General features: G+C 42.3%; 4 protein-coding genes across 8 annotated transcripts in view; 2 read left to right on the forward strand and 2 right to left on the reverse strand.

Annotated features, from left to right (window-relative positions):
- Positions 1-3,185: 3,185 nt before the first annotated feature.
- LOC135090798 (uncharacterized) lies at positions 3,186-16,363 on the forward strand. Its single transcript, XM_063987864.1, has 8 exons — positions 3,186-3,313; positions 6,345-6,477; positions 7,019-8,553; positions 9,111-9,404; positions 10,014-10,158; positions 10,465-10,722; positions 13,237-13,521; positions 13,963-16,363. Exons 2-8 carry the CDS (start codon positions 6,351-6,353, stop codon positions 14,142-14,144), a joined length of 2,826 nt encoding a protein of 941 aa, XP_063843934.1. The 5' UTR covers positions 3,186-3,313; positions 6,345-6,350; the 3' UTR covers positions 14,145-16,363.
- Positions 16,364-16,835: 472 nt separating this feature from the next.
- Positions 16,836-21,833, reverse strand: LOC135090850 (MARCKS-related protein 1-A-like). The gene is made up of 4 exons (XM_063987950.1): positions 21,609-21,833; positions 19,242-19,593; positions 19,017-19,071; positions 16,836-17,602 (listed from the first exon to the last, which is right to left on the reverse strand). The coding sequence occupies exons 1-4, from the start codon at positions 21,632-21,634 to the stop codon at positions 17,499-17,501; spliced, it is 537 nt and encodes a 178-aa protein (XP_063844020.1). The 5' UTR covers positions 21,635-21,833; the 3' UTR covers positions 16,836-17,498.
- Positions 21,834-53,026: 31,193 nt separating this feature from the next.
- Positions 53,027-60,278, reverse strand: LOC135090851 (small ribosomal subunit protein uS11). 2 transcript variants are annotated; one of them, XM_063987952.1, is made up of 4 exons: positions 60,127-60,278; positions 58,537-58,780; positions 55,072-55,224; positions 53,027-53,123 (listed from the first exon to the last, which is right to left on the reverse strand). In XM_063987952.1, exons 2-4 carry the CDS (start codon positions 58,771-58,773, stop codon positions 53,058-53,060), a joined length of 456 nt encoding a protein of 151 aa, XP_063844022.1. In that variant the 5' UTR covers positions 58,774-58,780; positions 60,127-60,278; the 3' UTR covers positions 53,027-53,057. The 2 variants fall into 2 exon arrangements, with proteins under 2 accessions (XP_063844022.1, XP_063844023.1); XM_063987953.1 differs by lacking the exon at positions 60,127-60,278 and adding an exon at positions 59,879-59,950.
- A 437-nt stretch (positions 60,279-60,715) lies between these two features.
- The window catches only part of LOC135090852 (zinc finger SWIM domain-containing protein 8 homolog), a 24,013-nt gene continuing 13,424 nt past the window's right edge, over positions 60,716-71,304 (forward strand). For 3 of the 4 annotated variants that reach the window (XM_063987954.1, XM_063987956.1, XM_063987957.1), the window contains exons 1-15: positions 60,716-60,763; positions 63,915-64,770; positions 65,175-65,423; positions 65,646-65,815; positions 65,975-66,148; positions 66,284-66,420; positions 66,612-66,807; positions 67,005-67,254; positions 67,487-68,595; positions 68,805-69,000; positions 69,284-69,432; positions 69,593-69,745; positions 70,171-70,387; positions 70,570-70,809; positions 71,141-71,262. In XM_063987954.1, the coding sequence (XP_063844024.1) occupies positions 64,599-64,770; positions 65,175-65,423; positions 65,646-65,815; positions 65,975-66,148; positions 66,284-66,420; positions 66,612-66,807; positions 67,005-67,254; positions 67,487-68,595; positions 68,805-69,000; positions 69,284-69,432; positions 69,593-69,745; positions 70,171-70,387; positions 70,570-70,809; positions 71,141-71,262 (3,534 nt within the window). In that variant the 5' untranslated portion in view covers positions 60,716-60,763; positions 63,915-64,598. The remainder of the gene's footprint in view (positions 60,764-63,914; positions 64,771-65,174; positions 65,424-65,645; positions 65,816-65,974; positions 66,149-66,283; positions 66,421-66,611; positions 66,808-67,004; positions 67,255-67,486; positions 68,596-68,804; positions 69,001-69,283; positions 69,433-69,592; positions 69,746-70,170; positions 70,388-70,569; positions 70,810-71,140; positions 71,263-71,304) is intronic. The other variant, XM_063987955.1, reaches the window with a different exon arrangement.

Here is a 71,304-nt window from a genome sequence, read left to right on the forward strand (position 1 = left end):
TATATATATAATTTTATTTCTTCGTTTATTCTTGCTACTGTGGTCTATTCCATAATTATCTTTTCTTACATTAGTATCATTACTACTACTACTACTACTACTACTACTACTACTACTACTACTATTGTTGTTGTTGTTGTTGTTGTTGCTGTTCTTGTTGTGTTTCTATGTTGTGTCCCTGAATTTCTAAGACACTTATGGATTCAAAAGAACATGTTGAGTCTTATAAACTGTACTTAATTTATATTATTTACATATATATTTACACTTAACTTCGGTAAATCGTATCTACATCCAATCAGGAGCAAGGGGGCGGAGTTTTGACAAGTTGGCAAGTTGTGCCCGCTGTCTGTCTTGTCCACGTCATTAGCTGTCCGATAAACTTCTCCTTACCTTGTCTATTAATTTTGTGACAGCCACCTGGGTATCTCTTCATGTAATCTGCTGCTGCTCTCCGGCTGTGTTAGTCTTGAGTCACCGCGTCGTGTTATTCTCCTCGGTGATCACTTCTTGTCCTTTACTTATCAGGTTGCGATAGCTTCTTGTAATTATGTTTATATTATTCCCCTTCCTTTATTCCTTCTACTGTCTTACTTCCTCCTTTATTTCTTCCTTCTTCCATTATTATCTTACATTCTTTCTTCTTTGGTGTTTCATCTCATCGTGGTGTTGCTTGGGTTACAGTATCATTATTATTACCGCTTATGATTGTGTTATCCATGTCTTTATTTCTTTGTTCCTCACTGACTTATATTTCCACTGTTCTTTCATTTTCTTTCACGAATTAAGAGGAAGTAAGTTTGTATTAGAACGAAAAGGAACCTGGTTTCTGTAAAAAACAAATAAATAAATAAAAATACGCAACATTCTTCATAGTCTTTGTTCAAATGATTTTAGTCGCGCGACTGCAAGGACAACAAGGTGTTCCCACGCAGCCACCAAATGTTCTCAGTCGCGCGACTAAAACCGCCTCCTAGGAACAGTTGCCGCGACCAAGCACGCGATTAGTCAAACGACTGCTATTATCTCGTGTCAACAGGGACTTAATGTAGCTTTGAATACAAGTGCACAGGTGATGTTGCTGCCCACCAAACAGTAAACACCATCCCACATACAAGGTGAAAAATAGTATGCCATTTTTTAAGTATACCAATGTTACCCCTCTAATGTTCTTGTTTTCTATGACGCAAAATTATAGAAAACGTATCCCTGAAGGTATAATTTATTCAAAGACCAGCGGCTTCTATAATCACACCATGGGACGTTAAAGGCGTGGTAGCGACCAGTAGTTCCTGCACATAAACTTACATTGCACTTAAAGATTACCAATATTCCACTTTTCTACATCAAACCTCCAAAGTGCAATCAGGTCGCGTTACAGTCATTTCTTTCATACCATTAAGTCTTCATACTACCATACACACACTTGGGACTGGTGCCTTCTGGGATCACAAGAACCTTTTGTACACAGAGGGTGTTCGTATAACTAGATAACGCGTGCCATAGTAAATCCGCCACATCCATGATTCAGTGAGTGTGGGCCTGTATTTTGAAACACTTCGAGAACACATAAGATAATTATTCTCAAAGGGCACACAGCTGACTACCCAATGAGCTGTGTGGGCTAGTTGTCTCCTCTGCAATAGTATATACTGTCCGCCATATTAAAAACTCACACTTGGCGCCATCATCATGTTAACCTCATTAAACTCTGTAGTTATTTTCCTTTCTCTTTCCCATTGTTGTTGTTGTTGTTTTATGCATGCCAATCAAAAAACATTAATATATAACGATAATGTTTTCCATCTAATGCTTCAATCGTATGGGATTAATTCAGGTAAGAATATGAGTAACACGCCCACACACGCCCACACGAAACACCCATGACACCACGCGCCCGCCCACACCAGTAACATTACAAATTCGCCCCTATCAAACCCTCATTACATCGCACAGTCTTACCCATTCCCATAACATCAAATAACCCATTCAACACATTACAAATTCATTTACACTCATGCTAAACACCCATGGCGTCACAAAAGCCGACCCACGCCCACAACATCACATACCCACCCACACCAAACACCCATGACACCACACAAGCCCAGCCACACCTACCCAACACAGCATGTTTACGAACCCTGTTATCTTAAAAACTTAGCTAATAACCAAAACTACGATCAATGATGCTCTACTTACCCGGGGAAGGTTGTCTGTTCATGTTGTGTGGCTTGTGTGTCCGTCTTCACAAGTTCACAAGTTTATAAGTTCACAGTCCCACGGCCACGCAATGCACTATGATAGATCTGTTCAGTTCAGCTGTTGGTCGGGAGTGTAATCTTTGGATCGGTATTCCTTGTGTTCCTCTTGGGTTATTTTTCAGTTTGTTATATTCTTCCGCTGTTATTCTCTCTTCATCCAAATTTCAGACATTCTTCTCTTCATTTCCTCCACTATTCTTTTTAGTTACATAACACTTATCTGTCTTTCTTTTCTGGTCTTTGCGACTATATCAATCATTATTCTAAGATCTGCATAATCTAAACACCATAACAACGTATTTTAAGTCACCAAGATCCCAGACACACTGACGATTGGTGGAAAGTGCAAGGAATTCGAAACTGATATGAATCACATGTTTTCAAGATGACTGAAGCATTGAGTGTCACTGTTGCCACCCTGTAGCGAAACAATAAAATCAACATACATTCGTACAATGACGTATGACCTTTATCCTTTCTCGTCGTCCATGTTAAACATACCTCGTTGTTTTTCTTCTGCTTAATTTTTCTCCGTGCCAGGAATTTTGGGATGTGTTATTTTATCGATGTGTAATTTGTAATCCCTTGTAATCCCATGATTGAAAGCAAAATGTCAACATCACATTAACAGGGAGAAATCCTCATCATTGCTTTATTATTCCTATCCTGTATTTTTTCATATATCATATATTTTCATTTTTTTTATTTATGAAACTTTAAATTAATTAAAAGATAAGAAAAGTAAAAGAGAAATTACATACCCTAACACGAAAAACGATCTTTATCACCGAATCCATTTATAGGTCATCCCTTGCTTGACTTTCCATGATGAATAAATCTGCCTTATTTCATGCCCTATTATTTAATGGGATTTATGGATATATTAATTTATACCTATTAACGATTTTGTTTGGAGGATGTTGGCAGGCGTGGTCGGGCGTGTTGTGGGTGAGGAGGGTTGGCAAGCTTGGCCCAATATGGCGACGAGGGACGTGGGCAGCGACTCATCCCTTGTTGCTAATGGTCGTCTCCCGCCACCCTTGTGTTAGGTGAGGCCCTACCCGCTCCCTGCCTCAGTTCCCCGTGGTCAGGTCAGTGGGGTCAGGCGACTGGAGGCGCGGGTCATGTGACGGACAGGTGTGGTCGAGGCTGTTTTGTCATTAGTGTTATTTTTTATTGTATTTATTCAGTGGGTGGTCAGTGTGCTTGTATTGCGTGGTGCGGGGCTGTGGTGCCGCGGCGTGCTACAGGCCACCTTGGAGGGCGGACAGGGCGAAGCGGTGAGGGTACAAGGAGGTACTTTAAAATCTGCCTTAATATTTCAAAGGTGACCAGTTATTAAGGTTGACCTGACCTCAGCTGAGCCGTGACCAGACCTGCATCACTCATGAAGGGGGGAGGGGTGTCACTAGCCAGGCTGAGGGGTAGGGCGGGGCAGGGCAGGTGGTCACTGCCCCGCCCCCGCAGCATACCACGCAGGCTGGCGAGGCGTGGGGTCACCTCACTGCTCACTTAAGAAGGTTGTTGCTCGAGTGGTGGCCACTGTTTATCCCTACCTAATCCAGATCCTCATCCTTGCCCTCACATCAGTCCAGCTCCCTGAGTTCCCTCACGCCCTGCAGTCCAGGGGGGGGGGTCCTCTCTGAGAGAGGTTACTGTGAAATGTCAGTGAGGAAAAAAAAAAATGGTAGGTTATTGGTGTTCGTTAAGTTAGCCAGAGGCGGTCATCATGAGGCTACATAATAAAGTTAGTTGGTTCTTTCCCTTAGTTTCTATGTGTGTTTGCATCTGGTCTAATTCTGGAAGAAGCTGTCATGTGTCTCATGACTCAACATTCCAGACATGCACAGTCATTGATTGACACCATCACAGTCAACCAGTCAGTGCAAGTGCTATTATACCAGCCCTGACAAAATATCTACTTGCAAGTAAAAAAAATCCATTTAAAATAGTTTCTACCAAATATTAAGCAGTATAAAGTTTAACTTCTCCCGATAACTGCCCCAAGAGTGTTACTTAAACTTTGAATTGCTATTTTGATTTTTATTTATTTTCAAGTTTTATTTATTTTATTATTATGTATTGTTATTGTTTTATTTTTACTTTTATTTATTTGTATTTTCTTTATTTTTCTCCTATATCTGGATTTCTGTTTTGAGATACCTGTGCCAGAAAAGTTAAACTTGTTTCTTGGGGAATTAGCATCACAGATGCTCATTTGGAAGAGGCTTAGAGATCCTGTGGTTCCAGCTTCACTGTGTTGTGTTGGCAATGTGTATTTTACAATTTTGCCTTATGGTAAAATTTTAGATCCTGCTCTCCATAATTCATCCAGTTTTCTCTTAAATATGTTGATATTTTCTGAGTCGATGACATAATCTGGGAGGCGATTCCAGTTATCCACCACTGCATAGGAAAGAATACTTCCTCAGATTCAGTCTTAACCTTGATACAAATTTTTCTTGAGTGGCCTCTTTGTCTCACTGTCTTCTCTCATCTTGAATGCACCCTCACAGCAGTACTCGCCATACTTCCTGCTTAGAATCCAAGATGTTTCAATCATTTCTCCTTCTGTTCTTCTGTGTGCAAGTGCCGGTAACTGTAGTTTCTGGATTCTCTTCTCATGTGTGAGTCCCTCCATGCCAGATAACATTCTCATAGTTCTTCGTTGTACGTTTTCAACGTGACTTTGATATTTTTCATTGGGTGCAGGTTCTATACTTGATTCACATGCTCCAGATGAAGTCTGACTAGAGTGGTGTGTAGAGGCCTCAATATCTTCTCATCTAAGGTAATAAAGGTCCTCCAAATCAGACCAGCTATTTTATTGGTTCTGTTGATTTTTTTCTGATATATGTTCAGAGAAGCTTAATTTTTCATCAGTAACCTCTTTGATGTCTTTTTCTGATAGCATTTTCTGGGTAAGCTGCTGTAAGCAATAGTGTCCATCTCCTGCATTAGTTTTTCCTATTCTCATGTATTTACTTTTATCTGGATGGAAACTCAGGTGCCATTTGTCTGTCCAGTTCTTCAGCTCCATAAGGTCCTCTTTCACCAATCCACAATTGTCTATACTATCAATGGCCCTGAACATTTTTGTATAATTTGTGTACATATATACTTCCATTTTATACACAATCTGGTAAATCATTAATAAGGATGACAGAGAAGAGGGCCAAGCACTGACCATTGTGGGACTCTGCTTATGACTCCAGTCCAAGATGATTCTCTTGTGCATCAGAAAGTTACATATCCATTTCCAGTAATTGCCTTGTATGCCACACCGTTGAACCTTTTTCATCAGCCTTTTGTGAGGTGCACAATCAAAGACCTTTTAAAAGCCACAATATACAACATCCTCAGCCTTTCCTTCATCTGCTGCTTTGGTCATTTATCTAATACACCCTGCATCTGCAGGGTGGCTCCCTATTTCAAACAACTCCTCATGCATGAAATCTCTCATTTCTGTTATGTTGTTTTTCGTTCTGCTGTACTGATGCCCTGAGAGATGGACAGGAGCCTTAGCCATAACTCCAACCAGCACTAGACAATATTAGAAAACTATTAATTTATTCATACAGTGTTACATGGTTGAACATCATTATGTTTACAACACATTCATGAACTCAATTTTTTTTCTCCCTCCTTATGGGCACTATACCTCATTTTCTTCACAACTGCATAAACATAATGACCAGAAAAATATGTCAGAATTAGGAAGGGATCCCTGCATGTATTACATGGTCATGTGAATGAACATTGTGACTTGTTCTCATCACACTCTGCATTGAATTTTTGCCATGGTACAATTGATTTAATCATGCTTAGAGGATACTGTTAAAGAAAAGACTATAAACCATCATTAGCAGTCATATATTCAACATATAAACGACTTGAAAAGTAATGTAAAGGGAATGGCAGCACACACTCCAGTCTGACTCACCGTTCAATTACTCAGACCTATTCATGATGATATCGGCTGCACCTTCATCTCCTTTCCTATCACCCAGGTAGGATTTAAAGTGATATCTAAAAGGTGGAGGCTTACACTGTTGTAATCTTGTTTTTATCTGTGTGCAGGTAGCCATGGACAGCTGTGGCGGGTGTGGGTCAGGAGGTGAGGGAGACCAGCTCCCTCCCACTGCCCCCACACTGCCCCACACCTCCAGGGACAAGGACAGGACCAAGAAATCCACTGAAAAATTGCTCACAGGTAGGTGGCCACCACTCCTGGCATGCCATAGGGAACCAACTGTGAGGAGACATTATCTCATCATAGTTTTCATGTTAGCCTAATGTTGTCAGATTTTAAATTCATATTTTCTCCAGTTTCAAATCTGAGTATTCTCCAAATTTTATAACTGCCCTGATGTGTTTATTGTCTGTTCCAGCATTTTAATTATTAATATGATCATTGTTACTCATGATCAGGCTCAGGGTTCACAGGAAATTATGTACTTATAAGAAGTGTGTGGCTGTGTGCATGAGTACTGCAGAACAGCTCAGCAAGGAATAACATATTGTTTAGCTTCATGTAGTGGGAAGAATGTTGAAGCAGTAAGCTTTATCTGTAAGCTCTCAGCATGAATGTATTCTAGGATAATCTGTACCACTGTCAGCTTGGCATTCACAGGATTGGTGGTGGGGGTGACATGCAGCTTCCTTTGGGATGTGAGTAGTATAACTGATCAGTTCGTTCAGATACTTTCACAGCAGAGAACACTAAGGGAGGTTGTACCACATTGTTTCCACAGCGGCTGGAGACCAGTGGAGCCAAGAAGAGAACAGTGAAGAGGCATCAGGCCGCGTGGGCCTGCCACCCATCACCAATGGCGTTGGTGGAAGTGGAGTGAATGGCCTGCACCTGGAGCATGGCGGGACAGCCGGCCAATCTCTGCTCAACAACAACCTAGTGGAGGAGAAGTGTAACCTGCGCCGTGCCGATGACAAGACACTCTGCCTCTACCATAAGTTCCCGGCCAAGGTGAACAACAACGTGTACTCTGAGGGAGGCGCCCCAGCCAGGGACGGCATGGACGAGTACTTCCAGAGCCACCACAGCTCCCCGAGCCGGCCTTCTGCCCCTACCCCAGCCCGCCGCAACGGCCTGAGTCCCGGGCGGGAACAGCTGAACCTCCTCAACGGGGAGGAGGAAGATGAGGACGATGGCTGCATCTACTCTTACAAGGGGGAGAGCCTGGAGGCCAACCTCTCCCACCTCATCGACATGTGCCTCAGCTGTGGGCTGCCCAACCCTGAGCGTGCTGCAGCACGCTCAGGGGCCCCAAGGGGTCCTGAGGGGCCTGCTCACAGCAACCTCTTCTCCCCTGAAATGGACTTCCTGGAGATGGACTTTGATCCAGGGCCGGGTGGGGATGGGGAGGCAGACTCAGACTGTGAAGACAACTGCCTGCACGAGTGTGATAGTAGGTTAGGACGGGGTGGGGTGGCTGGACCCCCCAGCCCTGGGGTGGCCCATAAGGCCAACAACTACTGCCCTGAGATGCTGAGCCTCATGTGCCGCCGCTGTGAATCAAGCCTCTGTGATGGCAAGATTGATAATGTGGCCCCAAACCTCAGTGTGGCCCCGGCACCCGCGGCCCCACCCCTCAACATTGGCCGGGGGCCGAGTGCCGGCCTGGACCACAGACCCGAGGGGTCGGGAGGAGGCCTCAATCTGCCCAGAAGTGGTCTCAATCTCCCACAGGACTTGAATGTTGGGCTAAACCAGCTGTGTGGGAGGCAGGGGCCAGGTAGGATAGGGTCAGGGGAGGAGGAGGAAGAGGATGCCCCAGACAATGATAGTGTGGAGAACAACATGCTGGACACAATGGATCACCTCAGTGACGATGCCGATGACGAGGATGACAGCAACTCAGAGAAGTACGAACCACGGAGGCCAGCGGGGAGCAGGATATCTGGCGGGGGTGGCGGGCAGAGCAGGTGTTGGCGTGGCTCGCCCAGGGACTCGCTGGCAAGGACGCCCCACAAGGCAGCCAACAACAACCTGGGCTCTGTCTCTGCCCCGGAAGTGAGCCCTGCCAGGGAGTACAGTCCACTGGAGAAGTTTGGCCGCAGCCTCAGTTTCCACAACCAGCTTTCTAGCCCTAAGTATGAGAATGTGTGCTTTGCCCCACGGCCCCGACGGGAGGAGCGGCCTTCCCACCGCCCTGCTGAGGACCCTGTGCTGTCCCAGGCAGACTCTGCAAACATAGCAGCCTGCTCAGGGAGGCTTCACCGCAGGGAAAACTCAGTCTTCAACATCCTCTCTGACTCCACAGCCTCACAGGTAAATTGCCTTCCTGCCCTTTATGTTGTATGCTTGGTCGTCTTTCATACTCTTTACCTTTCCAATACTGCTGACTTTTCCTGACCTCTGATCTTTACTTGTGAGTAGTGCAGCTTTTTATTTCACTGGCCTCCTCTGTTGTTCACAGTGAAATTATTTTTGTATATGTCCTCTGTTCCTGTAGCCACCAGACATGGATGTTGCATGTGTGATGGTTTTACAAATGCAGATATAGAGAAGCATCTTATGACTCATTAATTCACTGCTGGGATTTCTGAATCTCACATACTCCAGCATACTGTCCTCCCACTGCTTTGGAAGTGGTCCTTTTTTTATATGCATCACTTAGTTGTGTCACTTTCTGTTGTTCTTACCATGTGGCCAAACCACAATAGGGTGTTATGCTTGACCTTCTCATCTTGTCCACACTTCATTCCTTCCCCTTTACTTGAAATACCAAATTCACAGCTTCTTTACATTAAGCTGATTTGATCCTAGAACTTTGAGAAAGCAATCATGAACTTCCAGAAATAGTGATGATTTTATATGTTTTGCAGAGTGGGAACTGCAGCCCCCAGGGACCAGGAAGCAGCAGTGTTGGTGAGATGAATGGAGGGCCAATGGTTGGCCCCTCCAGTAGCACCACCACTACCACCACCACCTCTTCAGCAGCTAGTCAGACCACACCCTTGAGGCACATAGGCCCTGTCACCCAACTGCTGAAGGCACCCCCAGACAATGGATCCTCCACCTCCTGTCCCATGAAGGGTGGGGCCAACACGGATCCTTGCCCCTTGCCAGTCAAGTCCCTGCGTCCCAAGAACACCAATCCCTCGCAAGATCCAAATACGGTACCTGAGTGTTGCTATACCACTTTACTTTCACCATTGTTATCCATGCAGTTGTTTGTCTCTCAGTTATTCAGTCTTATTCTAGCATTTTTTACTACACCTCTTGCATCACAAAAACAGTGTTTGCTGTCGTGTAATATTTCTTATTTTTCCTGAATAGAGGCAAGGCATCTGATATCTACACTGTTATCACACTGTCTTTTCATCCCATTGGTGTCCTTCCCCCTAAAATCTTACTACCAAATCTGATTGGTGCATTATATTTTATGGTAGTTTCTCTCTCTCTCTCTCTCTCTCTCTCTCTCTCTCTCTCTCTCTCTCTCTCTCTCTCTCTCTCTCTCTCTCTCTCTCTCTCTCTCTCTCTCTCTCTCTCTCTCTCTCTCTCTCTCTCTCTCTCTCTCTCTCTCTCTCTCTCAGGGTGTTGAGATAGCTTATACTGTCTGCCTAGTTGAGTTTCTCTTACTAGACTACAGGTGCTCTTTATTCAACCACAGTAATTATTTACTTTACTTCAGCTTTTCCCCATTATGATGCTTACAACTGCAGTAGATTTACATAAAGTGATGATAACAGTTGTGAAGAGAATGTTGATGGTACTGTTCTCCCCAGGCCAGTGAGGGTGAAGGAGGGAGTGAGGACAGCTGCCCACGGGTGAAAAAGGGTCATGATCTGGACGGAGCTTCAAGCATCAGCCAGACAAGTCACACAAATCGCTACCTCAGCCTGTGGAGCCACGGCCGTCATCAATGTGCTGGTCAGTGCTATGGTGCCACTCTCACACACACACACACACACACATTTCTGTTTGGGGCATGAAGTGCTTCTTGCTAGCAAGAAGACTTCCCTCCTCTGTGGCTGTAGGGAGCACACAGTCTAAAGATGTCACTATATTTTTAGTCTGAAATTGTTTTGTCCAGTTTTTAGAAATATAGTTTTGATATTTTGATGTATGCCACTATTAAATTGATAATTTTGTTTCTGTTTTAACATGTTTTGCCTTGTGAATAACATGTATTGGCTAGCATCTGATTTTGTTCATACGTGTTTAGACTAAATTCAGAAAGCTTTCCACAGCTTGCCGTGGATTATGGTTTCTCTGTGGAGGAGGTGAAGAGCAGCATCAAGACCCGGCTGAGGGCGGAGACAGCTCCTCTGGTGGACTACCTCCTGTCTCGCTCAGTGGCTGGCACAACTCACCAAGACCTCATTCAAGGGGTGACTCAACTCTCACAAGGTGCTATCAAAGCCAAGTTCTTCCATATGTTCCCCAAGCGAGCTGTCCAGCTGTCCCGGTGGCTGGCCCAGTGGATCAGCAGAGGTACCTTGATTTCTTACAATTTCATTCTTTTCCACATTTTACATTTAATTTGATTGATTGGCTGCTATTCGGTGTCATGTAAAAACACGTTTTGAGTTGTCGTAAGGGAAGGAATGTTCCTGAATCCACAATTTGTTTTTATAGAGAACTCACCTGATTAATTATGTTCATCCAGTATGCTTCCATACCTTCATCCTCTAACATCTCATTTGGTGTACAGTAATCCCTTGCCATATCGTAGTTTAGTACATGACGGATTTTTCTGGCTAATATGTGTAAATTTATATCACGGACTCCTCAGCATATTGTGGGTTTCTGCGGCTGATAGGTGTTTATATTTTTTTAGATTTTAATTATTTCTGTGGTAAAATAAGTATTTTCTTGCTTAACCCTTTCCTTCCGGCAATCGTATATATACGATTGCAAAAATGCGTCCGTAGCAACGGCGATCATACCGGTAATCAAGAATTTTCGCGCCTCAATTTTGAGGTCCAAGCGCGGTTTCTCGAGTCAGATGGTGTGAGTGGAAGTGTCTGGCATGTTTCCACATGTAGTGTTGTCACTAGCTCTGGAAATTTAGCGGTAACTAAGCTATTTTCCTTTTCTCCGGGCGACACTTGGCAACCCCAGCGACCCGCCGGGTGGAAAGCACTCGCCGGGTGGAAAGCACCATGATAAGTGTGAAGAGACATCCTGATAAGAGCCAAGGATCTCAGATCATAACTCACCATGGAGCAGGACACAACATATGTATTTAGCAGTGCTTCTGAGTTTGAAGACAGTGACAGTGAATATTTAGAAGATGAAGAAAGCGAAGACATTAGTGAGGACTCAGAAAATGATTTACAGGATCCACCTGTTTTATCAGAACAGAGAGATGATACCTATCATTCTTTCATGGTAATTTTTTCATTATCTTCGATTTTATAATAAAATGGTAGAAGGTAACTTGTCAGAGAGAGAGAGAGAGAGAGAGAGAGAGATAATGTTATTTGCCTGAAACTTGATATGAAAAGGGATGAAATCTCTCTCTCTCTCTCCTCTCTCTCTCTCTCTCTCTCTCTCTCTCTCTCTCTCTCTCTCTCTCTCTCTCTCTCTCTCTCTCTCTCTCTCTCTCTCTCTCTCTCTCTCTCTCTCTCTCTCTCTCTCTCTCTCTCTCATTGGAAGTGTACAATTTCCCCTCCAAGATGAGAGAGAGAGAGAGAGAGAGAGAGAGAGAGTGTGTGTGCGCGCGGCGTCATCGTTCTCCGGGCTGTTTCTGGATGACGGATCACACAGCGGGAGGAGGAGGAATCTTTTATAAGGCATAAACTCAACTTTGAGAGGTCACATCGAGCTACAAAGTATATAATTATATTCAGAATAACAAAGAGAAAGTAATTATTAGTATTCAAACAATTTTCTGACAATTTCTAGGTTTACCATTTTTAGCCGTCATACAAAACGGTAAAATAATTTAAGCGCCGGAAGGAAAGGGTTAAGAATTAATAAATTAGTAAATAAAATACACTACTATAATTCAGAGATGAAGATATATCCTCAATTCAATTTGCTTCTGTATTTTGGCAGATAAGATGACTTTCAGATAAGACGGCCCCCAAAGTTCGGTTTAAACTTAATATTTTTTAGTTGATATTAGATGACACCCAGACTACCAAAACCATTTGTGGTGAAGTTTAGGCCAGTGAGCACCAGTCAACTGAGATGGTGATATACCACTACAATGAATAAAGTGCCTTCATCTCAATGCAAAATTAAACCTAAAATAAAATTTCCACCAGGTGCTTTTGTACATTTTCATGAAAAAGGATGGGTGGATGAAGATGTAAAATTATGGATAGGCAATGTGCGGTACGGTCAGTTTTCCTAAACATAAACAAACCCTTGCCTTGCGCCACCAACACCCGTTGGGCTATCAGCCATAATCTTCCCCTATACATTGTCATCACCTACATTGTTCAGTACTGCACAGCTAATCATCATCATCATCATCAATCAAGTTGTAGTATCTTCACAGGTGTGTGCACCAAATTTATTATTATTTTTTATTATTTATTTATTTATTTTTATTTTTTTCTAATATGCAAGGATGTGTCTATAAGTAAGTTTGAGTTTAAAAAGTGTTTAAGAGTGTAGAAAAGGTTTATAAGAGTGTGGGGAGCTTATAAAACCTTGAATATATCAAAATAATAAAATAAATATAATATATATATATATATATATATATATATATATATATATATATATATATATATATATATATATATATATATATATATATATATACACAAAATTATAAAATAAAAAAATGTACAGTACAGTACTGTTTCTACTACACAGATTTTCACCTATCATGGGAGGTTTGGAACATAACAGCCACGATAGTCAAGGGATTACTGTATATTAGGATATACAACAGCTATACCAAAATGTCATCATGGAATTTAAAATAAGCATATGAAGCAGGGTTAATAGTGTACTCCAGAGATTGTTGTTGTTCTGCCATTATTACAGGTGGTGTGCCAGTGGCTACACTCAACTTGCAAGTAGGAGTGGCCCCTGGCCAGACCATACCTGATGCTTGGCACCACCAGATGATCTTTGGAGTGGGGCCACAGGGTGTTTACCTCACCAATCCATTGGAGTGTGTTTCTGACTGCATGCTTGGGGACCAGCTCTGCACGGACTCTGTGCTCCTCGTTCGACGAGCTGATGTGGTGAACAGGTGGGGCAACGGAGACAAGTTGGTGAGACTCACACAGCAGGAGGACCCTCGGTGGAGGGACATGAATGTGCTAGGTAAGTGGCCAATACGGTACAAATACATAAAGTTACTGGAAAGATTAATGCTTAAGAAGGTATTTGATAAAATAGTTTGTTGAAAGGTACACAAGTCAGAAACCTTTTGGCAACAGATTGTAAATAAGAGAGAGAGAATCTGTGTTCCTGTTTGAAAGTGTGCATTGTATGAATAAGCCCTTAGGAAAGGTATTGGTGTATTTCACATAAGCTGCTATGAAGGATTTTGGAATGAGTGTTTTTTATTGAATTTATACTGAAAATCTGTTAATGTACATTATGGAGCAGGTTTAGATAAAATACTTCAGAATATAAAGAGGAAGGCCATTATTGTTATGGCCTTTATGGTGATTTATGTCTCTGAATGCCTCTGAATGTAATATACCCATTGAATGTAGAACAGATAACCAAACCTGTACATTGATATTTATCCCTCCTCAGGTCAAGTGGTGGGTGTACTGAAGGAACAGGCAGCCCCTCCCGTGGTGCAGGGCCGCCGCCACCTCACTTCCCATGTGGCCATCCCGGCAGCTTACAAGTCTGGTGTGACAATATTCATGCGGTCTGATAACCCGCACCTTCCTACCCTGATGCAGGCAGAGGACCTTCCTCTGTTGGAGTGATGCAGTGCTCACGCAGCTTCCTTCATGTGAGTAGGCAACTTTGTCTTAGTAGTGGAAAACCTTGTTATTCAAGAGCCAAGGTGGAGACCTTGCCGTTCACTGGACTGCTAAGTGACACACAAGACGCCTCTCCTTGGTGCAGTGATCAGCTTTTGTGATAGTTTGTCATTCCTCTTGGAATTGCAACGTACATCTTAAAGAAATTCCAGCTGGTTCAACTAACTTGCCCATCTCCCCAGGTTTTTATATTTTTCCCATGTAGAGAGTCATAGGAGTTATGTAATGTTTGATGTTATTTGGTTTTAAGTATGAGCTAATTAATACTTTCATTGAACACTTGTTAAAGCTTTTCAAAAGATGTTAAGACCTTTACATTTTGAAACAGCATCATGTTGGACTAAAGTCAGAAGTAAACACCTTACATCTGTCTTGAAAATCTTGAACTTGGGACAATATAAGATGGTTGTGAAAGCTTTCTGTATTAAGGACATACTGCCAGCAGCTTCAGCAGTGGCACTATTGTAATGAGGAATGGTAGGAGTCATCCTGAATTATTTTGTACTGCAGTTGCGTCAGCACTGCTTCACACTTGGCACTGTACAGAACTGGAGCTATCTTGAGTTGTACAGGACATGCAGACAATAATTTTTATTTTATTTTTTTCTCCCTATTTAATTGCTCTTTTTTGGGGGCAGTGTATCATAATTTACATACCTGTAAATATGAAGATGCCAAAATCAAAGTTTATGTATGTTAAGGTATGATTTGAGCTTTATTTTGTTGCCATATCTTGCTGTTATTTTAAAACATTGGATATTTCTCTCTCTCTCTCTCTCTCTCTCTCTCTCTCTCTCTCTCTCTCTCTCTCTCTCTCTCTCTCTCTCTCTCTCTCTCTCTCTCTCTCTCTCTCTCTCTCTCTCTCTCTCTCTCTCTCTCAGCCCCTACCAATCATTGTTGGGCTGGGTACAGGATACCCAGTCTTCGTTTTCTCATTTGCCACCACATCCTAACTCTCATTTCATTATCATTGTAAAACTCACACTAGGGGAAACTGCAACAAATTAATAAAAGGAAAGTCTGAATAACTCCTGGGAAGCAAACCCCATACCACAAGGTTACAGGTGCAATGCTCTGACTGAAGGGGTGAAGATGTCATCACTAGTAGCTGCTCAGTTGATAAGTTAATGAGCCTCATATACAACCATGTTTCTATTCCATTCATACTGTGTACATACAGCCACAGTGGATTCACTCATAAACTCAAGAAATACTCTAAATGCATGTCACTTGCAATTGATTAGCTTGACCAGGACCAGCCAAGCAAAGCAAGGCAAACCATCTCTGCACTTTGGGTCATATATGTTAGTAAATAGGTTCATTTTATAACATTTAGCATTTCATATCTACCAGTGCTCTTTTAAGCAGTTCAGTCTCATGTTTTAACTTCTCACTGCATATACAACATACAATTGTGTAAGGGAAGTCTTCAGTTAAAAAAGGATACTTGTCACCTATAGAACTTCCACTGACATATGTAAGACTCAGAGATAATTGAAGATGCACATTGAATTCAGTGTTGCAGTCTTTGTAAATAATCCACAGTGACTGTATGTGTACTGGGACGCTACATTTAAGGACATTTGCCAACTGTTCATCTGATGAATATTCAAAATGTTTAAATTTTCCAGGTCCTCATTACAATGTTACTTTCAGCCAGCTTTCAGGTATTTCAGATAATGCAGTTACCTAATTTCCTGAGGTGTACCCTGAAGCCCCAGTGACTGGTTCAGTTTGTAAGAGGCACTGTTGGTTATAGCACATATGGTGTGGTTGTAATAGAGCTAACCAGACAAAATAATGTATTTACTGTTAAATCTTCAGATGTGTTAATGAGGCATTTTTTAAAGGCCACACCTTTCAAGATTTAAGTGTTTCAGAAGCTTACTTTTGGATTTTGTAAAGCATGTGAAGGTAAAGCACATTTAAAATAATGATAACAAATATTTTGAAGTGTAGAATTCCTTACTTGCATTATTCTACACTATCTCATGTAAATCAAACTGTTATTAATGAACCAGTTTCTGCAGCAGCAGTTGACACCAGCGTGTGGCCTCTATCAAAGATGCTTTTAGCTTCCATATGGGTTTAAACCTGGGTCTCTTGTCATCCCATAAATGCAAAATCACTATTCACTCTAAATAAAGAATATTTATTTTTTATACCATAGAATTATGAAATCCTAAACATGTACACTTCTGTTCAATTGCCTGCTTGGGGGTGCATCACTCAGGTACGTATATTGTTTATGGAGCTGGGGAAAAAAATAAATGTTTAAGCATCAAATGGTCATAAGACCCCATGACCTGCCAGTGCTGTACATTAGTTGCATCAAAGGATATACAAATAACTCAGCTTCTGTAGGCCTATTTTTACATATTCAATGGCCATGGAATAATAATTGAGCCATTCCCAAATTAAGAGAAGTGCCTGCAGAAACTGGTCTTGTGCATCCCTTGATGCAACTTAATGTGCAGCATCAGTGGAGTCACATTGCACTCCTCGTTTTGCCACTGTTTACATTAATGTATCTGGACTTAATCACAACCATCCCCATTTGTTTTGAATTGCTTAGGTGCAGTCCTTTAAAACCTTATCAGAGCCATCCACCTTAAGGTACTATTCAAAAAAAAGTTTAGATTAAATTTGTTATTTATTTGAAAAATAATGCTACATACCACTCATGTTCATTCACTTCAGCTAGCCAGGTTACACGGTAACCTCAGTAAAGTCATGTTAGCAAAACGGAATGTTGACTTCTGTATAAAGTAAAACTACAGCACTTAGAATTGCGGAAAGAGTAATCTTTCACTCCCGCACGCATGTTGGGCAATAAATAAAAGATACAGACTCTAAACGTGCTAAACTAGCCCTAACACAGAAGACTATTAATGTAGGCTACAGCAAGGCTCAAGCATCCACTCAACGTATAAACACGTGCAATATACAGGCAGCACAACAGCTCCATGAAACAACCTCACTTCATCAGATTGATTTACACTTTACTAAAAATTCATGAAAATTTACTACACAAGTATTAACTACAACCATCAATTCCAGCCAACCACTTGCAAGAAGCCTGCACCAATCTGTGTTTGTACATGGTGCATCCACAACTCCACACATCCTTACACTTTACCAGGCTAAGACAGGTACATAGACGGGAAGGGCAGGGACGGGGGGAGGGAAAAAATATTTCCGGAAATCTAAAATAAGTCAGAAAGAAACCGAAGTGGGTAAACCAAAAAAATTCCTGTTGAAGACTACTGAGGCTGGAGAATAAAATAAAGAGAAATTCTAGGCAGCCGTTTCTTCCACAGCCTCCGTAGATTCGTTCTCCTGTACCTTGGCCTTCTTGGCAGCAGGAGCCTCCTTTTCAGCCTCTTCAGAAGAACGTTTTTCTGTGGAAGAAATTAGGTTGTACAATAGCTGCTTCACAGACACTAATGCTAATCATAGAATAGCATACCAACAAAGATATAAGCATTACCAGGGGACTGTTTCCAGGTGTGATCACTGGGGTTTTTGACATAACTTGTCCAAAGCAACACTTGTAGGGGTATTTCAACTTGGTTTCAAGGCCTGACTATCCAGGACAGTAAATATAGGGAAGGAAAGATTAACAAGCAGAAATCCTGATATGCACCTGGAACAGTTCCTATGGAGAGCCTATTATTCCAGGAAACCCAAAACTATTCCTGCAAAAATCTTTGCTGAAAGGAATGAATCATGTTGGAACATTAGCTTTCCCAACAACACTAGAAAAATTTACTTTTGATCCTTTCTCTAACAAGCAGAGAGAGAGAGAGAGAGAGAGAGAGAGAGAGAGAGAGAGAGAGAGAGAGAGAGAGAGAGAGAGAGAGAGAGAGAGAGAGAGAGAATCTGAATGACTTGTAATTACAACAAATGAAACCAACTTTTAAGGAGTGATAGTGTAATGCTTAGCTCGCAGGTAAGTGGACAAAAAAACATCCTGAGCATAATCAAATTCATCTACTTTCACACTATAGTCCCTATTCACAATGACAGACTCTGCACCATTTAAGTTTGTCACCTTAGGATCACACTGCCACTTTAAACCCAGAGAATACTAAAGAACAAACAAACATTTTAAGAAGCAAAAATAAAGAGATGGACATGAAAAACTAAAAACTTATTCTGGTCCTGGAGCAGTGCCTGTGGTGCAAATATGAACCTGATGGAACTGCAGATTTATGAAACACAAGGAATTCATTGGACACCACACAAGGAAGTTTTGGTCAAGAAAATGAGGAGACAAGAAGACAGTCAACTGCATGCTGAGTGGTGCCTGAAGTGCTCTCATGGAGTAATGAAAAGGGAAGGGGGAATGTGGTTGCCAAATATGAAAGTGCATGATTAAGAAAAGGAAACTGCAAGGCATGGATGTCAAGAGTATACTAGATTTGCACAAAAACAAATCTAACTTAATAAACACTATCAAATCCATTAAATAAAAGATGTAAAGAACTTTCATAGAATGAATACCAAAGTAAATGACAAGGAACCTTTATGAACTTACACGCAAAAGTACCATGAATAAAGGTGAAATTACATATACGAGAGAGAGAGAGAGAGAGAGAGAGAGAGAGAGAGAGAGAGAGAGAGAGAGAGAGAGAGAGAGAGAGAGAGAGAGAGAGAGAGAGAGAGAGAGAGAGAGAGAGAGAGAGAGAGAGAGATTTCATTGTAAATTTCTGGTTAGTGTGTCCACATTCTGAAAAAAAAGTGCAAGAATGTGTACAACAGCTCATTATAACTAGCAAATACTTGAAACACTTAAGAAACGAAGTTTCATACCTGCATCTTCCTTGGCTTCAGTGGTCTCATCGCTGTGGCCGTTGGTCATTGACTCCTACGGACACGAGAGTGCATTAGGAAACAAGATACTAATCTTTACATCCGCAATCTAAAGCAATTGTACTCTAAAATTAAAGTCAAGGCTGATTTTTTTTTTATCTCACTACAAGTCATTACCGATACTTATCATGGTGTCATTTATGTGTGTTCATATATAAAGCGCACCTCATCCTTAGCATGACCATTGGTCTCCTCAGCCGCCCCATTGGTTTCCTTCTCCTCGGTCTTCTTCTCGGCGGCCTCGGTCTCCATGGTCTCGGCAGGCTTATCAGTATCAGCTTCCTCAGCACTGGCTTCATCTTTTGGTTTCTCTGCTTCCTCTGAGGACTTTTCTTCTGTTTTTTCCGCGGTCTCTTCTGCCTTATCTGAGGATTCTTTGGGAGTTTCTTTGGTTTCCTCAGACTCGGTCTCTTTCGTGCCGTTCGCCTCAGCAGCGTCTGCTGCGGGTTGTTCTTCTGCAGTCTTTGTGGTCTTTGCGGACTCCTCAGGGACGTCCTTCACAACCTCGGGGGTAGCACTGCAAGAAACATTACTATTTTGGCATAGGAAAATGGATACCCATATCAAATGAATAAAAACTATAATGAATTTATGGGAATGTGACAGCATACTCAGGACAATGCAAAATTAACACATTCTGGTACTTGCTGGCTGTGAAATAAATGCCCGCCTACTGCTCATGCACAAAACTTTCTGTAGTGCCTGTATGCACACAAAACCAGAAAAAATATTCAATCAATTACATGAAACCATTGTTCTCTTGCTGACACTCGTGATGGTCGCGCAACAGCTTCACAGTGTGGATGTGAGGTTCAAGGGCGGCCACGGCAGCCCAACTAACGGGCTCGCCGGCGTGACGGAGGCGCCTCCCAGCACGCGGTCACAGTCCCGTGTCTAGCCAGGACAATGGTCTACCACCACCACTTTCCCTTCCCTGCTACCCACGCCTCCTTTGCCTCGTAACGAATTTTACCCATGTATTGCCCCTGAGCAGTGGTGCCCGCCGCTCTATGTTTCTTCGCCGGGCGGCTACACAGGAAATGGCAGACGTGGAGCATGGCATTCACAGCGCTGCTCGTTCATTTCCTGTCGCTCGGTACTGATCCGCCACGTGTTGCCACTTAGAGAGAGAGAGAGAGAGAGAGAGAGAGAGAGAGAGAGAGAGAGAGAGAGAGAGAGAGAGAGAGAGAGAGAGAGAGAGAGAGAGAGAGAGAGAGAGAGAATAAAAAAAATAAAATTTAAGTTCCCAAGTGTCGCTCAAAGTGGGAGGTGGGTGATCTTTAATGGCTGGGGGTGGGGAGTAGGGGGAGTGGGCAGCCCTTGACCACGTGGTCAGCCCAATATGAACAAGCCATGAGCCTCCTGTCTCTACAGGCCGATTCCTTGCCTCCCTCCTCGTGGTGAAAACGAGCAGGCACCGCGCCGTCGCCATTAGTAGTATCTGAAGGAATCACGTATACAGCATCAAGCCCGTCGTCTTAACCTCACACCTGACTTACTGCACCACCTTAAATATAATCCCCGCCCTTGGAACTACTCTACAGAGTGCACGTCTTACGTGACGACATGCACACAGCCACCAGTGACTCCTCACCCATCACAAGAGGCACCAAGGCCTAACACGTGGTGACCAGCTCCCTCAATGCGGTACGGACGCGTTCAGCTACAATCGGCAAACAAAATGCAAATCAGAGAGAAGCGGACTCCGGCGGGCGCCTTGGACGGAACATTCCCTTTAGTTCACAGGGCCAGCCGCCTCCTGCCTTCCCTCCCTCCCTCCCCACACCCGCCAACATCCATCTCCACGTAACTGCAGAGGATACAAACAAATGCTACGGTTGCACCGTGTTTAGCACTTGTATCCGTAATGAAAAGAGGCGGGAAACCCGCAAATATAGTCAGGCTAATCACCCCTTACCTACCGAACAAGGGAACAATCCAGTAACAAAAGAAGTCCCATTATTGAACACCAAGAGCAGCAGTCCTAACACCACAGGATCTAATATTATAACAGTAGTAATTTGAAAAGTGATAATGAGATCCGCGTGGACTATTAACGTGAATCGCGAAAATTACATTCCCGCCAAACCGGTCTCTTTGTTCTGCCAAGGGGGAGGGAGGGAGGGGGTAAGTGGGGGCACGCCGCCACTTCCCGCCAACTGCTTGCTGCTCCTCACAGCCGCCGCCGCCGCCACCACCACCTCCACAAAGAACACTCTACACATACACTTTCCCTCCACATACAGGCTACACACGAGTTTTCCCAGCCACCATTTTAACAGTAATCACCACACAGCACCCACTGGCGTCCAAATTACCAATCACCTCGCGCCACACTTACACACTCACCACGCACACTTAACATACTTAGGTACACCATATACAAGAGCTAGTGTTATAAAGTGCTGCAACACATGCCGGAGAGGGAGCGACGCTTTCCTTCCTCGGAGTGTGCCGGCGTCCCCCTCCCGCCACTCTTCAAGTCATTTCTCTGTAACTACACACACAAGTAGCGCCACGCTTGATACTTACACAACCTCGGCAGCAGTGTCAGCCATTGTGGTATGAATTTGGTGGTAGGAGTGTGGTTATATCCAAATTATGAACCGAGAGCGCGGCGGCACAGGTCCACTTCACACCACGTTTGTCTAGCGAAAGACTGAAGGCCGTTGAGGCTTCCCGCGCAGACTTGTCCTCCCACAAGCCTCAGTATCGACCAATAAAAACGAAGCGTCTCCATGGCAACGCCTTAAACCCCACCCACTGGGAGGAGCTTCACCACCACAGTGCCACGTCTACACGTTTACTCTTAATATTTTAAAATGCAGAAAATTAAACCAGTATTCCAACCAGTTTTAGACATGGTACATAAATATGCTTAACTCTTGTGTTCATGTGAGAGGGTAACTTTGAACTATATACATGATTCTGGTGTAAGAAAAAATTAGCCTGGCACAAATCATAAAAGCGCGCGCCATGCGGTGAGGAGCAGAGAGGCGCCCCTTTCAGAGAACTAGCAATGAAACCTCCCTTCAAGTCTATTTCCAAATGTTACTGAACCTCTCTATACCCTTACAGCAGGCTTCCATGTAACACTTAAACGTGATCCATATCATCTCAAAAGTGCGCGTTCAAAAATGGGTGGTCATAAATCTTTCAATTTCACGTTACCTGTTGCTTGATGGCGCCTAACTTGCTGGCGCCTCCAACAGTAACAACCTCCAGTCGCCTTATTACCATTACATTCCCAATCAAGCTGCCACCTTCGAATATTCACCCTTTATGACAAAGACACCTACATCCATTAATAGACGTAAGAATGAACATAATTTCATTCTAATCAAACAAGCAATCAATGAAGCAAGAAGTTAAAGTTTTCGTCGTTACTGAAATCATATTGAAGTAAGTTATACGTTGATCTGGAAGCCTTAATTCGTGTATCCCACGCTAGGTGAGGGAGGGTGAGGTGAGTGTGAATACAATGGGGCCTTGCTATGTCCTGACTCGTTTCTTGAACTGACCGGCTCGCCTCCCTCTCTTCACTCCTCTTCCGCCCTCCCTCCAGCTTAGGGAAGGAGGGAGGCGGGTTGACTCCCCCATTCTGCCATCCCACCTCTCTTCCTCCTGCTCTTTCCTTATCTCTCTCTCTCTCTCTCTCTCTCTCTCTCTCTCTCTCTCTCTCTCTCTCTCTCTCTCTCTCTCTCTCTCTCTCTCAAGACGAAGAGAGAAAGTAGAGTGGAAAATCTCTCTCTCTCTCTCTCTCTCTCTCTCTCTCTCTCTCTCTCTCTCTCTCTCTCTCTCTCTCTCTCTCTCTCTCTCTCTCTCTCTCTTACACAGCCAAATCGTATCCTGTCAGCATGCGTGTAATATCACCGTCATTCTGTCTTCACGAACAGTGCCTCTTTATGCTTTTATATACGCGCGGCACAAGGGAAGGGGGGAGCATAACAACCTAAGACCAACGCATTAAAATTGAAGCCGATTAATGAATATGCCTCGTATATCGATTGAACATAAGTAATCAGGCTGATGATGAGTCTTCTCTTTTGTGATACAAATTTATCATATAGAGGAAGCTGCATTCGCATACTGAAAAGGTTTAAATTTCGCGAACATAACTTAAGTAACGTCTTTTACAATTTAAATATGGTACAGCACTGTAATTGAATGGTAATAGAAGTAGTAGTAGCAGCAACAGTAGTAGTAGCAGTAGTAGTAGTAGTAGTAGTATCATAATAAATAATAATAATAATAATAATAATAATAATAATAATAATAATAATAATAATAATAATAATAATAATAATAATAATAATAATAATACTGTAACATATCTATTTCGTATATATGATAAAGTTCTTTAGTTACGATGTCAGCTTAAATTAATCTTTCCACATCTTTTTCTTGCCATTCCCATCCCTTCCTCTTTTTCCCCTTCCCTTCTCACCCCTCCTTCTCCTTCCCTTCCCTTCGCTGACACCCTCAAGGTATCTAAAACAAATTCACCTTCAAGGAGTCCAGTCGCCCAGCCAGGCCACCCAGTCCGAGTCAGCCCATGTAATCCTAGCCGTCCCCAGCTGCCCTATACGCGGGCAACCCCCACCCCAAATCCTGTAGGACACCCAGTTTGGCGCCTCCACCGTGTCTTTCTGATACTCGACCTCCTCCTCCAATATCTGTTGGCCCTGGCCCAATAATGATGATGATGATGATGATGGTGATGAAGATGATGATGATGATGATAATAATAATAATAATAATAATAATAATAATAATAATAATAATAATAATAATAATAATAATAATGTAATAAAGATATTAAGTTCTTGGAATTATTGAGAGAGAGAGAGAGAGAGAGAGAGAGAGAGAGAGAGAGAGAGAGAGAGAGAGAGAGAGAGAGAGTTAATATACTTCATCTAACACCTGTGGAAAGAAATATGCATACTAATGAAAACAACTGCTTTTCAACCCCGGTCTCTCTCTCTCTCTCTCTCTCTCTCTCTCTCTCTCTCTCTCTCTCTCTCTCTCTCTCTCTCTCTCTCTCTCTCTTGGTGTGTGTGTGTGTCACGGAACTAACTCGAGTCAAAAGATCTCGGTATAAAAACTTTACGAAATTCGGAACGTGGAAGTTTGCCTCAAGAGAGAGAGAGAGAGAGAGAGAGAGAGAGAGAGAGAGAGAGAGAGAGAGAGAGAGAGAGAGAGAGAGAGATGTTTGGGGGAAGGGAGAGGAAGGCAGAGGGCACTCAAAAACTTATTTTTAGATATTTTAACGGACACTCAAGCATCTAGTCGTTCGATAATTATAGTGTGTGTATGTGTGTGTGTGTGTGTGTGCGTGTGTGTGTGTATGTTTGTGTGTGTGTGTTGGCTCGTGGTGGCCTCTTCACACACACACGCACACACATTCACAAAGGGTTTTTGTTAATGAAAACTACACAGACAATGGCACCCGGATGTGTCAGCGGCAAAAACAGAGCAGCGCCGTGTTCCCCAAGTGAAGAGGCGAACGGACGGCACACTTGGGGAGGGTAAACACCGCAAGCAGGGAGACTCCCCACTAAAAATCCCGCGACGTTGCCTTACTTTAACCCACGTGAAGGGAAAGTAAACCTCATTCACAGTGCAGCAATATCCAATGGAACTAAAACACAGCCCTCCATTAAGATTTACCTTCTGTTAATGCAATATATACGTGGTTTTGTGTTCTTATCGCTTTTGTAACATCGGCAACAGTGGTGGCGATGGCTCTTTGGAAAATGGGGGTACTGGTTGTCGTGACTGGAGTCCCGTCTCCCTCCCTACGCGCTCCGTGGAGTCCCATAGCTGGCGTTACCCAAGTACTACACGACTTCTTAATACGCTTCTGTTACTCTTCCTTCCTGCTGCCGTGTTAAGGATTCATTGTAACATATGTTTAGTGTTAGCCTTCATATGCATCCTTCGTCTTCCGAAGCTTTTCTATGTTCGTATATGTTAGCTGATTCTCATTATATAGGGTTTTCTATGATCTCTCTCTCTCTCTCTCTCTCTCTCTCTCTCTCTCTCTCTCTCTCTCTCTCTCTCTCTCTCTCTCTCTCTCTCTCTCTCTCTCTCATAGACAGTCCTTCCATCTCATCTCTTCTTCGATTTGCCACATCTGTCCACATTCACATCCATAATTCTTCACCTTGTGTAGTGTTCATTCCTTATTTAACATGTCAGTGTTCTGTATCTTCTTAGTCATTGCTGCATATTGATTATTATCTCTTCAATTTCCACTAGGCTCACTGGACCAACATGACTAACCTTAGCGGTACTACAGCGGAGTGATGCCAGCAGATTCTATCCAACTTCCCTCGATGCACTAAGGAGTATGGAGAGGAAGACGAGTGGCGGATGCTTTGGTGGTGGTGATAGTAGTTATCTGCTCGATGTTGACTCCATGTCGCGTGTCCATCATTATTATGAAAGATCTTCAGCCACGGATGGATTACGGACTGAAGACTTCCCAAATTGACAGAGCATGGTTCATGACCTTATATGATATCAACAATAAAAATAATGACAGCTATACCTACAACAACAACAACAATTACTACTGCTACTATTACTACTACTACTACTACTACTACTACTACTACTACTACTACTACTACTACTAATAATAATAATAATAGGTTTACTTGTCATATTCTTTTTGTTTATATGATTTTATTAGGTCAAGAGCTGAGAGAGAGAGAGAGAGAGAGAGAGAGAGAGAGAGAGAGAGAGAGAGAGAGAGAGAGAGAGAGAGAGAGAGAGAGTACTTCACCTTGTTTCCTCACCTCAGCAACAGCCTCCTCCTCCTCCTCACACACACACTCACACAGCCGCCTTTAACCCTCGTCATGTTACCAGTGTTGCCAGGACCCGGTGAACTTATTTTACCCTTATATTGACCTGTCAGTACTGCCAACCGGGAAGTAGAACCAGTATTGCCAAGTCAGGGCCACAAGCATTGATCCTGAGTACTATAATCTGCAGGCCTAATAAGTATTATATCATAATTAGTTTCATTTTACCGATTTCTCCGTTTTTATTAAACTTTCATTAAGAGTGGTTAGATATTGTTCCGAGGGTGTCAGGTTATGATACTCATTAATTTAAGTAAAGCGATGTTAGTTAAGCTATGTTTGGATACGTTAAGTTTCAGTTAGAGTTGGTAAAGGAAAGGTGGTGAGGGAAATGGCTGGTTGTGGTCAGGTCACTCACACACGCATCAATACTGGCCAGCGGACGGCGCTGGGAGAGAATCGAGAGTATCGGAAGGAAACAAGATGAGTAGGTAACGAAAACACGCGGCGGGGAAACCGGGGAATGGAGGTATGCCGGGAGGAATGGCTATTAAACTATTAACTTCCACGGTAGATTAATTTCCCGAACGCTTCCCTTCCGTAAAATTAAGAATCCACTAGTTTGTTGGCGGACGGGAAAGTTATGGTAGTGATCAGCTGTCCCAACGCCTCGGGTAACCAAGCGAAACAAAAACAGGCAGGGGACGCGTCAATACGGTGTTGGGGGGAATCAATATTCTTGCGGCTGGAGTAGATTAAGACAATTTTCGGTGCAGACATCGATGGCTGGGACGAGCTAGGGAAGTGGGAAGAGGAAGGAGCAGCGGCGTCACTGACTATTTACGCTTTGGGAGGCAGAGCGGGGAGGGAGGCGGGAGATCATCCACCCCACTGCCTTGTCCGCTCAGCCTCTTCCTTCTCACTCCCTCCCTCCCATGCGGTACGCGGGAAAGGAGGGAGGGAAGGGAAAGGAAGTCCACCGCATGCTCACACATTTCCTGAGATTTTAGTTATGGAAGGGATGTCCATACCAAATAACAGAAAAAAAAAGAATGTAGTCTAACATTTGGTGCTTATTTTTTCCTTGCTCAGTTTCACAGTGGAGTGTCTGTTGAAGTGTGTGTGTGTGTGTAACTCAGTCCTTGGGAGGGCAGTCACTAGGGAGAGGCAGGAGCAGTGGGGAGAGGCAGGAACGGTGGGGAGAGGAGGGAGGGAGGATGGAGGCAGGAAGGGAGAATGAGTAAGGGGGCCCTCCACCTACCACTCTGCCTCGGGTAAAGTTCAATAATTCTGCTCCCAACACTTGTCTCTGATCGTCACGAAAGGAAATCTGATTTGTATCCACCATTTCCACTCCGAGGTTCACATCATTCCCAGACACCGGAGTTTTATTGATCAAAGGGTTTCTGCGTACCGAGATGAACGATATAATTTCCTGTTTTTTTTTTTTTTTTTTTTTCTGGTAAAGACGAGAAAGTGCTGAGAGAAATGTCAACGTCTGCAGCGGAGAAAGAGCAAGGGAAGGCGTGTTATGCTTTGCCTTGCAGTGGTGGATGGCGTGTTCAAGGTGTGGATGGATCAGGCGGCGTTGTAACACTTGTGTGCTTGTGCGTTACAGTGGTGGGGGGGGGGGATGGCAGTGGTACCAACCCTCCCACACTCACCCGCCCGCCTATTGCTCCTATCCCAACCTGTCTCTTGTGGTATAGGTCTTTCCACATGTAGCTACTCGGAGTACACCCTTGAACACAGCTTCATGTGACAAGAAAACATGTAATAAAGGTGATTTTATGATTGTTACGATCTGACAGTTTATCACCCATAGCATTTTCAAGGTCAGAGAGCTGGTCGTAAACTTACATGATACACATTGTATATTACCTAAAACACGATATACACATAAAACCTACTCCGATAGTAGCGCTCTTTTATCGTAGTGTAGATGGTATTTTACTTGCATTACTTCAACTTTGTTAGCCAATGTAAGCCACTAGTGGTGAGAAGAGGACGAGTTTTCATCCCAGTGTATGAGTGTTCCCGCCAATAGACGCCACGTCTCGCCGCCTGCCTCCATCCCTCCCTGCCTGCCTGCCTGAGCTTCCCCCTCCCATTCCTTCCTTACCTCCACGCCTCACCATTACTCAAGTTTCCTGCTTCACTCCTACCTCGTGGCTCCGGCAATATTCTCGCATGTGTTGGGATGGACGCGTGAGTGGGTGGAGTGGAAGCTGAACAAACAAAAACTCTTGAAAGAATGGAGAGTAAAAAAAAAAAAAAAAAAAAAAAGAATCCGGCACAGACAGTTCAGAAAAAGTGCACGGAAACTTGTTCTCGTCGTTATTGTTTTAAGGCATTTAAGGGGTGAATTAAAGGGTCCTTGCAGGCTATTGAAAGTGGCGATGATTTAATGAATGTGAGAATAATGGAGGCAGCCTTATGATTTAATGAATGTGAGAATAATGGAGGCAGCCTTGGCAGGCGACACTCGTAGGGAATAACACAAGTTTTATTCCATACCTGGCAACCGAAGGGTAAGATGGAAGGGGTGGCCTCTCTCTCTCTCTCTCTCTCTCTCTCTCTCTCTCTCTCTCTCTCTCTCTCTCTCCAATCACGGACCCACTGACCTTTATAGCTACAGGAAGGAAAAAAAACAGAAGCATTTAAACATTTGGATATTTCAGTAATAAAGGTGATGAGTCAAGACAGTGTTATGTTCAATATTTTCAGGGAATTTTAAAATGTTGAAGTATGGTGAAAATATTACGCGTAACAGTAGTAGCTGGCTTAGTTTTTGTAATGTGGCTGTGTGTGTGTGTGTGTGTGTGTGTGTGTGTGTGTGTGTGAAGAGACAAGGTGGTTGGATTAAAACCGTGGATTAGAAGAAACACAATATGCATAAACCGTGTTAACACACACACACACACACACACACACACACACACACACACACACACACACACATACACACACACACACACACACACACATTTATCCTAATAATTATGTTTAGTTAAATAAAGTAATGAAATGCATTATAAAACTACATGATTACAATAATAAAGAAACACTGATTTTTACTATTACTACTACTACTACTACTGCTGCTGCTGTTGGTGCTGCTGCTGCTACTATCTATCTATCTATCTAACACTGGTACTCCCACGCAGAGTTCTCATTAGCATAAAAAGTCATCTTCCATTTCACGCTGGGAAGGGCAAGTGCTGGAAAGAGAGCGCGAGAGAGGAGAGAGAAGGGAGAATCGTAGGAAAGAGAGGGCAGTCACCACTGCCTTTCCCACGCCACCTCCCCTGCCGCACCCACTCCACCCCATCACCGCCCCACACCGCCCCTTCCCGCAGCCACCCACACAAGGCAGGCGGGTTTAGGAAGGTGGCGGGAATGGAGGGCTAAGGCTACGGGGTTGTGAGTGAGAGTAACCTAATTTTTATCCTGCTTGACGTGTTCTATACCTGGTCAGGCTACTATTAGGACCAGTTCCATATTTCCTGTTCCCTGATCCCTGGTCTTCCCGCCCTTCACTTTTTTTCGTCAGATCTGCTATCCCTTTCCTGACTGCACTGCGTTCCGTCTCGTCCCCGTACCAGAGAATGCGATCTGATCCTCCTCCGCCTCGGGTAGTGGATTCGAACCCTGCTAGAGTGGATTCTTGGTGTAAGTGCAAGTTGTTTATCTGGGTCGTGTTAGGTCAGGGTAGTTTTTTTTTACATAGAAAACGGCACATGTGGAGATTAGATCTTTGCTTTTACTGCGTACTGATGTTGTTATGTATTAATATTACCATTGTTGCTATAATAAAAAAAAAATACAGTGTACAGTAAGACAAATCAACTAATAAAAAAAAAGATGAAGAAAATGAGGTGAATATTGCAAGCAGTGAAAGAGGAAGATGAGAAAGGAGAACAAAGTAGTAGGAGGAAGGGAACGTGGTAATATAATTCATAATCTATTTATCTTAACATTACATTTATTTATTTATTTATTTATTTATACATATATAATGTGTGTGTGTGGTGATAAGCGTACGGCCTCCAGGTGATAGCTTAGTGCCTGCTGCTGCCTGTCACCTTCCCCCCTAACCCGTATGGTGGAGCAGCTCTCAAGTAGGGATGATAAGGGTGGTGCGTTGAACTATACGCGTACCGTTAGAAAGAGAGAATGCGGTCTGCAAAAAAGTAAACAGAGAGAGAGAGAGAGAGAGAGAGAGAGAGAGAGAGAGAGAGAGAGAGAGAGAGAGAGAGAGAGAGAGAGTTAAAGTGAAATGAAATGGTCAGAAAATATCGGGTGTTGAGAAAATGGAAAAGTTCTTGTCCTGTAGTGTCTAGTTATTGATGCCAAGATGGTGGTGGTGGTGTTGGTGGTGGTGATAATGATGATGATGATGATGATGATGATGATGATGATGAGGAGGAGGAGGAGGAGGAGGAGGAGGAGGTGGTGGTGGTGATGGTGGTGGTGATGATGATGATGATGATGATGATGATGATGTTGAGGAGGAGGAGGTTGGAGGAGGAGGAGGAGGAGGAGGAGGTAATGGTGGTGGTGGTGGAGGAGGAGGAAGAGAGGAAGGAAAATTATAAGTTTTAACATCATCAAGGATAACAATGATAACTAAACAACAATAACAACAGCTACTACTACTACTACTACCACTACTACTACTACTACTATCGCTGTTGCTGCTGCTTTCTTCTCCGCTTTTAAATCTAACTTTATCGAGATTGAACATGTTATTTCTTATCCCCTCATGACCACTAACCCTAAGGATTTTGTGTACATTTCCCTTGTTGTATCCCTTACACCTCCCTTGTTATACCCCTTGTGCTGGTGGGCTGGGCTGATCAGAGCAGAACAAAACTGGACACAACTACGCAGACTTGAGTAGAAGTGGGCTAGACGAGAACTGGGGCTAAGTTACACTGCACAGGGGATGGGGAAGGTGAACTGGGGGGATGCACTGGAGGACAGATCAAGGCCGCCGCAGCAGAAGGTAAGTCTACACCTCTAAGTCTCATGTCAAGGCGTTATCAGGGCGGCTCCGATCACCGCCACCACCACCACCACCATTACCTCTACCACTCCTGGCGCCACCACCACCTCCTTGACGCCAGTCAGACCTCACACGGCCCCGCGCTCTCCTCCTCCCGGTTGTTTTCCGCGACGCAGGAAGTTATATAATGAGAACTAAATAACAGAAAGAAACAGACTAATGGAGGTAAGTTATCGTGTACCAACCTGTCCCACACACGCACCTCACACCTGTCTCTCTACATTCCGGTTTCCGAGTATGTTGAAATTATTACAATCGCATTTCCACGTTTAAAATAAAATATATAAACGTAATGCGCATTAAACGTAGTAACTGTTGAAATACACTAGAGAGAAATATGTTTGATACAGTAATTGGACATATGATAGAAATTCGGAGGGATAAATGCTTTACTGATGACTAAGAACAAGTTTACATGAAGAACCAGTAAGATGTTTGTTACTTAGGTGTATCGTGAACCACTTCCTTGTCTTTTACAGCGAGTGGGTTTCCAGCACACACACACACACACACACACACGCACACACACACACACACACACACACACACACACACACACACACACACACACACACACACACACACACACACACACGCTTTTCCCCCATGTCATATCAAGCTTAAGTCCTCTGATCTGTTGCAAAGCTATGTCTTCTATTTTTGTAAGATTATCAGCAGGGCAGAGACGTTAAGACTAATGGAAAACACAAAACAAAATGGAAGTGAATGTAAAGGGCCAGTATTTTGAAACGCTTAGATCTCTCATGACAACTATTTTCAAAGAACACAGAGATGAATAGTCGAAATATTAAAGGTGTTTTTCTATTAATCATGCAGAACCCTGACTAAATCGTCACTAAAACCACGGAAACACTTGAAAACCCTAATAACTTCCACTAGACTAGATCCAATAAAGAAAAAATAAATAAATAAATAAAAATAAATAAAAAATATCCCATTGGTGTTTTCTCTATTGATGATGTAGAATCCTTATTAAACAGTCACTGGAACCACGGAAGAAACCTCATTCACTTCCACAATGCCAGAACCTGTTAAAAAGTAGCCAAGACGTGGATCATTTAAGAAAAGACTCCCACGTTACTTAAATTCTGACCACGACTTAAAATGCTAACAGGTGAGGCGTTTATTCTATCTTATTTTTTCCTTCACACTGAGATATGAGGTGTGGCAACTCAGAGGAGACGGAAAATCCAGACCAGATGCGCCATAAGAGAGGGATACGTATGTGAGTGGATGAGTTTCTCTCCGTGTGGGTCGAGTTGCTTGGTGACGCCTCGTGGGTGCTTGGAATACACTATGGCCCTGAGGAGACGATGTTATGATGCGCATGTTCGAGTGCACTTGTTTTTATGCATGGTGATGATGGTGGTGGTAATAATAATAATAATAATAATAATAATAATAATAATAATAATAATAATAATAATAATAATAATAATAATAATGGTGATGGTGACGATGATGACGACAACAACAATAATATATGATACACAATACATAACACCAATAATAATAATAATAATAATAATAATAATAATAATAATAATAATAACAACAACAACATACACATTAGCACAACTTGATGGTGGGGAATATGATATATGGCAAAGACAGTTTTCCATACTGTTTGAATATTCTTAATTATGTATACGATGTCATCATTGCTATTTTTGTCCATGTTTATACTAAGAATATGAGATGATTAATTCAGTTTAGAGAGAGGCAACAACAGACACTCAGACACTCAGCAAAACGCATAGCGGGCAAAATAAATAAATCAATAAACAAATAAATGCTACTATTACTACTACTACTACTACTACTACTACTACTACTACTACTACTACTACTAATAATAATAATAATAATAATAATAATAATAATAATAACAATAATAATAATAATAATAACAACAACAACAACAACAACAACAACAACAACAATAAAAACAACAACAACAACAACAACAACCAAGTAAAAATCACAAATAAATAAATATCCGAAGAAAGAAAGTAATGTCGTATTATACCAAATCTTCCGAAAAAATAACAAATAAAAATAAACAAAATGAAAAAAAAAAATAAATAACAGTCAAACAACTATTTCCACTTATACATATCCCCACCCACTTCTTTGTCTTCGCTCGGAACTCTTAATAAAACGCAGTTCACGAACCTATAATAATTTCCTACTCGATTTATAAACACGAAATAAAACTAGGCTTTGTGACATTTGAAGGGCACCAGTACCTAACATTTCAAGCCAGAGTTCAGAGAGACTTGTGTGCATTCAATGAGTCTTGGGAAGCAAACATACAGATGATTATTTCAGTCAGTGCGTGTGTTTGAAGAGCACTGCGTTATCATGAGCGTTTCCTGTGTCGAGATAAAGTGTGTGCGTGTGCGTGTGTGTGTGTGTGTGTGTGTGTGTGTGTGTGTGTATGTGTATGTGTGTGTGTGATATGTATTCGTTAGTGCGTCTCTTTGTAGATTACTATAACATTTTTTCTTCTGTAATATGTACGATGGCGTCTCTCTCTCTCTCTCTCTCTCTCACACACACACACACAAACGCGTATCAGACATCCCTTTATTGATTAATTCCGCGTGCAGCTTAAGCCTAACACACACACACACACACACACACACACACACACACACACAGTCCCTCTCTACCATAAATTTTACTGCGCCACCTTCTGTTAGCGCCAACACTGATGATGCGCGCGCAGTCACTCACTCCTTTCCGTCTGCCATGCGTCCTTGAGATAACATTCTTGCTCGTGTATGCGTGTGTGTGTGTGTGTGTGTGTGTGTGTGTGTGTGTGTGTGTGTGTGTGTGTGTGTGTGTGATAATGGAGATAAAGATGAAGTGCGCACCAGTTAGAAAAAAAATAAAAAAAATAAAAAAATATTCTTGCGATAATGATCAAGACCGTTATGCTACTCCTCTTCCAGACACTGAAATTTAGGTATATCACTCCCCATCGTGTATATCACCGGCTTGGTTGCGAGGTCCCTGTCTGTCATTTGGAAGGCTGAAGTTCGCGCCTCGCTCAGCTAATGTTTACATGAACAAGCGAGGAGTTAGTTTTCCTTCAACAACGCGTGGTGTGCGCAAGTCACTGATATTCCATACCTATAGATCAGGCTACATAAGGGACAGTTGTGCATGGGATAATGATAATGGGGGTATTATCAAATCGAGCAGCTACGTAGGACATGGATGCTTTTTGCTGGTATACGTTACAGGAATCAAGGCGTATGTATAATTTAAAAGGAATCGATATTTCCTGATGTTTCTTAGCAATCCTTTTCTGTTCTCTCTATACTTCGAAAACCACGACGAAAAACAAATGAATATCGTTAAGTCTGGAATGCATCACTTTAGCTACACATTACAGAAACAGAAAATTATGCATCACTTGAATAGTATCGACATTTCCTGATGTTTCTTATCTTTTACACTCCTACACTTCAAAACCTGACGACGAGAAACAAGTGAATATCGTGACGTCTCCGGCCCGCCATAAAGGTCAGAAAGCTACCCACACAAAAGAGAAATTGACAAAAGTTCTTAGACTAACAAATAATGCATAGCTTCCAAACAAAGGAAGATGAAACACGCGATCCTTAAAATTTTTATATATAATGTAGTGTTGTGACGTGAAGGAGGATTATTGTAGATACTGAATCCCCATAGAAGATATAGTGTTGCCAGACAAGACATGAATATAACTGAATCAACAAGAAAACCAATACAGTTTCTAATACCATATAGCGGTTCTGAACTAGTAAATAACGATCTTCATGTCATGTTTTCTGGCTTTGTGGAGTCGAAATGTAAGGTGGTCCAGGATACCAATATAGTTTCTGATGTCAGTGTTTCTTCCATAAGTTGAAAGGATCAACATGAGTTCTTCGTCTTTAGAGAGTTTAATCATTACGGAAACTTGAATACCAATATGTTTTCAACGCGTTTTCTTCGTCTTTGTAGAGTTGAATTACTAAGAAAACTATAATCCAATATATTTTCTGATGCTGCAGTGTTTATTTATTTATTTATTTATTTATTTATTTTTATTTATCTATCTATCTATTTATTTATTTATTTTCTATGCAGGAGGGACACCAGCCAAGGGCAACAAAAATCTAATTAAAGAAAAAAGCCTAATGAGATGCCGGTCCCGAATAGGGTCCGAAGTGATGGTCAAGAGATGCAACATTCCGGCGATGAGAGAGAGGCTGAAGACAGCCAGTTAGAGAAGAGTTGATGAAACGAAAAGCTTTTGATTCCACCCTGTCTAAAAGAGCGGTATGAGTGGAACCCCCCAAACATGTGAAGGATACTCCATACATGGACGGATGAGGCCCTTAAACAGAGTTAGCAGCTGTGGGATAGCGGGGAAGTGACAAAAACTGGCGGAGACGTCTCAGAACGTCTAACTACATAGAAGCTGTTCTAGCTAGAGATGAGATGTGAAATTTCCAGTTTAGATTATAAGAAAAGGACAGACCGAGGATGTTCAGTGCAGAAGAGGGGGGCCAGTTAAGTGTCATTGAAGAAGAGGGAATAGTTGTCTGGAAGGTTGTGCCGAGTTGATAGATGGAGGAATTGAGTTTTTGAGGCATTGAACAATACCAAGTTTGCTCTGCCCCAATCAGACATTTTAGAGAGATCAGAAGTCGTGCGTTATGTGGCTTCCCTGCGTGAACTATTTACTTCCTGAAGGGTTGGACGTCTGTGAAAAGACGTGGAAAAGTGCAGGGTGGTATCATCAGCGTAGGAGTGGATAGAACAAGAAGTTTGGTTTTAAAGATCATTGATGAATAAAAGGAAGAGAGTGGGTGACAGGACAGAACCCTGAGGAACACCACTGTTAATAGATTTAGGAGAACAGTGACCGTCTACCACAGTAGCAATACAACGGTTAGAAAGGAAACTTGAGATAAAGTTACAGAGAGAAGGATAGAAGCCATAGGAGGGTAGTTTGGAAATCAAAGCTGTGTGCCAGACTCTATCAAAAGCTTTTGATGTGTCTACAGCAACAGCAAAAGTTTCACCAAAACCTCTAAAAGAGGATGACCAAAACTTAGTAAGGAAAGCCAGAAGATCAACAGTAGAACGGCCTTGACAGAACCTATACTGGCGATCAGATAGAAGTTTGTGAAGTGATAGATGTTTAAGAATCTTCCTGTTGAGGATAGATTAAAAACTTTAGATAGGCAGGAAATTAAAACAATAGGACGGTAGTTTGAGGAATTAGAACGGTCACCCTTTTTAGGAACAGGCTGAATGTAAGCAAACTTCCAGCAAGAAAGAAAGGTAGATGTTGACAGGCAAAGTTGAAAGGTTTGACTAAGCAAGGTGCAAGCACGGATGCGCAGTTTCGGAGAACAATAGGAGGGACCCCATCAGGTCCATAAGCCTTCCGAGGGTTTAGGCCAGCGAGGGCATGGAAAACATCATTGCAAATCATTTTAATAGGTAGCACGAAGTAGTGAGAGGGTGGAGGAGAGGGAAGAACAAGCCCTGAATCGTCCAAGGTAGAGTTTTTAGGAAAGGTTTGAGCGAAGAGCTCAGCTTTAGAGATAGATGTGATAGCAGTGGTGTCATCTGGTTGAAATAAAGAAAGGAAAGAAGAAGAAGCAAAGTAACTGGAGATGTTTTTGGCTAGATGCCAGAAGTCACGAAGGGAGTTAGATCTTGAAAGATTTTGACACTCTGTTAATGAAGGAGTTTTTGGCTAGTTGGAGAACAGACTTGGCATGGTTCCGGGCAGATATATGAAGTGCATGAGATTCTGGTGATGGAAGGCTCAAGTACCTTTTGTGGGCCACCTCTCTATCATGTATAGCACGAAAATAAGCTGTGTTAAACCAAGGTTTGGAAGGTTTAGGTCGAGAAAAAGAGTGAGGGATGTACGCCTCCATGCCAGACACCATCACCTCTGTTATACGCTCGTCACACAGAGACAGGTCTCTGTCACGAAAGCAGTAGTCATTCCAAGGAAAATCAGCAAAATACCTCCTCAGGTCCCCCCAGCTAGCAGAGGCATCTCCGCTTAGGGGGATCCTGAGGAGGGATTGGAGCGATAGGACAATATACAGATACGAGGTTGTGATCGGAGGAGCCTAACGGAGAAGAGAAGGTAACAGCATAAGCAGAAGGATTAGAGGTTAGGAAAAGGTCAAGAATGTTTGGCGTATCTCCAAGACGCTCAAGAATACGAGTAGGGTGTTGCACCAATTGCTCTAGGTCATGGTGGATAGCAAAGTTGAAGGCTAGTTCACCAGGATGGTCAGTGAAGGGAGAGGAAAGCCAAAGCTGGTGGTGAACATTGAAGTCTCCAAGAATGGAGATCTCTGCAAAAGGAAAGAGTCAGAATGTGCTCTACTTTGGAAGTTAAGTAGTCAAAGAATTTCTTATAGTCAGAGGAGTTAGGTGAGAGGTATGCAGCACAGATAAATTTAGTTTGAGAGTGACTCTGTAGTCGTAGCCAGATGTGGAAAACTCGGAAGATTCAAGAGCGTGGGCACGAGAGCAATTGCGCACATAAACGCACATAAATGCAACATCCAGCTTTGGATTGAAAATGAAAATGAAGAAAGTAGGAGGGAACAGAAAATGGGCTACTATCAGTTGCCTCAGACACCTGTGTTTCACTGAGGAAAAGAAGATGAGGTTTATTAGAGGAGAGATGATGTTCTTCAGATTGAAAATTAGATCTAAGACCGCGAATGTTGCAGAAATTAATGAAGAAAAAGTTGAGGGAGGGTGTCAAGACACTTAGGGTCGATACCAGAAGAGCAGTCCGACTTGGGGATATTTGTGGTCCCCTCTCCAGATGAGGACTCCGAGGCTGGTGTAGGAGTCGCCATGATTTTTAATTTTGAGTGAAGGGTGTGTGTGTGTAATTAGGTGCTTGTAGTTTTGTGTGAAGGAAGAGAGTTGTCTTTAGAGGGCAGGCTGTGACTGCCCCCTTGTAATGTGATACACGAAGAGAAACGTTCAGTGAGTCACAGCTGGGTTTAATGATAAATTTACGGCACCGCCTGATCCAGTGTTTTAGACCTCACTGGGAGTAATTATCTTTTCGGCAGGTGCTTACTGCTTCCTCCTTATGAATGAGTCAAAGGGATCAACTTGGAGTCCTCGTGTTTGTCAGCTCGAAATGTGAAGTGTTGAAAAACGCCGGAACCGTTTCTGACGCCACAGTGGTGGTGAATGAGGTGGAATCACGCGTTCATCTCAGTCATCAACACACCAGTTTACCTCACTGACTAATCAACACCAAATACATAACACTGTGATGTTGTTGTAACGTGATGCTACTATATTATGGACACATGCTGTTATTTAGCTAAAAAGTAGAACGACAACAACAACAACAACAACAAGCTAACTTACTACTCTACTACTACAACAACTACTACTACTACTACTACTACTACTACTACTACTACTACTACTACTGTTGCTGCTACTTATCAGCAACCGCAATATCACATGCAGATAGACAGACAGACAGACAGACAAAGATAAAAAGCAAACAGACACACACAAAGAAAGACAGGAAAACAGACAAAAAGACACACACAGTAATGTACACCGTAACTTCCGCTATTTTTTTTTTTTTCCGCTCTCCCTCTCTTTGCAATAGATTTCAGCACATGCTATTTTTCATCCCCTACGGTTTTTACACCAGCTAGTTATTATCTGCTCATTCCTCCCTTCCTGTTTTCCCTCCACGCTCGCTCCCTTCCTCCGTCACCGCTGCTCTTCCTCCTTTCCTTATGCCTCAACTTAACGTCAGATGGGAAGTAAAGGCGTTCATTGCAGCACTAGTAAGAGACGCAGCATAATTTCATTTTTTAGAAATTGCAATGACATTCAGAACTGCATTGAAACGTAAAATAAATAAAAGATGCTGACATTTATTAGTGCATTTATGTTGGGAAGAAAGAATGTGAATAGGTTTATAGGTGAAAAAAATGTATAAATGTGTGGATTTCTAAAGTATGTGGGCCTTCCTTTAACACCTGTCTTGGCCACAAATTACACCTTTTAGGTTACATATATACACTCTTGTCATCACCCTTCACCTGGCGACCGCTCTGGTATGTGTGTGTGTGTGTGTGATTTAATTCATCTTCCTCCTCCTCCTCCTCCTCCTTTCTGCTTTCCTGTTCTTCTCGTTCATCCTTCTCTTCTCCCTCCTCTCCGTCTTCTTCCTCCTCCTTCTCTTATTTCACCTCCTCCTCCTCCTCCTCCTCCTCTCCTTCTTCTTCTTCCTCCCAACTATTTCTTTTTTTTCCTTCATCTCCTCCTCCTCCTCCTCTTCCTCCTCCTCTCTACTAATTTTCTTAAGCTTAATTTATTTACCAAAGTAGAAACGGACGAGTCGTGGAAATGAAAACCCAGAGTGAGACAAAGAAACATTCACTGTGGATTGCTTCATAAAAGAGGAAAAGCAAGCTGGATCTGTGTCCTTAGACGAAGGAACACGAGGGAACACAAATGAAGAACAAACATCTGTGGCCTTAATCCCTCTGAGGTTGTCTGTAATAAGCTCCACCATGCTATCTGAACTGAAGAGATGGGGCTAGGATAGTAAGATAGGAAAGGACGAAGGCTCCTCCCCATCCACTGTTCCATATCCGTCTTTGCCACTCTCTCTCTCTCTCTCTCTCTCTCTCTCTCTCTCTCTCTCTCTCTCTCTCTCTCTCTCTCTCTCTCTCTCTCTCTCTCTCTCTCTCTCTCTCTCTGTGTGTGTGGATGTGTGTGTGTGTGTGTGTGTGTGTGTGTGTGTGTGTGTGTGTGTGTGTGTGTGTGTGTGTGTGTGTGTGTGTGTGTGTGTCTATCTATCTATCTATCTATCTCTCTTCAATTATGATTGTTTTCCTAAAATCTTATATTATTCTTTTCCTTCTTCTTCCTCCCCCTTCCTCTCCTCCTCCTCCTCCTCCTCTCCACATCACTTAAGGAACGCCACATCTCTGACGGGTTGTAAGATGAGAGAGAGAGAGAGAGAGAGAGAGAGAGAGAGAGAGAGAGAGAGAGAGAGAGAGAGAGAGAGAGAGAGACGCTGACCTTAATAAACTTAACTGTTTCCCGCCAACATCAGATCAACGCGTCGATAATAACAAAGATAACGAATAAATTAGTAAATCAAGAACATACGCAGAATTATGTGACCAGACACAGCAAATAAATAAGATACACAAATGTAGATGGCCACAAACAGGTTATGTTGAAGGAATCTCCACCAGAAAACTGAGAAAATACCGTACAAAAATATATATGCCACAAACAGGTTATTTTGAAGGAATGCCCACCAGGAACTGAGAAAGATAAGTAAAATCTACAAATAAACAAATAGATAAACAAAAAATAAGTTAATAGATAAATAAAGCTATGGTTAATAATGTCTATGCAAAAACTGACAAAAAGAAAACAATGCCGACCAAAAGCTGAGAAAAATAAGCAAGTAAAAAATAAATAAACAAATAGATAGACAAATAAATATATCTTATTAGATAAATGGGGCTATAAATAATAATGTCTATAAAAACTGACCAAAATATGAGAAAATAAGCAAATAAAATAAATACATAGACAAACAGATAAAGTAAAAAAAAAATAGAATATAGATGAACAAGGCTATAATTAATAATGTCTATACAAAAAGTGACAAAAAAAAAAAAAAAAGAATTATAATCTTCCTTACCATTTACTGGAAAGCTCTGGAAATCCCTGTCTGGTTCTCTACTTCTCCCTACATATAACTCGAATAATTTCAAGAGGGACGCTTCATGACACTTCACAATATAATTTTGGACATTGTTTCAGACTGACTTCTTAGTAAGGCACTGGCACCTTCAGTGTTTCTTTTTCTTTATTTTTACTTTCTTTTTTTTTCTTTTCTAGTTTTTCCAGTTTTGTTGTCCTTGGTCAGAGCTCCTTTAGATGAGAAATAAATAAACAAATGATAAAATAAAATAAACAATGTTATGGCAGCGAGGTGACGGAATTTCCCACATGTGACAGAAATTAATAAGTAAATAATGTTATACTGAAAGAAACGCCTGAAGTAGAGAGAGAGAAGAGAGAGTTAGGGGGAGGGGGAGAAAGTGAACGTCAACCTTACTCGGCGCAGCGCAATATCAGGACCCGGAAAAGATTAGTAAAGGTTCCCAAGCCAAGCCAGGTGCCAGGTGAGGCTTAGTCTTGATACAGGTATACCTACACACCCACAGGCAGCGTGCTCTCACTCTCCCCTTGCCAGTACAGGTGTTTCATTGGCACACTCCCCTTCCGGTCACCAAAGTATCAAGATAATTCAGTATCTAGCTCACCAGATGAAGATAAGATAAGATTTGACTCTGAAAACCCTGGAATTTATTTGATTTTATTACTGTTTACTATTAATATTTTTTTTTTCTTAACTAGTTCATCATAAATTTCTGTCCTAATTCCAGTAGTAGTAGTAGTAGTAGTAGTAGTAGTAGTAGTAGTAATGAGACCAAAGTCAATAACAATGATCACAAGAACAAGAACAATAATAACAGCACGGTAATAACAACAGCGACAACAATGATACCACCATCAATAACAAAAACAATCACAATACCAGTACCAATAACAATAACATCAGTAATAACACTAATGACGATAAGATGACGAGAAGTGCCTGCTGCCGCGCCTCGTCCCGCCCCTCCCCTTCCTGGCACCTCCCCAGCACCGGCTTCATGCTTGTCATCATCGTCCTCCTCCCTCACGATCCCACGCTATTCTGGGTGTTCACCTTCCGCCACCACGGAGGCACACGGATGAAAAACTGTAGAGTGAGCACCTTTCATTATTTTTAGCTACAGTTGTTTTTTTTATGCCGCCTGAGGGAAGTGTGGACACGTTGTACACTGTCTTCACTATTTTTTATCATCGTTTTATTTCCTATATTAAATTTTACCTTATTTTGAAATACGAAAATTATTTGTCCATTTTTTTTGGACAAGTTTACTATATTTTCTTAATTACTTATAATTAAGATTTTTAATTTCTGTTGTTCTTTTCGTTATTTTACTTTTCATTAATCTGATTGGAGAAGGAAATTAATTTCTCCACTTTTGAATTATCAGCCTTTTTACCTTTATTACTGAATATTTTTGTTACTTATATGTAATATTGTTCTTTTCACTATTTTATTTCTTATTCGTTTGGTTTAAGTATGAAAACTAATTCGTCTCCACTCAGTGGGGGTGTATACATCTTCAGTCCGACACGGCAGATGGCTCATTACTGGCGTTTTATTAGGATCAGATTAGCAACTCCACCTTAGCAGTTTCCATTCTACTCACTAACTGGTAAGGCAGAATCACACTTATAAGTTTCAATACAAGTGTTACATTTTTCTATATAAGGTTCTTTAGAGAATGCGTTAAACTACAACTACAGCTACAACTCTGCCTCGCTACAAAGTCATACTTAGTATGGAAGACAGTTCAAGTCCACGTGTCAAGAGAAGAGAATGAGAAACAAAAAGGAAGAACGACCAACAATAGATCCATTGGTCCTTACATGGCTGTTTGTGCTTAGAACAGGAAGAAGAGGTAAATGACACTCTCCTCTCGTGCATAATAAACCACCAATTTATATTATAATAAAACGTTCGTTTTCTGTCCAGCGTTTTCAAGGAAATGTGATAGAGTTTGAGATAGAATGAACACCTCCCTTCATTGAATGGTCGACAATTGATTCTAAGAAATAGTTATATAGTTTAAAATAATCTAGCTCATCAAAATAAAAAAAAATAAATAAATATATAAATAAAATAAATAAATAAATAAATAACAAATAAAATAAATATAAATAAATAAATAAATAAATAATAAATAAATAAAATTGAAGAAGCAGACAGCGTCTACAGTAGTGATGTATCTTATACAAAATACTAGAGCCCCGCTGATGGGGAGGCGGAGCAGGATATACATTTCTCATAAATGCGGTTGCGGATAAGATTGCGAATGTTCAAATATCAATAGTATTTGGGGACGCGGAAGTGGTTGCGAATTTCTTTCACCACTTTACATGAATATTTGACGTGTTTTTTTTTTCTATATAGTTCAAAGACTGAAAATATATAGGTAAAATTATTCGGTCTCGATTTTAAATATTGAAAATAACTACTCGATCCTAAATAATTGTTATATAAGTGCTAAATATATCATAAAACAAACTGCCACATCCCAGACCTGTGACACGTGAGCTGCGTCTCAGTGTAGTATATTAATATGATACACAAATTTGTAATATTTTAATTTTAATTTAATTTCTTACATGACAATATTGTTCCTAAAACAAATTCTCCTTCTGTACATTCTCGTACATATATACTCGTCGTGTCATGTAGCTACATGTTACATGGCACACAATTTTTCTTCTAAAAACATCTTTTCCTACTGTGCACTCTTATATTATGCACTGGTCATGCTATGTACCCCATTATTTCCAAGTTCCCTTTGAAAAAATTCATGCATCCTAGGGTTCACCACGCAGCCAGCCACTGTCCTTGCATTTACTTTCCATCCTTCCTCACTCTCATCCACTCGAATAATTCCATTCTCTTTCTCAGTGTCTCATTCTGTTTATCAATCTTCAGGATAGTTCTTATTCTCACATTTTATCTTCCCCTAACTTTCACTTTAGTTACGTTTGCGTTCTCTCTCTCTCTCTCTCTCTCTCTCTCTCTCTCTCTCTCTCTCTCTCTCTCTCTCTCTCTCTCTCTCTCTCTCTCTCTCTCTCTCTCTCTCTCTCTCTCTCTCTCTCTCTCTTACTTTTACATTGTCCTTCACACTTTGTCAGTCTCCCTCACTCGTCCGCGCACACACACACACACACACACACACACACACACACACACACACACACACAGATTTACAATCTCTGTGTTTCTTTGACGGGGAAGGAGGCGGATAGTTTGTTATCTGCAAATACGGTTGCGGATCTTTAATTATATCAACACGCGGATGCGAATAGTAATGCAGATATTATCTTTAGTGCAGATGCTCCGCGGATGCCAATACGGATGCAGATATCCGATACATCACTTTACATCACTATGGTCTATAGTGTGTAGATTTGTCCCGGGCATACCTTTCTTGCTCCGAAATTACACGGTTTTTCTGTGCACCGTAGTCCTTGTTATTTTCCTTATGAAGTGAAAGCAGGGAGCGTGGTCCAGAGAGAATATTAACTAGAAAGTTTCATCACGTGAGGCAGGAAGTAGAGGCGAGGACAATCTCATACCTGAAACACACACACACACACACACACACACACACACACACACACACACATCAAAATCCCGCCCGCTTGTACCCCTCCCAGAGAAGCTTTTGTCCGGGTGGTGACGTCACAGTGAGTACAGGCAAGCCATGCTGCTATTGGCTGGCGACACGTGGCCTGTATAAATGGGCCACGTGCGAGTCCAATAGGCGGATGGAGTTCAATATCACGTCCAGCGGCGGGGCAGATGGTTAAGGGCTACACACACACACACACACAGAGGATCATTACTTTTCAGTCCCCAGCTGCGTCCGATATCATTGTGGTTTTGTACTGTGAAGTTTTGAGTATGCCGCCCAAGGACAGACTACTGAACTGTCCCAAGCTTTATCCTGCAGTGAAATTACTTAGGCTGATTAGGATAATGTATGTAGATGTATTATTGTAACATGAAGAGGGAACTAGAGGTAGTATCAGTAAATACATTAAAAATAGTGGTTAAATTCTTCATCGCTAATATCTTGAACTAGGATTTGTAAGAACGGCTTAGATTAACGTTACTTGATTTAGAAACTGACACTTCTAACCTAACGTAATGTAATACAGCCTAAACTTAACGTAGCCTAACCTAACTAATATAGACTAACTTAACCTATTCTAATATAACGTAGCCCAACATGGTCTAACCTAACATAACGTAATCTAATACAACTTAATATAACCTAACGTAATCTAATACAGCTTGACATAATCTAATCTAACCTAATGTAATCTAATACAGCCTAACTTAATCTAACCCAACCTGACCTGACCCACTCCAAAAAGAACCAGGGGTGTCTGATATGCACGTGATTCAACTACATTTCTCTCCTGGCAGGCGTGAGGCGGTCCTAGGTAATGGTGGGTGATGGTATATAGAGACGCTGGGATGTGGCTGGCAGTGATCGACAGATGGTCTCCCCGGCTCTGATCGCTTCCCCTGCATCCATTACTCACTGAAAATAATATCAGTCATTGTTCTGCTCTTTGTCCTGCACCTGGTTATGTTACCCTTCATATAACCATCAGTAGTAGTAGTAGTAGCAGTACTAATAGTAGTAGTAGTAGTAGTAGTAGTAGTAGTAGTATGAGTAATAATAGTAGTAGTAGTAGTATAGCAGTAGGGGGAAGAACAGCATTATCACAGTTATATCGTATTGTCAGTGTTGTTTACCGTGATAGTGACAAAGATAGAAGAAGGAAAAATCTTACACACGTCACGTATACAGTGCTGTGACGCACAACGCACCGCATTCCCTTTTACAAGACGGGTGACTCCTTTTTAGTATTAACTCATTGTAACTCACCACATACCCATTTCCGCTTCTAAATTTTACCTCCCATCACACCACACGCACGTAGACACGCTTGACGCAAGAAGAAATAGAGAGAGAGAGAGAGAGAGAGAGAGAGAGAGAGAGAGAGAGAGAGAGAGAGAGAGAGAAAAAAAAAAAAAAGTTACATTAGGTGGCGCCGACAGTGAATTTGCGCTCCCCTGTCCCTCGCCTCCCCTTCAGCCTCCTCCCGCCAACTGCCGCTTTGTCCAAGTTGACTAATCACATTTTCCTGGTAGATTTGTTCTCCGAGAGCTAATAATACGTGTGATGCTTTTACATCGTGCACCAATAGGCTGTGTGACTGGTGCAGGATGCGGGAGGCCGTGTAGAGGCTAAGGCTCATAAAAATAGCTGAGGGCAAGGCAGGCAGTGACTCCCTCCCACCTCGCCGGCAGCTGCTTCACACTCCCCCAGGCCTCCCGTCCCTCCCTCGATAGCCTACCACCCTCCTTCATCACAGACACACGCACACACACACACTTTGGTACCCAACCCTACGGAGAGCCGAAATGCATCATCGTTTAAGTGTGATGTTTATCAAGCTTGTATATCTTAACTCTACCAGCCTCTATATAGCTTTTATGATTTCTTATTTTATATATGTATTTATTTTCATGATTGTTAAAGTATTACTATTAGTCTATCATTAATAGTCTGTTCATTACAGTTGCCATGCACTGACTCGCACTGTTATAGCTCGTATCTTGAAATGTTTTGTTCTCTCGTCAGGACTATTTTCAAAGGCCGCAGAATGATCAGGTTTTCATGAGTGTTTTTCCCATCAATCGAGTTTTCATGAACGGTTTTTCCCTTTGTTAATGCTGAATCCTTGTTAAATCATTATTTCCATCATGAATCATTAAAACATTTATAATACTTCCTCTGTAACCTGATAAAAGTGGTCGGAATAACAGCAAAACATTTGAGAATGCTAACCAACAATAATGTCGTGGCCCAAGTGCGCAGACGGTGACCTCCCTAGACGAGTGTTATCTCTGTGATTAGCACCAAGGCCTTGATTAGCACAATACCAGATGGCAGACGAGCCCGGCATCTTTCGTGCAAGAAACGCGGAAGGTGGCATTTTGACCACTCCCTATTCCTCCCTCTTGCCATCACAACTCGATCTGATGCTGTGAAGGGCAGTGAAAGTCCTCTCAGCAGCCTGGCACGCCCTTTCAGTGCCAGTGAGGCTGAAGCAGGAGGGAATCAAGCTAAGGACGCACTATACAGTCTTCCTTTGTTCAGCAGCTCATGAAGGAGAGGTTCAAGGAGTGAGCTGCCTCAAGGTTACGTGTTTGACGGCTTTGATAACCTCTCTTTGATCACATTGAGTAGCTTAAAGTGACGCATGTTCTGTCTGCTGTCACAATCTACAGCGCGGGTACTTCATTCAACTTGGATGTGGAGACAAAGAGCGTCTTGGTGTGCGAAAGCTGCACTATCACTGTCCCGAGTGGCAGGTGGTATTAACAGCCATGTATGCAGTGTGAACGTACGTTACGGGGTCTGCCTCTAAACCTGTTGGATCTGTAGAAACTTGGGTTACTTCTCAGGGCAGCACAATGGGTGATGAAAATCCCGTTAAAAGAGTTTATAGAATTTGCCAGAAAAAATTTTCCTTATGTGGGCGTGGACGCGGGATTGCGACATCATGATTCATGTTGCGGGGGAGGCACACGTCCTGCCCTGCCACACTGACAAGAACTTAGGGGTGGCTGCAAGAAGTCAGCAGGTCCACATGGGGGAGCATCCGTTTCAAACATACTAGATTAAAAATATCTACCCCTCATCTGTTCATAAATTCGTCTTATATCCTTACATTTCCAACTCACTCAATCAGATAGCAGAAAAAAGTAGCCCCGAGTGCAGCACGGGTTCCAAGCGTGGCAACCAGAACACTTGGCTGCTTCACAACCCTCCCCGCGTCGTCACTCTGGCCACTTACTGCACGAGAAAGGAAAGTAGTGGCATGTGCGTTCAGCTCAAGGAGACCTTTGACCCTGTCTGGTCGCCAACCCATTTTCCTTGTTACAAATTATACCAAGGGAAAGCACGTGTGAGGAAGTTATCATATTATCAATAAACCAGATGGATGCGACCAAGGATATTATCATAGGACATGTAAAAATTTAAGATGTGGCAACCGCCAGAAAAAGCATCCTCAAATAAGACTTCCTTTTGAAACGTATTTCCTGTTCTGCTACGCACACGAAGTTTAGTAGCAGCTGACAGAACAGGAAACGAGAATGCAATGTAGGCTTGTCCCTTGGTATCCCCTCCACGCTCTGCCCAAAGAAGATGTAGTCTGGACCACGTTATGGTGCCCGGGCAGTAAAGATCAACCAAAAATCACTCGTACCTCGGAGATTGCTTATGGCCTGACCAGTATGTGTCAGAAGAACCATGCTGCCGCGACGATCTTCACACGGGTTCTTACTGGGGTGAGGGCGAATCTGTCCTGCCTTCAGATAAATTTCTCGGTGTCACCATGATGCTCCAAGGTATAGCATCACAACGGTGGCAGCGGTGGGATTTGTCGAAGATCCTTGGCCTTGAAGAAAGTCTTGGTTTCTAACCGGCGACTTCGAAGCAAGATCGCCGAAATGTTGACGACAAAAACACGCCATCTTTACTTCACCGAAGATCGCGCTTCGAAAACAAGCGCGATCTTAGACGATAAAAACGCGCCTCCAGGTGTTACAAGAAGGAAACCCTCGCTCTCGAGGAGAGAGGCCATGGTCTCTAATCTCTTTCCAACATGTGGCACGGCTCACAAGCCACAAACCACGACTGGAACTACTCCACTGCCAGTGGCGTGATGCTCTACTTTGAGATATTAGGGAAACACTGAGAACTTTACCTGAAGGCAAGACCGATTCGCATGAGGTAAGGCCTTGTTCGGATTTTAAACAGCGTCATGACCGTCGCGGCGGCACGCTTTTTCCTGACACATTACCAGTCAATGTCATCTGACATTCAGAGACCGTTGGCATGCCGTTGTCGTGAAAAAAAAAAAAAAGAGGGCAACAAAAATGGTACCACCGCGCATGCGCAGGAGTGGATCTTTCCCGTTGGAAAGGCGGAAAACATTTGGAAAAATTTGTTCCAGTGGAAGATATGTTAGGTTAGTTTAGTTTAGTATAGGTTAGTTTATGTTAGATTAGTTTGGTTAAGTTATTCTCTCGCCTGCCCCGATTTTTTTCCACAACACCGTACCTGACATCCTAAGTCTGTTGTCATGGCTTATCTGACATCTAGACACTGTTGACCAGCCTCATCTGACATCCAGAGATTAACATCTTGCACAAAGTTGAAGCGTCTCTCTTACTTTGTAATGACAAGAGTTAAAGGCATGACTCATACTTGAATCTACCATAAGTTATTTATTATGAAAGAAGTCAGTCAACAGAAGGGTCATGAATAGATTATATATATATATATATATATATATATATATATATATATATATATATATATATATATATATATATATATATATATATATATATATATATATATATATATATATATATATATATATATATATATATATATATATATATATATATGTTACAGTCAAAACCCGGAATCAGTCAAAACTAGTTTTAACTAGGTATTTTCAATGTGTTGGTGAACAACTAGTATTACCTAGGCAAAACTAGTTATACCTTAATGTGTTTGATATAACTAGAAATATCAAAGTTTAACTAGTTAAATCTAGTTTTATCTGATCGTGTAAGTTAAAACTAGATTCAACAACGGTACTGAATGTCAAAAGTAGGTGAGGGATATGACCACTCGTTTGAGTACCATTGCTCGTTTGAGTATCATTTTTGGGGAACTCAAACATAACATCCCCATCTAACATAACCTAACCTAACCTAATGCTACTTATACATATAAATGTTTTCCCAGGCACTACACCAGTTTCACTTTTAGTCTAACCTAGTTAGGTTAGGTTAGGTTAGGTTAAACTTTGATATTTCTAGTTATATCAAACACATTAAGGTATAACTAGTTTTGCCTAGGTAATACCAGTTGTTCACCAACACATTGAAAATACCTAGTTAAAACTAGTTTTGACTGATTCCGGGTTTAGTTAAAACTAGTTTTGACTGATTCCGGATTTTGACTGTAACATATATATATATATATATATATATATATATATATATATATATATATATATATATATATATATATATATATATATATATATATATATATATATATATATATATATATATATATATATATATATATATATATATATATATTTTTTTTTTTTTTTTTTTTTTTTTTTTTTTTTTTTTTTCCTCCCGAAGGAAAAGGCATCTTAACAGATATTTAGCGAGATTCTAGTAATAGATGAACACGGATTCTGCACCATCACGAGAACCGGACTAATGTCTGGCCATTAAGATCAGTTCGTATGTCAGTTCAAACAAAGGCTTTGAAAATAAGCTGATTAGTAACAATCTTTTCACCTCCTTTCCCTTGTTATATTCATAACCAGTCTTACACAATTCCCATGACTACAAAGGACATGGAGCTACCACAGCACTTCAGTTCAACTTACCACGTGTCACCTGAATGCTCCAGTGGAATGCTTGGATACACAAGTCCCCGTGCCTCGACACGTGCCATTTACTATTCAGTGTTTACTCGGGTCCCGCAAGTCTTCAACTCCGTGCTTCCACATTTAGTATTCAAAAATTATCGGCTAGAAATAAAAGATATCCGAGATTCTATGAAAAATTCCCAATTCTTATTTATAGAGATGTATATTTATAGCCAGTGCCAGAAACTTTTCATACACAACCTACAGTAGACAAGCCTTAAACCATTTTTCCTTTTCTCCCCACTAGTATTTTATTATTACCACTATTATCTCCATTTCCTTATGTAACCATGTCAATTATTATTGTTATTTTCTTTTTTATCTACAATAAGTTTTGTATATCCTTTTCTTCCTACCAATCACGCGGATTTTCATCCAAGCAGGCACTTCCTATCACAACACATTTTCTGTCCTGTCACCTACTCTCTTCTTATTATTCATTAATGATCTTCTAAACCAAACTTCTTGTCCTATCCACTCCTACGCTGATAATACCACCCTGCACTTTTCCAAGTCTTTTCATAAACGTCCAACCCTTCAGGAAGTAAACATTTCACGCAGGGAAGCCACAGAACGCTTGACTTCTGATCTTTCTAAAATTTCTGATTGGGGTAAAGCAAACTTGGTATTGTTCAATGCCTCAAAAACTCAATTCCTCTATCAACTCGACACAACCTTCCAGGCAACTATCCCCTCTTCTTCAGTGACACTCAACTGTCCCCCTCTTCTACACTGAACATCCTCGGTCTGTCCTTTACTTATAATCTGAACTGGAAACTTCACATCTCATCTCTAGCTAAAACAGCTTCTATGAAGTTAGGTGTTCTGAGACGTCTCCGCCAGTTTTTCTCACCCCACCCCCCAGCTGCTCTGTACAAAGGCCTTATCCGTGTATGTATGGAGTATGCTTCACATGCCTGGGGGAGTTCCACTCAAAACGCTCTTCTAGTCAGGGTGGAATCAAAAGCTTTTCGTCTAATCAACTCCTCTCCTCTGACTGACTGTCTTCAGCCTCTCTCAATAGCCGCAAATGTTGCATCTCTAGCTGTCTTCTACCGCGATTTTCATGCTAACTGCTCTCTGGTCGCTTCTTGCAGCTTCCCTTATTTCTTATGTTCTTATGTTCTGATCTTGCTAACTGAATACCTCCCCTCCTCCCGCGGCCTCGCTGCACAAGACTTTCTTCTTTCTCTCATCCCTATTATGTCCACCTCTCTAATGCAAGAGTTAACCATTATTCTTAATCATTCGTCCCTTTCTCTGGTAAATTCTGGAACTCTCTGCCTGCTTCTGTATTTCCACCTTCCTATGACTTGAATTCCTTCAAAAGGGAGGTTTTAAGACACATCCTTCAATTTTTTACTACTGCTTTGGACCTTTATGGGACTGGCATCTCAGTGGGCATTTTGCTTTTTTATTGGAATTTTGCTACCCTTGGCCAGTGTCCCTCCTACATAAAAAAAATAAAATAAATAAATAAATAAAAAGCTCCGGATCCTACTAGACCTATTGTTTTACCATGCTGACACATTTCTATGGACTCCAACTCGAGATTCACCATTTGACTATAGCCTATACCGCCATGAAAACAGTTTCCTGCATTAAATTTACAATTTAATGATAAACGTCTATTCAGAATAATCCATTGCATTCAGTGGAAAGGATTATATCATGTAGGACAAAAAAATACAGGTGCACACAAATATAGAATGCCAAGTGTAGGTATACTGGCTATATGCAGTTTCCATTAATGTTCTGTATTGATTTATCTCTTAGATCTCAATAGCCTTTTATGAACCCAGTGCCATTTCCTGGATGTTCACCACAATGAGAGCAACAAAACAAGTAAGCTGGAGGCATTGTAAGCTCAAGCTCCTTAAAGACTAGGTGTAAGAATTAAAAGTGAAATGTAAGCCTTCATAGTGTAGATATTAAAAGTAACTGCAAAAGTATAAAGGGACTGCCAAAGTGATCCATCCTTGACACTGACAGGTTAATATATTAATTGCAATACCCGAAGAGATTTAAAACAACTGAAGGTGTCTAACAAGGTCATCTGACTCTGGCTAGGGTTCCCACTATGACAACTTTGAGCAATGATAAAATTTGCAACCCTTCAGCTCAGCCAAAAATGAGACAGAGCCACCTGATCCTTAAGAACTCTGAAGAGATACAAGTAAGAATTTAGAGCATTTCCTGTACATTAGAAAGTCCTGCAAAAGGCAGCAACTACCAGTGCTGCACATTAAGAGACTGATGTCCATTGCAACTTTAACTTTCCATCTTCATCATTCATGTTTCAAGCAATACAGAAAATTTTTCTTAACAATGGAAAGTGGAGCTTGACTGAGTTATGGTGCCACAATAGCAAGATCACATGGCATTATCTAAGGTTATAAGAATGTCATCCATCCAATCAAGTAATTCCAGAGTGGAGACTGAACTCAAGCTTTCAACTACAAGCCAAGCACTCACACAGACCCATCCACCACCTTCATTCAGTGATTCTTTAGGTACTACAAGACAATGTCCTGTGCTAAGACCCCTCTCATGTCTTGACCACAGGATAACTACATGTAGTTATTATTTATATTAAAAGACATACTTAAGTTTAAGATATCTATATTTAAAGTGAATTTCAGTCATAACTGTCTTAGCTCAAAGAGAACCATATGCCACACAGACACATTACTGATCTTCCCACTAATCCATCCACTCAAATAGGAAATCTTGGAATAAAATTGCATCAGGAAAACAAACAGTTAACGGATCACTATAATTAGAGCCAGACAATTACAGGCGCCTGCCCCTGCGGCCACCCTTCCTGCGTGTGCTGTCTGAGGGCACTGGCGTCACATCCTGCAAACAAAAAAAGACGCTTCAAACACCACTTCCCTCACCATCAGTTTAATTCCTTCAATTAAGAATAAAGGAATGAAAACTTCACAGGCTTATATCTAAAAATTACTATCCATCTGTATAACAAGATTACATTATTGCAGGAAGACCAGTGGGAGGATACAAGAAAACCTGGAGATGGTGTGTTGAGAAAAAAACATGAAAAGGAACATCAGAGAAGATATACTCTACAGCCACAATAAAAAGTGGCAGATAAATTCCAACCAATCCCCCAAGGAAAATGATGGTCACTGCAAAGGAACAAAGCCCCACACACAAACAATCTCAAAGATAAAATCAAAATCCTCTTACTTATCTTGGAAAGATTAAATAGAAAATGGTGAGATATAACACCAATGCAAGAATGCATGAAAACATTTGTAAGACGGTGGAGTTTCATGAAAAGAGGATGGTAAAACTACAATAAAAATCACTTATGAGTTAAGTTACAAATAAATATAGTCTCTGGACCTGCCATCAGATGTACAAAAGGAGCCATAGACAACTGAAAATAATGTACATAAAGGCAAGTTAAAATATTCAATAGTTATGAGGAAAGTCAGAAGAGTGAGAAGATACAAAGATGGAAGAACCGAATATGAAGACTTAAATTCCAGCTGTGACTGGGTTCTAAGGAATAAATCTAAATCAATATATAAACTATGTAAAAGGAAGATGAAAAAACTGCATAAACATCTCAATTCCTATGTTCAACAACACAACTAAAGACCACAAATATGAGATAGTACTGGACCACTGGAGGGAATTTTGTGGTGTATTAGAAAACACCTTTCATATCAATATCAGAATACACAATTCATATATTTTAAGGCTCAAATGTATGATCACTGATATTGTAAATAATACATATAATTATTCATGTGCAAATAACTTGCTCTGTGTTGGTATCAAAAAAAGTGGCCAATTAGGTTCTTATTCTCCACACTACACCAGCACACTGCACTTTGTCAACACACCCAGCCCTCAACTTGTTTCATGCTGGAGTGATCTGGTCTCTCTACACACCAGACAAGCAATCAGCTATGGGACACATGTAGGCAGGCATCTTGAATCACTATGGCCTTAGCTTGGATTTTGTTTAAAAGGATCATACACTGACAATGGGATTAATTAAAGCCGATAAAAAATCAAAGACCAAGAACTGATTACCAGCTGCACCATATAAGTAATATTTTGCTATGAATAATATGCCTTGATAACCTGACTCAAACAGTTCTTGCATTAGCATGTTCTAGAATATTTCATTAGGATGGTACTCTAAAGCAAATCCATTAAAGACTGAGGGAAGATTATACTGATCTATCAATGTTAATTTTAAGAAATTGAGAAATACAGCTTACATGAAATGTAATATCAGATTATGTTAAGCCCTAAAATACATTTATCAATATACTGTTGAACACAGGAATTTGATAAACCCATAATTCATCTAGGAATTAATGTTCCAAAGTTTCATGAAGGGCCACAAGAAGAATGTAGCCATTACTGAGAAGCTGTGGTTTATTCTCCCTTCTTGAGTTACACTGAGCACAATGAATGTACAGGTGTCTTTTGAGGAGGGAAAAGCTGAGTGCAATATGTGTTGGTGCAGGAGACACCATTCAAGAGACACAGATGATGATCATGACCCTTGTAGAGGTATATATTAAAAAAAAAGGGAAGAATTACAAATAGAGGAGATAGTACAGAGAAATGTAAATGGAAGAAAACAATCAAAATATAAGATGAAATTACATGCAATAAACAAGAATAAAACAGACAAAGGAAAAAAAATCAAGATAAAATCTGAACTGTCAGGCAGCAATTAATGTTACTTAACAGGTATTAGAATATTTACTGAGGAAAATGTACTAGACATAACAGGAGTAAAGACAGGCACAACACTCACCTCAATACGTCCAATCTTCATGCCGGCACGGGCCAGAGCTCGCAGGGCAGACTGGCCACCGGGTCCTGGCGTCTTGGTCTTGTTGCCGCCCGTGGCACGTATCTTGATGTGCAGGCAGGTGATGCCCAGAGTCTTGCACTTCTCAGCAACATCCTGAGAAAGAGATACATTCTTGATGCTCTGCTGTGTTTCACTCCTAAGAAAACATCACTACAAGCCTTAACATTCTAAACATGTCCTGCAACATTACCTGCCTAAAGATTGACACTTATTAAACATTTAGCTCTGTTAGTCAGTAGTTTAACTTGCTGGGTGACTTGTTTAGTATGATTTAATTTACTTTCACACAGTCCATCTCTCAGCCTGAAATATCCACTATAAGTGTGATAAATCAGGGCAGAGTAAGACAGCCATAATAGAAAACTACAGAGAATTCTGTCCACCTTCCTGAGGGAGGTCAAAACAAAAGTATCAGAGTATATAGACAGGCAAACACCTGACATATTTCAGTGCACTCTTTCTGTATAGTTTTATGAAGAATCTTGTGTTAAATGTACTGGAAAAACTGGAGTCATGCATTCTTGAGGGATGGATCAGCCTGACCACCTAGCTACCTGCCACAACCATGGAGGATGTGTCATAACCAATTACCAGCAACTTAAGTACCATCCACTCAAGACTCTTTTATCCATCATGCAACAATATCTGACACCAGCAACTCGGCTGTATTAAAACGTTATCTGTCCTTATGATACATTATCCAACAAAAGTTCTGGCACTTATTTGTGTGCGAGATGCAATACAACAATCCCTCCAATATCTGTCCTGATCCATGCACAGCATGTCGAGGTATTTCAAGTCTGATTAATTTTTGTAATTTACTGGACATCAGTACACAAAATGTTTTTGTACAGTATTCTCTACATGTACAACAAATTTTATGACATTTCTGTCTTATGGAGATTTTCTTCAACCTTATTCCTGTTTTTGTCCTATACCTTCTACAATAAAGAAAGCTAGCATGTGCTCCATGGTGGGAAGCAACAAGTGACAGAATGGCAGAGATGTGAAGATGACCACGAGTTAGTGGGAACAAGGAAGAGCTGCTGTTGTGTGGGTGTATAGAATAATACCAAAAGAGAGAAAGACAATTCAGAGAAAAATTACAGCAGATATATACAGCATATCTGAACATACAGATTATTCATGTGGTTGCTTACTACAACACTACTACCAGCAGTTTACCTGTGAGATGGGGAGAGGAAGGTCAGTGTAATAGTATGCAGTGACCACAATGGCACTGTTGCCCTGTGAAAACATAAAGAAATTGGGTGTCTAACTACAGCCAGTGTCACACTATATAGTGCTACTGTTGCTGCAACCTAAGATTATACAAAACTTTAATATAATCTTTGGTTAAAATGGTGTTGCTGCATTGCAAAAAACACATGAACAAATGAGATATCACACTACTGTGGCACAGCTGCATTCATCACAGTGCTGCATCATGCTGCCACATCACACCAGTGTTTATGTCCAGATAATTAACTGGATGCGTATCTGGTTTAATATCCAGACATAGTTACAACCAGATATCAATAAGTCTCGTCTTTATGAATATTGGAGTGATTAATGTATGTATGTCTTGTTTGCAGGGTAATGCTGCACCAATTTGGCTCATAAACAGTGAGATGCCCAACCTAGCCTTAATATTTTTGATATTGTTAAGGCTGGCATACAGGCAGTCCTGCCCAGCAGCCTCACAGAAAAAAGAAGAGCCCATATACAATTCAGGCAGCCTGAGGGCCTGCACTCAGTTCTTGCCAGATACCACTGCAGAAGGTAGGCAGGATGGCTGCTCTGCTCCACGCTGACGAACAGGTACATGTCTGCAGCAGCTCTTGGTCCTTAAGAAAGAGTACCTCATCTTAGTACCACAGCGATGGTGTTTGTCTCTTCTACTCCAGCTCTGGACTTCATTGATGATGTCACTGTCTTACATTCCTTGCAGAATGAGCTCCTTGTGTTGTCGATTGCTTTGGTGGCAGTCTCTCTATTTGCAGTGTGATGTCTTTCCTTCAGTATCTGCACCAGTAACTCATATGCTGCTGTCTTCTTGTATCTACCAAGTGCACTCATTCTTAATTTTCCAGAGGCAAGGACAGTATCTGTAAATTTCAATGAATTCCAGTAGAAACTACCTTTTCTCTGAGGCAATAGCAGCAGGTAGCTTCCTCTCTCTTCCATAACAAGGTGAGGACTATGACCTGACTTGACAATTGCCCACACTCACTCAAACTAGGCTTGACCTGGCTTGAAAAATCAAGCAGTGGCAGACAGGCTCAGGCTCCCTGACTCCGCCCCAAACTGGAGACTGACCCACCCAACACACTCAGTTTGGCCTGAACAGGCCGCCAAATGTTGGCCTGAGTATTTATGGCGGCCTTTAGTTATACTGTTCAAGCCATTTTTATTATTATTTTCAGTACATATTGCTATCATAATTTTCATTGGTTATTATTGGGTTTGTGGGCACCAGAAAGGCCTGAGGTTAATGATACATTATCCGGCTTTCAATGTCATCTGGCATGGTCTTCACTGCTGTATGCCAAATAATCAAATGATTACTGTACTTGTTACTCTCTGAGATACACAGTCTGTTATCCTCAGTTAACTAATAATTCATTAAAGACTATATACATTTTTCTTTTTCTTATGGCAATACATCTAGTGACTATTTAAAACTAATCCACAAATAGCTGCACCAATCAATCACATGTGTTCCAAGGTTCCTCCTAAACCAGAGATATGACCTGAGGTCAGATGGAGGTCTTGGGTTCCTCTCCCTTCTTGAGTTACACTGAGCACAATGGAGGATGTACGAGTGCCTTTTAAGAAGGGGTTAATTCCAAGTAACAGTAAGCATTACAGCATTACATTACTTTGACAACTGCTCCTGTCCTTCCCACCAAGTATCTCTAATGGTTGTCCCCAAAATTGATAAAATCACTTCAGTATTTAAGCCAGGTGAGGAAAATAATTAAACCAATGAGTTGACACTGAAAATAAATAAAGGGATGAGACTAAATTAAAATAAAGTGTAAAGGAAATGTAAGGAGGGAGAAATGAAAGGATACTTCCCCTCTAGTCCTAGATCTTCTACTTTCCTTTCCTCTCACGCACAGCACTCCATCACCAACTTCACATCACTACTTCAAACTGTTAGTTAAATTATTTTCTTGGATCAACATGCACTACCTCTTTGTACATACTAATAGATTTCTTTTGGTTAAGCTGCCTGCCTCTGGATGAAAGATATATAAAATAAATTGATCATCATTACATACAAAAATAATAAAAAAGGAAAGAGAAAGAACACATGATCCAGACAGTGAGAAGGGACAAGTCATGGAGTGCTGTTTCAAAGGCAACACTCCTGACCATCAACTCTATTATTATTGTTACCTGTGCGGCCAACATAGCAGCGTAGGGGGAGGACTCATCACGGTCAGCCTTCACCTTCTGGCCTCCAGTGATGCGGACGATGGTCTCCCTGCCAGACAGGTCAGTGACGTGCACGAAGGTGTCGTTGTAGCTGGCATAGATGTGGCACACAGCGAACACCTTCTCTCCATCCAGCACCTGTGGTCCCAGCTGGACTTGCACCTCCTCCTTTTGGGTCTTTCCTTTACGTGGAGCCATGGCTTAGCTGCGGAATGAGGGTCATGATGAGATACTCTGCTGAATGACTGACTCATGTACAAGCATTGGGTTAAGTCATTTTGGTTATGAGATGTAGCAGTGGCTGGCATGGGAGAGGACTCATTAAGGTTGGAAATCAAGGTACAAAACAAAGAAAAATGGAGCAGTGTGTTTGGTCACAGGAATTGCTGAGAATGACAAGCAACCCCTGTTTGGTGAATTTTTAAATATACTTTTAAATATAAATATATATTTTTTTTTCCACTGTAGCTGATGAAAATTAAAGCTGTGGCTGGTTGTATCCCACACAGTGCTAGTCTGGAACTCTTGTACCATGCAGTTATAAACATGTGACTGATCTGCAAGTGATGGCAATGTTTAAAGACAGTCATTTCTGAACAAACTTTAACACCAAAAATGTTTTCTCTCTTGTCATAAGCAGAATGCCAAGCAAGCCCGAAGTGAAGCTGTGACCGATGTACACTTGGTCAGTCCAGGTGAGGTGGAGGCTGCACACGTCACAGTGATGATGCAGCACATCTCTTGCTGCTCACCAAGCTGCGGACCTGTCAAACTGCACCCCACAACGCTGTACCACTCCAGATCACTGAATCTTGCCTTGTGTGATGGTAACTTTACACAACGAAATAAACAAGATATTACTAGTATATTTCCAAAGGTCCACTTTACACTTCTAAACAAAACTATCTCATATTGATCTCCACGATTAAGTAAGTTACAAGTACATGGGGGACGCCCTTTGCCAAAATAACACCAGGATTTGTCATCTGGTGGACGCTGTTTGCTGTAGGACTAACGAACGCACCACCATACACCACCTGTAAGGGATTCCTGCCGCCAATAGTCACACAAAGGCAGGCAATCACGACCAGTGAGACAAGGGTGACTATCATCAACCCAGACAACAAAATATTCCAAGCTTGCACCAAAATAAAGCAGGTAATATGTTCGCCTCGAGGACTGCGTGGAGTTAAATGCATGAGGTTTAAATGACTATATCATCACCCTCTTACCAGCCAGGTCCTCTAATAACACGTTTCAAACACACACATACACTAAACTACACACATAGCATACCACACACCTGGCTATGAACAAATAACAACAAACGTGCTATACAGAATCAAGGGACTAGCCCACCACAGGCACGTCTAGCGCAGTGGCACAACTCCCAAATATCTCAGCTTGTTTTTCTTATTTCCCTGACAGTGAAACTTAATTTCCCCCTGGATACCATTGTCGTGTCTACTGGCTACACGCTGATGTAGAGTAAAGGTGAAATGAGTGACGGATGACGTGTATATTTGAAGATTTAAAAGGCGGTTTACTCACGGTGCGGCTTACGGCCCTCTGGAGACTTGTAGAAGAAATATTGGAATTGTTTAGATCGGTTCGTACTCGCCACGACACTCCTCATGTACTTGTAAAAAATAACTGACATATATCATACAATACCCTGGACCTTCTATTCTTTTCCATCTCAAAATTTCCATTTATCTTGTATTTAACTGTTATAGATTATATTATCTAAGGGGTTTTGATGAGTTGAGAGGTTAAATCCCTGAAGGGGCTTTCTGTAATGGTAGTTTTTCTTCATAAAATTGAGCACCAATTGCCCTTTTATGACCTCGCTTGTATCCTTGAGCAGCAGCCCATCTCTTGACTAAAACCGTGCCTAATTACCAGAGACATTCCCACTCACGCTACTCCCTCAGAGATAAAAACACGGACGAAAAAAGAGAGACAGCCATTGTCCCATTATTTCCCGAACCCACTAATAAACTAACAAACAACCGCAATAAATAACCAGAAACAAGCATAAATTAACCATAGACAATAAATAAGGGCATAGATACACAGAGAATAAAGGATAGACGAGAAAATAGAATAAAGCGTCTGGCGGAAAATAATATTGGAACCACAAGATTTGTTTATCGAGAGAGAGAAAGAGAGAACATAAAAGCGCTTGGTAATTTCTCTCCCTTTCTCGTGTTTTATCCTGTGCTGGAGTGCCCTAAGAGTGTGCAGGGAAGGAATGTGTGGAGTGAAGGTGCAGGGGATGGAGGAGGTGGAGGTGGAAAGCCAGTGGAAGGTGGAAAAGTGGAGCATAGCGAAGGTCTTTTGTCTTGAAGGATCAGCTGAGTGTGTGTGTGTGTGTGCGTGTGTATGTGTGTGTGGCCCATGACCCTGTGTGGTGCATTCCCCTCGCTCTCACTCCTTTTGTCCTCTCCCTCTTGCTCTCCCTCCTCTCTTCCTGTTGCTCTCTCTCATTTTATTCCTCCCACTCTCTATCTCTGTTTCTCTGTTGTCTGTTCTTTCTTCTGTTATTCCTTGCCTCATTGTTTTAGGCCTCGCATACTCTCTCTCTCTCTCTCTCTCTCTCTCTCTCTCTCTCTCTCTCTCTCTCTCTCTCTCTCTCTCTCTCTCTCTCTCTCTCTCTCTATTTGTCCTCGCTCTCTGTCCTCCCTGTCTCATTTCCATCTTATCACATGGCCATTGTTATGTCAACTTCCTCTCCCTCCATAATTCTCTCCTCTTCTCTCGCACCTTTTATTTATTTTTCTTTTCTGTTATGTTTCCTCCCTTGTACCTTTTGTGTTTCCATACCTTATTCCCTCTTGTCTTCTTGTTCTTATTATCTCATTTTGTCGTGGTTCTCTCTCTCTCTCTCTCTCTCTCTCTCTCTCTCTCTCTCTCTCTCTCTCTCTCTCTCTCTCTCTCTCTCTCTCTCTCTCTCTCTCTTCCCTGTCTTTAATCTTGTTCTCACTGTATGATTGAGTGAAAACTATATGTTAATTTTTGTGACCTTTGACCTGATCTAGGCTAATGAGATGCATCACTGACCTGTCTGTAGTCTTTTCAGTGATGCCATAATGGAAGCTATGCCATCAGTATTATGGGCATAATTGAGATTTATATTTATGTGTATATGAACTCTGCCTCTCTGAATAACACCTAGAAAACTTTAATTTGGGCTGCATATACTTGTATTTTAACCTTTTCACTGCTCATTAATCTTTCCCATACTCACCTACAACTCTTATAAGAATAATTGTCTGTTATTCTGTAGCTTAGCAGTGATTAAATCAACCTCGTTCTCACAAGCTGGAACCACTCATCATTGCTGGAAGTCTCCTTCCCTTCCAGCTGCCCTCAGCAGGAAATGATCATAGTGACACATGAAATATAATTGTACCAGTCATGTATTTCAACCACCAACATAATTTCTCTTTACTCCAGTAAGAGTCTTACAAACCCAAATCTGAAGATCACATCAACCAAAGCAAAAAACAAAACACTCACCCTTACAGTGCAGGTGCACCTCCTGCCTCTGGTAATTACCACAATCTTACCTATGACAAGCAAGGAGAGTGGTCTGGCTCCCCAACCCACAGTGTTGCTGGAATACTGTGAACTGTCATGGCACTCACCCCCCCCCCCCACCCACACACACACACACACACACCACCTGCTCCAGTCACTTCTACCTCCACATCTTACTTGCCCGACACACTGGTACACCACACACACACCCTGCCTTCCTGTCTGAATGACTCGTCTTCCACACCCCTGCTGACACCCACAGCACCACCTGGACATAGCATGGCAGGGCAGGGTGCCAGGAGCAGGAGACACCATACCTACCAGTCCTGGAACCATATCCACTCTGCCTTACCCTTGCCTGCACCAATTACATTGGCTTCCTTAGATTCTTGCACTCCCAACAGAAATAGTCTTTCAGATGGATATGTCCTGCCTTGATACACCACTCTGAATCCTTGTTACTTTTGTGACACTCATATTATTCCTTCTTTATGTCCATACAAAAGATTTATTGCAGTGATCTAAATGTCAACAAAAGACAACCATAGCAGTGAAAGAGTTAATCTGTCTAGGAGGTCCAGTCTTTCTGATAAATTTCATCTAATTTGAATAATTTAATATCCATTACACAAAGGATAAAGTAAGAAAATTAATCCCGAAGAGAGATTAAACTACCGGTGTAAATATTGGCTGCCCTGCAGAACACGGCGTTGATTGAGTAGGGTCCTGTAAAGAAAATAAAGGTAAACCACAAATGGGTCCCAAATTCCAGATGAGGTTCAGTGAGATTAAGTGATTTAGGTGACAGGTTGATCAGTGTTGGTGGGGGAAAGTCACTTCTACTGTGCCTGAGTGTGGGCAGGAAGTGTGTGACATACTGTAGGTTTGCTGTAATACAGTGTTGCTTGCTGAGTTGCAATGTGAGCATTATTGGTGAGTTACCTTTTTTTTTTTTTTTTTTTTTTTCTCTCTCTCTCTCCTATGGAAGGAAGGAATAAATTAGCTGTGGTTGTACAGTCTAGACCTCTTAGTCTTACTACTAAAGCTGCTTCTGGATATTATGAAAGTAAATTTAACCTGTTAATTTCCAGATAATGTTTATTTTTGTAGTTGTAATCTACACAGTAAAGGGATTACCAATGAAGTTTATGAACTGAAGTAATCTAAATCCAACCTAACTTAATCTAACCTACCCCTTGGATAAAAATGGTAAGGTTACTTCAGTATCATCCCTGCTTCCCCTGTGCTGTAAGACCTAAGTACGTTAACAGGGAGCCAGCAGTCAGTGGAAAAAGAATTGGTGATAGCTGGCAGTCACAGCACGGTGAACTGATGGAGTTTGGGACAATGGGGCACCTTAGGCAATGAGACATAACCCATTCTTGGGCTGGAAGAATGCTGCCAATGTGCTTCATGTGAAAGGCAACAGAAAATTATGAAATGATGGGAACTTTCTCTCTCTCTCTCTCTCTCTCTCTCTCTCTCTCTCTCTCTCTCTCTCTCTCTCTCTCTCTCTCTCTCTCTCTCTCTCTCTCTCTCTCTCTCTCTTTCACTTATCCTAGTACTTAGACATATAAGTAGTTACCTGGGAATTTTTGCATATTTTTTTGTAGGTTGTGCTTTTCCTTAATTTTATAGGACAAAGCTCAGAGACATGTAATAACTCACTCTCACACTGCTGCAGAAGACTTTTTTTTTCTTCATTGGTAGGTGTGATAAATATCTTTGTTCATAGAATAAGTGCAGTAGGATGAGTGTAGTTGTGATGTTCTATAATATTCTGTTTTCCTCCAAAGGAATGTGTGTTGAAGGGTGTCTGTCTTTGCTCTGCATGGGAGATGAAAATGTGATCTTGAACTATGATCAATTTCAAGTGTAATGTTGAAAAGTAGCCATTGATTATCATTCAGAAAGTTTGGAAATGCCCTCTTCCTCCTGGCTCAGAGAATGACATGTGGCAAGGCATCCCTCACACAACTGACACTCGGAGAACACCACATCACTAAAATGACTTAGGGTCAGTGCAAAAGGGGCCAGGGAAGAAATGATGTGCAGCGCTGATATTCTCTCTATCGGAAAGTAGAAAATATGACTAGAGTGCCAAACAGTTGTTTCATCAGCCACCTGCAGAAGAAGAAAGTTTTCTGCCAGGAGACTGTGCAAGACCCGTTGAGTCAGAAGTGCCGAGTCTTTGCTTGAAGTGTTGGTGCAGTGTGGCAGCCAACCCAACGCTCCCATCCTACTCCTCTTCCTTCTCCTTGTCCTCATCTTCTTCCCCTTTCTTTTGTACTAGCTCTTCCTCCTCCTCCTCTTCGAACTCCTCGTCCCCACCCACCTCCTGCCTCTCATCCTCTCACTCTTCGTGTCTCTTTTCTGCCTCCTCTTCCTCCTCCTCCTCTTCCTCCTCCTCTTCCTCCTCCTGTATCTCCTCCTCCTCCAAGCCCTGGCTCCCTCCACGCTGCTCCCTCACAGCCCAACAAATGTTTGAATGGGAGGAAGGGGATCGGTTTTCTTTCGAGGACTCTGAGCGTTTTGAGGAGGACTCACTATGTAGCTGGATCAGTGAGCCGGAGTCCCTCTGCAACAACTGGAGGGGGTGGAAGCGCTCAGAGAAGATTGCCTCCCTCCTCTATGGCAGAGCCAGAGACCAAGGTGAGGCTTGTGGGTGGTAGATTCAGGTGCTTTGTGTATGTGTTCCATGGCTGTCTTTCAGTGTATGAAAAGCTGTGGGAAGCTCCCTAGTTGGGGAATAGATGGTTGGGTCATTGTCACTGAAGAAACATTACTTTTCCTTATTGTTGTAGTGTGTCAGATACTCATTTGTCATATTGAGAAAAAATGGAATTGAATGTATAGATTTTATTTCTTTTTATTTTTAATACTTGCCAGTTGTACCTATGTCTAGTTATTAAGAAACTCCTCTTTTATTTCACATCAGTTTTTCATCACCCTTTGAGTCTTGGTAGAGGAGTAAGCCAATCATATGAAGGTAGTGTTAGGAAGAGTAACTTGTAGTAATGAGGTGAGGCTGATCCATTGTTTGGTTTGGTGTGCAGATGGGGGTGTGCAGACCCTCACTGAGATGTGTGCCCGCACAGTGGCGGCACACATCCCTTTTGAGGTGGTGGAGCAGATGATGCCACCTGTTCCTGAGCAGCTACAGCTTCTCATTGCCTTCTGGAGCTTCCCCGAGAATGAGGAAGACATCCGCCTGTACAGCTGCCTGGCCAATGGCAACGCTGATGAGTTCCTCCGTGGGGAGAACCACTATAAGCACAAGAGTGTGCATGACCCACTGCAGATTGGTGAGTCACCACACTCCTGCCCCATCTCCTTATATCTACTAACTTCTACCAAATGCTCTGCTGGAAGGTCTTTAATATTACACACTGATACAACAGGGCATGGAGTTTTGATACAAAATAGAAATAAAGTACTCTTTACTAGAAGATTAGTAAGTGGGAACTGTTCAGCAAAAAGTAACTTAAAACTCTTATAAGTAAAGGTTTTTATTTAATGTCTTGCAGGATTCCACCTGAGTGCCACAGTAGTGGTGTCCTCCTCAGGCACCAAGGGTCAGTTCAATGTGGCCGTCACCTTTGACCGGGGACGCATCACCACCTGCAACTGCACCTGCTCCGCCAACGCCTCCTGGTGCTCACACGTGGTGGCCGTCTGCCTGCACAGAATACACCAGGTGAGTGGACACCACTTCTCCCTCTCATTTGTGAAGGTTTCCCTTACCACACTCACTCAAAGGCTTTCTTTAACCTCACTTTATATTTTCCCATGCTTTCAATTGTTCCAGACTTTTTCATGGCTCGTTCCTTCACTTTTCATTATTTTTATGCTGCAGCCAAGCCAGGTCAAGCTGCGGGCCCCTGTCAGTGAGTCGCTGTCACGCCTCCAGAGAGACCAGCTGCAGAAGTTCGCCCAGTACCTCATCAGTGAATTGCCGCAGCAGATCTTGCCCACGGCTCAGCGACTCATTGATGAAATCCTCTCTAGTCAAACGTCTGACATCAATACGGTGAGGAAATATTAAATAGTTTGTATCAGGTTCATGTCAATTAAACCTGCATCATTTTAGGTGTCAATAAAGGATTGAAGGTGAGATGTCATAGATAGGAACAGACAGGTGACCATTTGACTCTTCTCTGCTCAGGTGTCAGGAGCCCCAGATCCCACAGCAGGAGGCTCAGCCAATGAGCAGATGGCCTGGTGGCTGGACGAGAGTAACCTCCATGAAAACATACACAAGATTCTGGTCAAGTTTTGTGTCCCATCACCCATTGTCTTTAGGTAACTTTTTTAAGTGCCACTCTTCTCTGTGTAACAGATTTTAATTGCTCTTTCTTAGGAGAACTTACATGAAAATTTTTATAATGCTATTCATTAATTTATTTTGAAAGTCTCCATATTTTGCAGTGGGTTGACCTCTGTTAATTATGTATTAATTTCACTGCTCACCTGCCTGCCTTGCTTTCCCACAGTGATGTGAACTACCTGAGCTCTACTGCTCCCCCTGTGGCAGCAGAGTGGGCCTCTCTCCTGCGCCCTCTCAGGGGGAGGGAGCCTGAGGGTATGTGGAACCTTCTCTCCATTGTCCGGGAAATGTTCAAGAGGAATGACCGCAACTCCATCCCCTTGCTGGAGATCATCACTGAGGAGTGCCTGGCCACAGAGAAGGTGGGGAAGCATAGCAGTGTATTAGTATTTTCTCTGCACTTACTTGCCACTCCTGTGAACAGTTCAGTAATGGCTTCAAGTTGTTATTCATTGTTTACATCCATATCAATGTCCTGTCTCTGTCAGCAGCTTTAAAGTAGTGTTTAAGGTGGTATGTGATGGTGGTAGTGTAAGACTGATGGTGGTAATGTCCCCAGATCCTGGTGTGGTGGGTCAACACCAAGGTTGCCCTTCATATGGGCAGCTCTGGCCATGGTGGGAAGAACAACATGAACTCCAACAGTCATGGGAGTCAGTACGCCTGCTCCTCACTATGTGATGAAATTGTGGTGCTGTGGCGGCTGGCAGCACTCAATCCAGCCTTGTCTCCCCAGGAGCGAGAGCAGCTTAAAGTGCAGTTCAAGACCTGGCACCTCAAAGTCTTGGAGAAAGTAGCTAAGAGCAAAGGTGTGTGTGTGTGTGTGTGTGTGTGTGTGTGTGTGTGTGTGTGTGTGTGTGTTTGTTTGTTTGTTTGTTTGTTTGTTTGTTTGTGTACTTACCTGATTATAATACTAGGGAGCTGAGCTGCACTCACATGATCTTATCTATAATTGTCTAGTTTTTGGTCACACATGTAGGATTCCAGGTTCAGTGTGGGTTATGCACCCCATCTGACATGATGTGGTGTTCCCACACACAGAGGCCAGCAGCAGCAGCAGTGGAGGTGGCAGCACCAAGCGGGTAACAGACGGGGATGTGTTCCCAGGGTTCAAGCCTTCCTTGGAGGCCTGTCAGCTAGACTGGAGTGATTATCCCCTGCCAGGCGTCACCTACTCCCGCACTGCCTCACGCTACTACTGTCCTGTCATGTGTTTCCGTCACGACTCCCGCCATGAGTCCCAGGCAGCTCCTATCTCTGCCCCACATCCTCGCAACCCTGCGTCCCACGCAGGCCCCAAGAGGCCCACTGAGCGGCGGGTGCTGATCAGCCCAGGCCATCCTGGGGATCCCGAGGGAGTAGCAGCTGGGGCTTCCATGGCTGGGCCGCGGCACAGCGGCCACCGCAGCAGCAGTGTCAGCAGCGAGGGGTTTTGTGACCATGATGCCGGCCGGGACAGTGACTCTCCCCCAGAGCGTTCCCCTGAGGCAGACTCTGGCCAGGTGTCCCGCCAAAGCTCCAGGGAAGAGAGAGCAGTGCCAGTGCCAGGCCTGGCAGCCACACTGGGCCGGGCCAGGGAGGACAGGGATAAATCCTCCCCTGATGATGGTGGTGTGGAGTCTGACTGGTCTGGTGTGGCTGAGCCAGCGCGGCCCCAGAGGAGTCGTGGATCCAGTCGGGGCCAACGAGCTAGGGATGTGCACGGCTCTGATGAGTATGACCTGTACCTTTACAATGCCAGCCAGGTGGAGGGGGGCGGGGCAGGAGCAGAGGGCCCTGGCTGTCGTGCAGCTGAGATTTTTGGCAACCTGAAGAAGTTAGAAGATCCACTGGAGATCCTGTTTGCCCGAGCCGAAGGACTGCACGCCCATGGCCACCTCCAGGAGGCATCTGGGCTGGCTGTGCAGCTGTCCCATGAGTTACTAGCCAACCCCCCCAACCTGATGGTGGATCTTCCTCCACCCCCAAGCAAGGGCAAGCGTAAGAAGGTCAATCCAGCCTCTCACCACCTGACCTGCCTGGCCTCTGCCACCTTGGGTAAATGTGCCTTCCTCTGCACTGTGCTGGCAGAGAACCCAGAACACACTCACCTGGCCTTCCAGGTGGCCATGTTTGGCCTGGAGATGGCTCGGCCTCCAGCCTCCACCAAGGTACACTCTGACATCCCTGTCATTTTTTGAGTCTAGAAAATCTTCCAATGTAATTACGATTATCACAATGATTCATTCTTGTTTTCAGTAAGAAGTATACAGATAATTTGCAATGATCACAATGTAAATGGAAGTTTCTGCTGGGCAGGTAATGGATTCCTGTATGTACTTTGGTCCTGAAGGTACTTATATATCCCATTTTTCCTAAGCCATTGGAGGTCAAGCTGGCCAATCAGGAGAGTGACCTTGTGGCCCTGCTGAAGCGCCTGCCCCTTGGTCCTATGGAGCTGGGCGTCATCAGAGACAAGGCTGAGAAGATGCGCCTGGGAACCCTCAAGAGTCGCGGGGAAGCCCTGCTGCCCCTCATGCTGGCATCCTTCTTATTTGATGCTCTTGTTATTGCTGGTAAGAACTTGTCTAACATCATATCTGTTACTTTGTTAATACTACAGAATTCTTTTGAGATTGTCATTCATTTATAACTTGTCTAACATCTTATCTGTTACTTTGTTAATACTTCAAAATTCTTTTGAGATTGTCATTTATTTAGGTTATAAAGTAAGACATTTTTTCATATTTAATTTATTTTTTTATTTCACTTCTCCCTTTTATGTGGAAAAAGGAAGTTTTAGAAGAGAGGCATGAATTTGCAAATAGGATTGCTTTAAGACCCTCATGTCACCCATAGGAACAACCAAGAGTGCAGTAGGGGGCCAGAGTTACCGGCAGCCCCAGGATGAAACTCTTGGCTTTGATGCTGCTGTAGCTGCCATCGGCATGAAGGCCAATGTATGTGAGGCTGACCACCCCCTGCTCTGTGAAGCCACCAGAAGACAGGTTAGTTGTGATCCTGTTATAATGCCCACTCTTTTATGATAAGTGTGTAATTTTCAGTATGTAAATTTGTAAGCTGTGATTTCTTGTCTGGGCTGTCTCCCTTAAAAGGAGATTCATAGCCAGATAGAATATGTTGACAGCTGTGTTTTGTCCCTGGCAGAGAGGTGAGTTGGCACTGACGCTGCTGACTCACTACAAGGATGACCAGGACCGCCTTGCACGCATCATGGACAAGCTGCTGGACAAGGAGGTTCACCAGATGTACAAAGCTCCTTCCCTACCCACTTACTATATCAACAATGCCCCATCCCAGGTGAGTTGGTCCCTCTGTTTGGTGCTACATCTCAGGAGGGAGTGTCTTACCAGGATAGCATTTTTATGGTACTAAGAAGTATCTTCTTTATGTGGCTGAAAAAGAGATATGAGATGCAACCCAAGATGTTACTGCCCAACAGGAATAGATTGATTGATTTGTCCATCCATGTAATTCAATGATACTACAGCAAGTCAGAGATGGAACGCTAGTAATTTTACCCTCCTGTATGTATGTGTAATCCTTCAGGAGCAGAATGCTAACAGTTCTGTCCTGTTTGTTTATGTGCATGCCTGTCAGAAGGTAGGCTGTCAAGATCAGTCTAATTCTCAAAATTGCACAGAAAAAATTTACCATAGGTTTGAAGTAGCCTACACATGTGATTTAACCAGGTGCTTGTTCCATAACCCTTTGGTGTCCCACAGACCAGCAGCAGTGTGGCTGAATGCGAGCCTACCAGCAGCCTGAGGGTGGCAGACTCCCCAGCTGGTGGCACTGTAACTGGCGGGGCTGTGGTCAGTGTGGCCCCTCTGGCTTCTCTGCAAGGGGTCCATCTAGGGGCTCCCGTGGGGCACCCAAATCAATCGGCAGGGGCCCACCAACAGCTTGCTCAGCAGAATGCACCACGGCCTCACCCTGCAGGTGCGTGGGTTGTGGGTCTGGACTCTCGCCACCATGAACATGATGTTACTTGACAATTGATGCTTACCAGTAGTGTGCTTCAAGTATCTCCACAAATATTAATGTTTCTGTTCTCACTATGAGTTGTTTATGCTCTCCCTGTCTGTCTGTCTTTACCCAAGTATTGTCATCTATCATTTCAGTGGCTTCTGGGGCAGAGGTGGAGTCTTCTATGGCCCGCCTCAGCCTCTCCCCTTCCCAGCCACTTGGAGGAGCCCGGGCTAAGGATGGACCCACCCCAAGGTTTCTGGAAGGAGAGGAAGGGGAGAGTCCCAGCTGGGAGGAGGACTACAAGGCATGGGAGGAGAAGTGTGTGGCAGGGAAGCAGCGCAAAAAGAGAGCTCCAGCCTGTGGCCTGGAAACTACCTCATCAGGTGTGGAAGGTGAGGGGAGATGTATTTATGAATTTGCCCTAAGTGCTCATTGTTACTTTGCTGTTTAATGAGGAAAGTATGCAGATGTACTGCTCTGATTGCTACAAACCATATTACTGTAAAATATTATGTAAACTGTGACGAAAACCCTTTTAAATATCTGAAGAGTGGCTGGAGATGCGTATTTTACAACCGTGCAAAAATGAACAGCTAAAGGGACTGTAAACCACATTGATTTACTTATTACTTCATTTCATCATAAACATGTTTCTTTTGAGATCAGTATTTTTATTATCTTGAGAATACAACATTAAGTACCTTACATTTACTTGTTCTGTAGCCTGGATCAAGTCAACAGGTCCTGGCTCAGATTCAGGATCCTCTGGGAATTCCTCAGACAGTATTGGATCCTTCTCCAGTGGAGACAAGATTGCTGGCCTGGAGGTGAGGACCTCTCCCAGTGTAAGACTCATCTCTGTTTTCGACTAGGATTGAAATTATTCA

This window comes from Scylla paramamosain, chromosome 36 (assembly GCF_035594125.1).
Source record: "Scylla paramamosain isolate STU-SP2022 chromosome 36, ASM3559412v1, whole genome shotgun sequence".
Taxonomy (NCBI): Eukaryota; Metazoa; Arthropoda; class Malacostraca; order Decapoda; family Portunidae; genus Scylla; species Scylla paramamosain.

Excerpts from the sequence above, each read along its gene's own strand:
- LOC135090798 (XM_063987864.1), top strand. The coding sequence starts at position 6,351 with ATGGACAGCTGTGGCGGGTGTGGGTCAGGAGGTGAGGGAGACCAGCTC. Across the intron at positions 6,478-7,018 it reads CACTGAAAAATTGCTCACAG|CGGCTGGAGACCAGTGGAGC; the intron begins GTAGGTGGCCAC and ends TTGTTTCCACAG. Across the intron at positions 9,405-10,013 it reads CCTCGCAAGATCCAAATACG|GCCAGTGAGGGTGAAGGAGG; the intron begins GTACCTGAGTGT and ends TGTTCTCCCCAG.
- LOC135090850 (XM_063987950.1), bottom strand. The coding sequence starts at position 21,634 with ATGGCTGACACTGCTGCCGAGGTTGT. Across the intron at positions 19,594-21,608 it reads GACACTGCTGCCGAGGTTGT|TGCTACCCCCGAGGTTGTGA; the intron begins GTAAGTATCAAG and ends TGTTTCTTGCAG. Across the intron at positions 19,072-19,241 it reads ATGGTCATGCTAAGGATGAG|GAGTCAATGACCAACGGCCA; the intron begins GTGCGCTTTATA and ends TCGTGTCCGTAG.
- LOC135090851 (XM_063987952.1), bottom strand. The coding sequence starts at position 58,773 with ATGGCTCCACGTAAAGGAAAGACCCAAAAGGAGGAGGTGCAAGTCCAG. Across the intron at positions 55,225-58,536 it reads CTGCTATGTTGGCCGCACAG|GATGTTGCTGAGAAGTGCAA; the intron begins GTAACAATAATA and ends TCTCTTTCTCAG. Across the intron at positions 53,124-55,071 it reads TGAAGATTGGACGTATTGAG|GATGTGACGCCAGTGCCCTC; the intron begins GTGAGTGTTGTG and ends TTTTGTTTGCAG.